The 72,089-nt window shown below is 49.4% G+C and overlaps 1 protein-coding gene across 3 annotated transcripts; it reads left to right on the forward strand.

Moving 5' to 3' along the window:
- Positions 1-8,768: 8,768 nt before the first annotated feature.
- LOC122389156 (univin-like) lies at positions 8,769-32,625 on the forward strand. Of its 3 annotated transcripts, none has more exons than XM_043380892.1 (4): positions 8,769-8,792; positions 20,064-20,326; positions 27,082-27,223; positions 30,503-32,625. In XM_043380892.1, exons 2-4 carry the CDS (start codon positions 20,093-20,095, stop codon positions 31,372-31,374), a joined length of 1,248 nt encoding a protein of 415 aa, XP_043236827.1. In that variant the 5' UTR covers positions 8,769-8,792; positions 20,064-20,092; the 3' UTR covers positions 31,375-32,625. The 3 variants fall into 3 exon arrangements, with proteins under 3 accessions (XP_043236827.1, XP_043236826.1, XP_043236828.1); XM_043380891.1 differs by having other exon boundaries at positions 8,772-8,950; positions 20,037-20,326; XM_043380893.1 differs by having other exon boundaries at positions 8,772-8,950.
- The last annotated feature ends 39,464 nt before the right edge of the window (positions 32,626-72,089 follow it).

The following is a 72,089-nucleotide window of genomic DNA, read 5'->3' on the forward strand; positions in this document are numbered from 1 at the left end:
AAACGGCTTGTCGTAGCGGGCTGAAATTTTCAATACCCTCTGGGGCAACCTTTGCGCATCTTTTGCCGAAAAAAATTGATCGGGTCATGTCAGGTCACGGAGTTATGACGTCATAAGAGGTACAGCCTCCGGCCGGATTTTCACAAACTGAGTGCCAACGCCCGAGGTTTCCTGCCGGTGGTACGGACATCGGTTGATGGATCGTGATGAAACTTCCCATGCATGTTGGGGCAAGTATTGGCTATCATATGGTATAAGAAATTTGACCGGGTCAGGTCAGGTCACGGAGCTATGACGTCACAAGAGGAACAGCGTCCGGTACTATTTTTGAAAAGCGCCTGAACCACTATTTTGCTAATTCTTGTCACCTCAATGGGAATATGCAGCAATATTAGCTTCTATAGGGAGCAAATGGACCTCCCAAATCCAAAAATACAATCAGATTTCAAAAATTTAAATTTTGATTTTTCGAATTTCTGCCGCCGACTGTGACCTTGCCGACTTCCGGCGCTCCCAACGCGCCATTTTTAGAGCTAGGGAAACGAAATACATACCAAACGATAGAGAATTGATCAAGGAACACGATAGTGAAGGTTTCAAGTCGATATCTCCCACCGTTTTGCCGCAATCGCCGCCGAAAGTTGAAAAAAGTCTATTTTTCCGAAAATTTGACCTTTGACCGGTCAAAAGTAGGTCAAATGTTGACCTAGGACCAAAAATATACCACCAATCGCGAGATCTCGTTGAGAGCAATCCGTTGGTTTTTTCCGCTAAGCTCTACGACCTTCCGTTTCGAAACGCCAGGGGGGGGTCGTAACAACCAGGGGTCGTAGCCCCTGGTCGTTCGTGTTATGAGAAATGGCCTGGTCGTGCGAGGGTTAAGAAGTGAATTGAAACTTACCTATGCAGTGAAATTTTGCACTTCTTACTGCCCTAGCAATGCAAAAAAAAAAACGTAGAAAGCAGGTTGTCTGTGCAATCGTTCAGTAATTGAGTGTGAGGCATAGAACTGTGTCTTCCTTTGACAAGACACGAAATACAAGATAGGCGTTCACTGTACACACGGCAGAATATGTCAAAGAGCTGGTCCAAGGTGAGGAACCGGTTAGATGGACTTCCACATATGGCGTTTAATATTAGAGGTGGCAAAATGTGGACCCGAGGACCCGGTCCAAAGAACCAGTCTGGACCCATATGGGTCCAGACCGGTTCCTGGAAATTTTCTGACGGGTCCAACCGGGTCCTACCATAAACTATACATCTTGCACACTACACATTATTGCAAAATATGAAGTGAATGTTTCTTTGCACACAGTAGCCCATGAGTATTCCCAGTGGGAAATAGGGTGTTTTACATGATGCAACTAATGATACCTACAAGTAGTTTGTATTAATTGACTTTTGGGGAACGGGTCCAACTGGTTCCGATTCCAACTAAGACCGGGTCCGACTGGTTCCAGAAATGTCCAACCGGGTCTGGTTCGAGTCTGGTTCCCAAAATTTTCATCTTTTGCCACCTCTATTTAATATCCACGGCAAGAAAAGTTTCGATTTAAGAGCATTTACGATTGACAAATCTTATTTTCGTGGTGGGCCAACCTGTAGAGGATAAGCTCTAAACAAGCTCCATCCGGGCGCGAAATCCGTTTTACCGGCACACGTAACGGAATTGCGCTGCTAGTTGATGAATGCAATAAAAATGCCTTCATCCGTGGTGAACTGAAGAGTCCTCTGAATAGTGTGACGCATATATGCAGTGACGGCTACTGGGTGAGAGTGTGTGCGCTGTATGTATGTACTTACAGTGTGCAGATACTGCCACTGGCCACTGGCCACTGGCCACTGGCCAGCGTCCAGGCCCGTCTGTGGGTATGCTGCACTATTCAACGATAAAGGCTTTTGAAATCATTTGAGTGCACTGACAGTCCTAAGGAATAGACAACAAAAAACTTTTGTTGTCTTTTTCGGCGATATTTTTTTCCAAATTTCAGACGGCAAAAGTGACACAAAATGCATTGAACTGCTAGGTATTAAGCGTGTTTTGTATTTGAATACTTGCCAGTTGCCAGTTATTTAGTGGTGTGAATTATGATTACTACCAGCAAACTTTATGTTGTCGTGGAAAGGCGACAAAGGCATTTCCTTTATGCGATAATGGATTCCACAAGACTCGGTCTTTTCTCGCAAATGCTGCATGACACATCCCTATGATTGGTTGCATACGATGAGTCGTCCAATGCAGATGCTTATGGCCTCTGAGTATTTATAGCTCTGGACTAAGTGGCCGAGATGGGCACGCCGGTTCCAGTGACGCCGCCCACTGGAACAACCCCGTCGTCATTCGCCGGCGACATCGTTCTACCGAAACTGTCACCAGCGTGCGCCCGGCGCCGTTCAGCAGAGTTACTGCACTGCGGCCGGAGAGCAGTTAGCGGACCGCTCTCCGAAGCGGCGATCGGACCGTATCCGTCTGCCAGTCGACATTCCGCCGAATGGGGTCTGTTTACGGGGAACGGGCCGCGAGGACAACACTAGCCTGGGCGCGTGTCACCGCGTGCCCATCGACCCGGGCCGGCCCGCCGGCGCGGCGGTGCCGAATTCCGCCGGCGGCCAGTTCCAGGAGCGCTACGGCCCGCTCCGATATCGACGGGCGCCGCGCCGGTTCTCGCAGGCCGCCCACCGCCCGGACCGTCCTCAATGGACCGACACACCCCCGGCGCCGACGCGCCCGATTGGCTGCGCCGCGTCCGGCCGGCGCGTATTGGGCAGTCATCACGTCAGAGTTGGCCCGGGCGCGGCCCCCGCACCCCTGCCCGGCCCCGCCCAAACCCGAGCCGGGCCGGAACACACCAGCGCCGGGCGTCCTGCCGACGGCCGTCCCACACTCACACAGGTATCCAGGGGCTGCCGGTCACACTCGCGTGACGAGGGCACCTCTAATCACAGGAGTGGCGGCGGTTTTCGTTGGGTGTCGTCGGTTTGTGTGCCTGTTTCCGAAAGTCGTCACAGGCTGCGTTCCCCCGAAGCAGCTGTGATTGTATGAACGGAATCAAATGAATTAATTATCAGTTTCCGGTAGAGGTCAAGCGATAATTCGGCTAAGGTTGAGCGGATTGTCGGCTTGGATCCACTCACGCATCCGGTGTATTCCCTCGCGGAAATTCGCCGTATCGAAACCGTAGGGCCTGGCGGGAAGATACATGAGTGTACCCAAGTCATAGCATACACGATAGTGGAAACGATGGGTCATTTGTATCCAGTAATAACCTCGCACCGGACGCTAGCATCGGCTCCGAGTTCCGACCGTCCGCTTACCATCCGACACAGCTCGGGCCGGCTGATAGCAGGGGCATTCCACGATAGATCGTACCACTTTTTTCCAATTTGACACCCTCATCTCTCGGAATTTGACGAGAGGTGGTCTCAGGGGTAATCAGGGGCTCTGAATCCACCTGTAACAATTTCATGCTTTTGAGATAAGTATTTTTTGAGTTATGGTGTATAATATTTTTTGGATCTTGCTTTGCAGCGCTAAGTTTGGCGGGCTGTAACTCTAAGACGGATTAATCAAATGCCAAATGTTGTATAACACTGAACTCGCAATGAAACAGAGATTAATATGTATTTTTGAAATTTCGAAAAATACGCTATTTTGGATATATGACATATCGAGTTTTCTTTCACTTGCATTTTTTGAACTTTGGGACCAAATTTTTTTGAATTTTTATTTCTTTAAAAAAATATTTGGCTCATTGTAAAGGAGTATGCAAAAATTAGGAAGGTATTCTTTCTATAAATGTATTTATTTTACGTCACGATAACGGTTTCGAATAGTGATTTCGGGAGGGGAGCTTACAAATGGCGTGGTAAAGCTGCCATGTGACATCACGGGTTACTAAAATTTCAATTGAAGTCTGAGTCATCTGAAAAAAAAGTGAAAAGAGGGCTCATCCAACCCTCTTTCCTATAAGCGCGAGGGTGAAAAAGGCTGTTTGGTTCTTCTGACATTGTTTTGGACGCCAATGACCATAGCTGTCCGAGATGAAAGTTACAAGACGCATACATGGTGTCCTCCAGAGGTCTCACAACTTGTATATCTGGGAATTTTTTTAAGGTTACATGAGGTCAGGTCGGTCACGTGACATCACTGTTATAAGTCAATGGGGAAATATAAAAACTGTTATTTTGGGGCCGAGAATGATCTAAAACTATCTCACGTACATGGTATCGTGATTTCATGCACTCCTTGCAAAGTCCAATGCTTCACTTTTGCATTGTTAACCTTGCGTGACGTCATTTATGACGTCACTAGGGTCGTACGAGTTTTTCGTCGATAACTCCCGATCAAATGGAGCTAGAGAGTCGGGAAAGCCACCAATGGACTCGGGAAGACCTTCCGAATCGAATGATATGTCATATGATACCCTTTGCCCAGCTTCATGACCTGAGGGGCTCTGACCTGACCTTGACCCGAGGTCAACTACTTAAGTTGACTTCACCCTAGCAAAAAGTATACCATTCGATGCACCTGAGCTAGGCGAACTCAATGATGCCAAAATCGCGGCTCTGCGGCCATTTTGTGCGAAGTTATTTACTAAAAACCGAACACGTAACTTCAGTCACTTGACCTGACCCCAGACGCTACCGGTTAACCTGAGACCTTAAAATCGGGTACCAATCGCTGCGACTTGTTACGGCACACACGCTCGTTTTTTCCGCGAGGCTCTAGCTCTATTAGAAGCGAAACGGCGTGCTGGGGTCGTATCAACCCCTCCGAAACCCATTTTGTTTGCGGGAAAATGAGGAACTTATAGAAAGAACACCTTTCTAATTTTTTGCATGTCGATTTGCAATGACATGAAGTTTATTTTGAAAAAATAAAAATGTGAAAAATTTTGGTCCCAAAAGTCATTAGAGGCAAATGAAAAAAGATTAAGGTTTTTGCTCAACAATGGAAATTTTTCTTTGGAATTTTTAAATTGTAATATTTATTTTGATTCATCGCAAGCTTAGTGTTGTTTACTGTTTTTTGGTTGCTTAACCCGTTCTTGAGTTATAGGCCATCAAACTCACCGTTACAAACCGAAGTTAAAAAAAATGTAATGCAATATAACTCAAAAAGTTTTGATCTGAGAAGTCTGATATTTTGCCAGGCGTCTTTGGGGCCTATGATTACCCCTAGGACCGATTTTCATTAAAATCTGAGAGATGAGGGTGACGGGCCTGGTACGATCTATCGTGGAATGCCCCAGCAGCCGGATCGCGAGCGGCCACGGCCTATACCGTGGAGTCCCACCAGCAGAATATGACTGTTACCTACCCTACCGGTGCCTGCTGCCACACCGTCCAGTCCAGTCCATGTCGACTGACGAACCAGGGAGAGAACACCCTTCGCTGTTGGCGTTGTGAGCTGTGGACTTCCTTTTGCGCGATAGCCCAGTTGTATGTATTTTCAAAAGAAAACCAAAGCTTTTCATCTCAACACTTAGGACATTTTGCATAAACGTCTAAACAAGTATTTACCGTATAGGTAGTGTATTCATAGATTGTCAATCAATGTGGTAAAGGTGAAACAATATCTGAGCTCTTAATAGCGTAACAGCACTAACAAAATCCTACCCCGAATGCCGAATATGGATATGGCTGAGCGGCCAGATCCCAAGGCCGTCAAAGGTTATAAAACCGGAATCATGGACGGGAATTAACGCTCATGATCAATGGCTTGAAGCATCGCACGAGTCCTCTAAATGCTGCTACAAGCCGAGATCATATCTTAATGAACATGAATTACCAGTAAAACTCTTAGGGAAGTACTTAATCCTTGATTGCTGACGAGATGGTGTGCTCATCGAATGATAGTGGTGATATTTGAGACATACATGCATGTCCCGGTACGATTGGGGGCTAAATCTAGACTTTTAAGGGCTATCCATAAAAATGGACTCTGTGGCCTCGTGGGACATAGAACCACCTAAAGAAGAAACTTTTCAAGAAAGGGATCGCATAAACGTTATGCTCATAGCTTGCGGGAAGTAGCATTTTGCCTACTTTAACCCTATTAGTGGCAGGCTCCTGGCTACCCCATATTAGTGGCAGGGGGGGCTGTTTACGACCCCCCCTTGATATCTCGAGATCTAACTGGCCGATTTTCAAAATTCAAACGGCATTCAATTTGGCTCAACGAGATATACATTTCTAAAAAAAAATGTCAATAGGGGGTAGAGGGGGGTAAAAACGGGCAAATTGCAGATACATTTTAGACTGTTTATCACGGCCAGGTTTCTAAACCAATCTTAACGCAACTTTTGCCGATCGATAGAGAATGAACCAGGAATTCACATGGATCCTAAAAATATGCATTTTCAAAAATCATAGGCGGATACAGATCATTGAGATTGGGGGTACACAAAAAGTATAGTAAATAAGGTTTTTGTTGGTACTGTTTCTAAAAAGGGTGGCAATGGTCTTGTTATGTTACAATTTTCTTATGAGAGAACGACTAAAATTGTATTGATCATGCATAGGCGGTGTCAGGGCACCTATGTTGGGAGGTAAAAAATAACCCCCTTTTTGGACGCCTGGATCCGCCTATTATAGCAAAAACGTGTCAAAAGAGGATGCACAATAACTTTGTATATGTTATCACATGATACCTTTCATTCACTGTTCGTAAAACTGGTGCAGCATCGTGATCTTCGCCCAAATGACTCGCTTCACGAATAGGACCCCCCAATTCCCAGCGCTCTGGAGCCGCCCCTGGTAAAGTTATGAACTTGAAATTTTCAGGGAATGTGCCCAATTTAGTTTTAGGAAAAGTCAGAAAATTTCAGCATCGTAGCTTCAGCGGTTTCGGAGATATTCCCGAAAAACCTGAGGGGTGGATAAAAACAACCCCCCCTGCCACTAATAGGGTTAAAGATTTCGGATTGGTCTGTTGGTCTGAATGTTACTGAAAGAGGAACCGAATATTTTGCGAATATTATCCAAGTTTACAACAGTGCATACCCCTAATGTTTTTCACATCAAGGAAACTAACTGTACATACAAAAATACAAAAAACTAACAGTAAAACTAACATTTAACACTGCGGCTCATTTCAAGCCTGCAGCAGTGTAGCGCCCCCTGAGCCATGAGGTAAAGGGTTGGGACGTATTGTCACGGTAATACCAACGGCTGATAATGAACCATCCGTGGAGGCTATTGAAGGCTTATCAATATCTACCTATCACGTTTATGCATTACCAACTTAAACAGCTCTTGAACGCGAACTAGTGACACGAAATAAATAAATTTGTCCTAAAGAATGAGTCTAAATACAGAAATTATTCAGAGGTAACCGAACGCTTGTGTTCCATAATTCGTTAGAAAGCTGCTTTTCTTTTGAAAGTTTCAAAAAATGTGTTTACTACATTTGTATTATGTACTACATGTATTATAGAAGTCTCGTGAATCCTGTGTATGTGTGTAATGCGTACAAATGACATACTCGTATTCATCAGAGGAGCGGAACTAGGAATAGGAATCGTTTTATATCCGGGAGCCAAGTTACAAATGTTCCGTGTACCGTACATGAGGCGCGTACCGCACATCCTTTATGGCAGGCATCATATCTCCGGAACAAATGGCGCCGGTGCAATGGTGCATTTGGCTTGAAGAGCACCAAGCGTCCAGTATTTCCTACCCAAAATTAATGACCTGCGCGGGATTGCAGCCTAACACACTTCGCTCATTTTTTCGTCCCCGCACCGCTGCCTGTGCGCGGGAATTACGTGCAATTCGAGGTGAACCTGGTACCTGGCAGTACCCAGTTCATAAGAAAGGTTTTTCCACCACCGGCCAATATTTAGGTAAGAAAAAGATTTCACATTTCCAGCAATGCAGGCGGGTGAGATCCGGTAGGTCTCGAATACAGTTAGCGGCGCTATACGCGGCTACATATGGTAGCACTCACGAACGATAAGCATTTATGATGTTAATGTTTTTGCACCAGCCTAAGACCCTATAAACGTCTCCGGACTGCCACTAATCCCCTGTGATGAGGGTGTCACTGAAGTCATCGTCAAATGCCATGCATTCGTTGCTAGGGTTCCTTCTTTTGGTGGGAGATGATGCGACCCAGTTTGAGAGTTACAAGTGCACAGCACACTTGTGGGCTTTCGAGATGGGTCTCATTTAACATGCGTTTCACAATGCACAATGGACATTATTCAGGCGTTTTCAATTTTTACTTTTAGAACAGAATCAGCTCTCTACTGCGAATATGTTCTGTTAATTAACCCTACCAGCAAATGTGCGACAACATAAACAAAGCAGTCACTTGGTCAAGATCACGAGTTGTGCAATGATGAACATCCACCGGCTTATAGATGAATGCGCGCTTGTTAAGTGTTGCAGATTTACATGCAATGCGGCTTCGTTTGGCGTGTATGTAGTTTTCAGAAAGAAACGAAATGATTTTAATGATAATGATAGTAACAATTAAATAATAATAACTACTAGTAATGTAGCTACCGTGTACCTCATTATCTTTTACGTTTGTCCTTCCTTTCCGTTTCCTTTATCGTACCCTAACCATCCCTGCCCTCCTCTTTGGTTTCGGTCTGGCTCTTTGTTTGCGCGTGGTTTGACGATTAGGTTTAGTTTCTGTGCTGACCAACAGATGTCTGTGACCTCTATGTCACGTGGTTTCTGTGCTCGGGGGCGATGGGCCGGGTCAGCACGGCGAGGGAGAGCGGTAGCAGCCAGGGGTCAGTCATTGAGCATTGAGGAGAGATGTAGCTCATGAACATTGAGTGTGCTAAGCGGGAAAGTGAACGGAGAGCGAGAGGTGGGCATGGCGAGGACGGTGTGAACGGGAGAGTGTTGGCCGTTTCTCCGGACTCAGAGTGCACTCCGAGTGCGGCTGGAGTTCCAGCATAGTTACTTACATTGTTCGAGGACGCAATTGGCGGTAAGAGTCGTGATGTTTATGCTGATTATATTTCGATTGATGCATGATGTTTGATATTCTATGATCATTAAGATGTTTTGCCGCAGATAAGTTTGAGCCAGAACGACTTGGTTTGAACGATTTGGTTAGGTACGTACATACGATTCAGGAGCGATATTTTACCGATATGTTTGTCTTCGATGCCATTGTGTTGAGCAATATGTTGTGTTCTTTGTCTTTCGCAGCAGCGGCAAATATTAGCATGCATCGGCACGTGTAGGCGCGCTTTGGCGTTGGTCAGTGTATATGTCAATATAGCCAGAGACGGAGCACGTCCTTTTTTGTGGAGCACCGGGAAGCGGCTACAATAACAACAACAACGGCAACAATAAAAATGACGCTTTTAACAATGATGAAAATAAGCACTTCTTTGAGTTTAAATTTTCGGTGGTAGATTTTGATGAAACTAAACTGCCCAACCCCAGCATGATTTCACTCTGCACACTGCCTGAGAGTGTTGGGATGAAGTGTCAGTTCCCAGAGCACGTTCGATGTAATTTCAGAATCTCCATAAAACAAAATCAAATTCGATAAGTGAACAGGTGGTCTTCTTCATGCATCAAATTCGGCTTCATGTTTCAAGTGTTATTTAATGCCGTCCCTCAGTTGTATCAGAGTGTAATATTAGAAATGGGAACAGTATTAACTTCCGTGTTTATCAAATTTTTGTGTGTTTCACGAGTGCGGCTCTTTGGATGTGGTTATATGTAATGCTTAACATGTGATAAGGCAAAAGAAGGTAAGCCGAAAATGTCAGTGGAGTGAGATAAGCAGATATAGCATGTGACAATGCCTGTCACGCTGGGAATGTGAGCTCAACAATGGCAACGAATAAAAAACATTGACCTGCCATAAGCTGATAACATTTAATTCAAAAGATACATAGACGTGAGGCTTCGCCCAAGTTTTAGTCAGTCTTCAGTCGGGTGCGATTTTTGGTGTGCCGTTTTGCGCTTTGTAACTGGGATGCATGCAAGGCGTGGGTAAAAGTTAAAATGACAGAATTTAATGTGATGACGTTAATTTAAAACAGTTGCATTTTGACAACCTGAGCAGCATCAAGCGCGGACAAGTATGTATGAGGTGTAAACGATTCATTGCCCACATGTTTCCGCTAAAAGGCTAATAATAACAAAATACGTACAACAAAATAAGAACCGATTAAATATCATAATAGCTATTGAATATGTGATTAATCAAGCAGAGTAAACGCCCTCCACTTAAAAAGAAAAAAAAAACGAATAGCAGCATTATGATTATAATTGCATAACACTATAATAATATTCTAATTGCATTCACTCCACATCCTATGCAGTGTGAATCTCAGATTGGTGGAACCAGCACGCCACTGGTACGAGTGGAATACACCGTGAGGAAGTAGGCGCACATATCTGAAAACGATAGACGGATTGTGTGTACCTAGTTATCTGCCAAGCAGCCTGTGAGTACTCTGAGCCACGCCCATTAACCCTCGCCCGCACATGGGGGGGGGGGGGTGGTTGCCACCCCCCCCAGGCAGTCTTTCTGCTCTGCACTCAACATTTTTAGAGCTAGAAGGCTGATTTTTCGTATAGCTGCTCGTCTATCCTTTCTTGATGTCCACTGAAAATTTCAAGTTTCTGTGATTTTTGGTTTCGGAGATATGACCTTGTTTTTCAGGTCATGTCATGACCCAAATGGCCAATTCTCAACATCTTGCGTTTGCCATGGGCCTTGTGAGCTTTTGACACCCTGATTTCGGCCTTTTTTGCCAGTCTTACCTCCCACCTATCATGGAACATGTTGTTCGACGATGTACAGGGGTCAAGGTCAGGGTCAAGGTCAACCTAGGTCATCTAAGATAATTGTGTTTTAGGCAAGCTGAATTTACTTTTTGTGAAGTTTTTTGACTGCATTTTTGGTAAAAGCTTCTCAGATCATGATTTCATGTGATATGGACCCAAAAACAATCGGTGCACACATCAGTATACACACAGACACACACAGACATACAAACACATATAATTGACCTTGACCTAACTTGACCTGAAATGACCTCAGCAGCAAAATTCTGGTCGGATAGTGTGACAAAGAGGTTCTAGCTGGCTTGGCACCAGAAAACAGCATCGTCATCGGTATTTGATAAGCAGCGCACTTGATATCCAACGGTGACCCAAAACAGCAACATTTTTTAGTTTGACCTGACCTGGAAGGTCAATGACTGACCTGAGAAGGTAAAACTGGGTATCATTGGATTCGTCTCTTCCCAAAGAATCTTTTTGGTCTTTACTGCTAAGCTCTATCTCCAACAGGAACGAAATGGCGCGGGGGGGGGTGGCAACCACCCCCCCCCCCCCATGTGCGTTCTAGGATGGGAAAATGGCATGTGCGGGCGAGGGTTAACCACGCTTTCTGAAACTCGAGCCATTTCCGTCAGTTCATACATACAGACTATGAGGACCGGTGGGCTGGCTGATAAGATGTGCAAAGCCGTCCGTGTTATGTCAGATGATCCCACTACCCAAGGAAAGCATGTCAAATGCAGCTGATGTTGCTAGGAGGCGACTCAGCAAGCGACGGTGACTATTCCCCCTATCCACGACTCTCCGAGTCAGTTGAAAATGTAGGTCATGTGAAGGAACTATGAGTAACTGAGATCTGCAATGGGTATGGAGCTCCTTATTAAATTGATAAATGCATGGGCACTGAAAGGTTCGTCGCGATCGTCCACCTTTTACGCGAGTTACCTATTTGCGAAAAACCTTATGGGGGTTGCATCAACTCCTCCACCCCCCCTTTGTCGGCGAGGGCTAAAATTGGGTATCATCGGCTTCCTTTCGTCACGGGCAACACGTTTTTTTCTGCGAAGCGTTAGCTCGATCAGGGGCCAAACGCGAGAGGGGGGTCGTACCAGTCCCCCCCCTTGTGCCGTCGAAGGACGCAAAATGGCCTGTGCCGGCGAGTGTTAGCCCGCGCCCTGATGGGATCTGCCGAGCAACGCGGTCTGATGGCGTGGGACCATTTTGCCCCCCCCCCCCCCCTAAGATCCCGAGAACCACGCAACATAGCGACAAACAGCAAACGGTGTTGGATAGCCCCAACGGGGAACTACCTTGTGACCCAATTTCATTGACCTCTGTCTAACCGATGACGTCACAGATCAGGTCAACTGTTGAATTTTCATCGTTTACAGGCATTTCAAGAAATGCGTTGTAAAGTCGAGTAAAATGCATGTCATTGAAAGTCATCGATGGGTAATTGTCCATAAAACACAGTTTGCTATTTAAGGTCACTGATACCAGGTCAGGTCGCAAAGGTCAGGTCACTGAGGGTCCAGACTGGTGTTTGATTCATCTGTGATTGAATCGATTGGATTGAATCAAACAAAATTTGTTGAATCAAAAAGTTTTGATTCACTGTCAGGATTGTTTGATTCACAAGCCATGATTGAATCAAACGCATTGGGAATCAGGGTTGATTGAATCAAAAAATTAATGATTCATGAACTTAAAAAAATTGAAGTGAACGAACATAGTTAAACCGCGACCTGGTGGGGGGGGGGGCTATTTTTTGCCCCCCTCCAGACTTTTCGATATATCTCCAGAACCGCTGCGCCGATCGTCACCAAACTTTCAGTACCCTCCCGGACATCACTTTTACACATGGTGACCAAAATTTTTTCCAAAGGCTATGATAGGTTGGCCGGAAATGACGTCAGAGTGACGTCATGTTCTGTCGTTTTCGACCCAAAAAAGGGTTTCGCGGGAAGAGCTGTCAGGCCTATAGCTTTGCAAATACAGAAAAATGATAAAGACATAAAAGCTGTAGAATCGACAGGGCTACAAAACTGCTATCTCGAATTTTTGAAATTTTTGGATTTTGACCCCCAAAAATCAAAAAGTAATTTTTTTGGATATAATAATCATAAAATCCAAAAAGTTTTTTGAATTTCGCAAGAACCGGAATATATGTGATAGTCCTTACCGCTTTACATCCACATACCAAATTTGAGATTAATACCTCTTTTTTGGCGAAGTTATAGCGAAAAACACTGTTCAAAATTGATGACGTCAAATTTTCAAACTCAATTTTAGCAATTCTAGACCCCGTAGCGCAAAACAAAGACCACCATTTTAGACTCCCCGTGACGAGCTGCATCGAATCATTACCCATTTTATGCAATACTATCAACTTTAAAATTTGACCTTTTTTGGCCTGACCTTGACCTGACCTTGACCTGAACTTCACCAGAAAGTGACCTAAGCCGTACCTGATAGTCTTATAACCAACACCATTGAGTTGGAAATGAAAAATTGGCCATAAAACATGCATCACACAACCTTAGTAAAGTTGGGCTCATGTGACCTGACTTGTGACCCTTGGTGACCTGACCTGTGACCTGACCTGGTATTGTCAGTGACCTCTAATAGCAATATATGTACTAGGCAACTGACGCCCTATCGCTGATTCTCGACAAAATGCGTTTTCCTCGGTGTTATAGCGCATTCCCTAGAAGACCCGTGAACGGTGAAACATTTCATCTTTGACCTGACCTGTGACGTCATCGGTGACCCCGAGGTCAATGAAATTTGGTTTCCTTCGACAAATTTGACAGGCCTTTCGAACGCCGTTTGAATTTTCTGGATCCGTCCAGTAGTTTCGGAGATACGAGGGGGGGGGGGCAAAAAAATAGCCCCCCACCCCCACCAGGTCGCGTTATAAACAGACCCCACCAGGGCGCGGGTTAATTATCAACAAATATTAACACTACTGCCATTACATGACAACAAAAGAACACAACAAATATGTACAATACTATCCCTGATATTTTGTATATTTTATTTTTTAATTGAATCAAAAAAGAATCGTTCAAAAAAAAAATTGGCTGAGTCAAACGTAAATCATTCCTTTTATTGTTTTTTGATTCTCTGAATGCGTTTCAAAAGGAATCGATTCACCAAATTTTTTGAAGGAATCAAACGGTGATTGAATCAAACAAAAATCAAATGAATCAATGATTGAATCGATCCAAAAAAAGGTGAATCAAAAACCAGTCTGTGAGGGTCAAGAGATGAAAATATCATGTGATGCATGTTTTATGATCCATTTTACATGACAAATGCGATTTTATGGGTCAGGCAGCCTTTGGGGACAGTTTACGTTATGTTCTGGTGAAGGTCAGGTCAACTTCAGGACAAATAATGTCTAATTTCAAGCTTGATATGTTTGCATAAAATGGGTATCGATTCGATGCAGTTCGTCACGGGGAGTCTAATGGTGGTCTTTGTTTTGCGCTACGTGGTCTAGAATTGCTAAAAGAATGGAGTTCAAAAACTTGACGTCATCAATTTTGAACAATTTTTTCGCTATGGCGTGGCCAAAAAAGGAGGTATCGATCTAAAATTTGGTATGTCGATAGAAGAGCGCAGGTACTATCATGTATTTATTACCTTTTTCTCGAAATTCGTTTTTTTTAAATTATTTTTGGAGGTCAAAGTCCCAAAAGTTTGAAAATCCAAGATAGCAGTTTTGTAGCGCCGTCTGTTATCTACACGACCACTCAAAGAACTTTGAAATTGCTTGTTAACTGTAGATTTTGTAAACGTTTCCAGATGTCATGTTTTTTGCTCACTTTTGCTGGAACATGATCTCAGTTTGACCTCAATAACTCCTGACCTGGGGTGACCTTTGACTTAAAATTTTGTGTAAAGGTGTCAAATTAATGTTCGGGAAGGTACTGAAAGTTTGGCGGCGCTGCGTGCCGCTGTTTTCTCGCTATTTTAGAAACACCACTGGGGGCCAAAATGCCCCCCATCAGGGCGCGGTTTAAAACTGGTATTCGGAGCACATGACGCATGTTATGTAGGTACCTTTGGGCAAAGAACACGATGGTGACATTCATTTTATCGTGTGGTGTCGAAAAAGTGCGTGCGTGTGGTGTCGAAAAAGAGCGATTTAAGAAATACGTGCATCGTGGTCGTGAACTCGTCACGAGAATGTACATACTAAGATTCAGTTCAATCTTTTGGAAAATATATAACGATAATCAAAAATCGAAGATGGTCGTTTGATTGTATTGTATTTTCAGGCTAATTGGCTTTTACGGCATGTCTCTTACGTCTGTTTCGTGATTTTATATGATTTTTTTGAAGATATGCTGTTTTGGTCGAAAACTCAGAAATAATGACGGCACTAAAACCTCGATATCTCAACTTTTTACCGCTTTTTTAAACTTCTTCATAATTAGCTTCAATAACTCCCTACAGGTACCCAAAATTTGGCGCACCTGAGGCGCGCCATTTTTAGCTATAGTGCGGCGAAAAACGTGAGGGCATTTGACGCCCCATCCCCCCCCCAACAACTTGCGGATTATCATCAATTCGAGGTTATTAGCATGTACAATACATTGAACAATAAATAAGAAGGGTAAATTTTTTAGCACTTGCTCTTTCTCAGTTGCAAACAAAAATGTCACAGCATTACGGAAAAAATGGGCGCGTGCTGGCAACATTACGTATTTCAGTTCACTACAGTTACAGAAAACGCAAAAAAATGCAAGATGAAATCTAGTTTCCAGACACCTACCAGCCTTGAGTAAAGGAGTCATCGTGAGACACCTCAGCCGAGTGATCCAAAATTACAGGTGTGGTAGACATTCCTGGCAAAACGATTTAGCTTCAGGAAATTTGCGATGCAAATCGTCCATTCAGCGGAGGATTGGCGGCCTGACCTCAGCGGGGGAGCACATGCTTGGCCAACGTCGCACCGTTACACCCGGAAAGCCGCCCGGCGCGGCCCGGCCGCCCAGTAAAACCCTCCGCAGCAAAGTTCGGGCACGAGGATATAAGACGATTTTAAGACAAATACATTGCTTTGGTGACTGCCGCGGCGGGGCCGGGTCACCGGATATACTCGTATGAATGCAGAGCAGAGCTGAGACGCTAGGTATGAAGAACGGAGCTGGGTGAGGCGAGAAGAGGCCCACCTTGGGCACTCCGTTAGACGAGCAAAATGCATATAAAAACGATTTTCCTGATCACGCTTTTTGATGCAGACTGCGGCGACCGTAGCCCGGGGCGCTGGCGACATCACAGGCGTGACCTGGCGCCCGGGCGCGGCCGCGCTGGGCCAGAGACGGCCGCCGCCGGACCGAAAGTGCGCGTGCGCGGTGCAGTAGCCAGTGACTTTTCTTTTCTCTCAGCTCATTATGCTCTAATTTAGCTATCTTTATTTCTATCGTAATTAAACGCTTAAGTTCAACAACGCTAAATGTTGCCTCCGTAGAGCCACAGAGCCAACGAGCGAGACATCGGGCCGACACTACAGCATGTGCTGATGTGTATTGGTCTATGGCGATTTGGAGAGACATAAAGACCAGCTATGACTGCTTGGAACGTAAAGATTCCTTAACCCGCGCCCGGCTGGGGGTCCTGGATTTCCACGCCCTGCTGGGGGGGGGGGGGGTGTTTGAACACCTCCCCCTTCTAACTCGGCTCCTGGGCCACGTAGCGATACGCGGAAGGCGGCGTTCGAAAGAGCGCTAAAAATAATGACGAAATCAATTCGGTCACTTTTTTGGTCAGGTCAAAGGTCAGGTCACCAGAGGTCATTGAAGGCAAAAATTTCGCCGATTTTCAGGTCGAATGTCGACAGTTTCCAAGAAGCCAACGCATAACTCGGGAACCAATAGAGCTACAGCGCCGCGGAAAAGCGCATTCGATAGCCCTATTAACGCTCTTTCTGAGTAATTCTCTCAGATTTGACCTATCGTCAACGGTTTTGCCTGCAGGGGGCAAAAACTGCCAAAATAGCCGATTTTTTTCGAAAACAGTTTTTCTGCAATAACTTTTGATCCAGGCCTTGCACGAGCTTACTTTTAATGGCATCCTGTTCCTCTCGTCAAGACGCATCGAATGAACTGTAACTTGACCTTGAAAGGTCAACTTGAAAATTTGACCTCAGGTCAAGGTCATGACCTGACCGGAAAGGGTCATGTTGCATATCAGTCGATCCGTATCGTCGAGCTGAACACATCCAAGGCGTTTTCATCGCTCTAGCATGCCTCTATCAAAAGTTATTCGCGAAAAACTGTTAGATACCATCTGTGACCTGAGATGACCTCAGGGGCATGCACAGGGGTCACAGATACAGGGGTCAGAATGGTAGGTCACAGATACCATTTTCATGTTCAGTGTGTCTTAGTTACTTGTTATTCAGTGTTTGGGAGTGTTTATAATGGCTTTCATAAAAAAGCGCCTTTCAATTTTCTCCCATTGACTCATAATGGGGAGGTCGCAAAATTGACCTGACCTTAGGTCATCGATATAAAAATTCTGAGATATAAATTTTGTACATGCTATTGCTCTTAGCAATCGCTGAAAGTTTCAAAGCGATCGGTCACTCGGTGTAGCTATGGCAGACATTGAAACTTTTTATGAGGTGAGGTCACTTCAAGTGACCTGGTGACCTGACCTTGAATGACCTCAGAACATGTGTAGAATTGATGTGTAATAAGGTATACCAAAAATGGCGGCACTCCGCGCCGCCGTTTTTGAGATATTCGCGAAAAATCACAGGGGGGGATGTTCAAACACCCTCCCCCCCAGCAGGGCGCGGGTTAACAAACCAATTAAAAACTGCTGTTTTAGATGACATTTAGGGGTTCTATAGCCTTGGACGTTTATAATTATATGTAGGTATAATGTTTCAACATGCATGCTTTCAAAAATGCGTGCATATTGCGTATGAACGTTTTCCGTTCATTCTGCTGCCGCCTGCCCAGATTTTGATGTCACGTAACAAAAGCTGATATTCAGAAGCTTATCTCGCCCACTTGATATGCTAAACGAAAGTAGGTTTATTCATGACGCTAAGCGCATTAAATTATTTTTATCCCAACTAGCTTTTGGGAAACGGTCGGTCTATCGCTGGAGTTCTCCGTTTCCCAAGGCGCAGTTGTGCTATTTCATAGAACACGAGCCAAGCTCGGCACTTTTATGACCAAGCTGCTATATGCACCGCAATACGATAATTCGAAGCCAGACACAAAAATCTGTTAAAGAGCTTGCTTATGATTATAACACCGACGTATACGCTCATCTGCTCTATTATAACTGTCATCTGTGCCACGGAACTAGATTCAGGATGGGGGTTCTCATTTTTGAAATATGATGGCCAAAAGTTACAAATCTAAATAAAAATTATATGATATGTAACTCTGATATATTTTAGACACTCTGACAATTGATTTGTGACTTTCTGACCGCGATATATAAAAAGGTCTCTGGTCTATGAGACTTTATACATATTAGCCGTTTTCACGACGGCCATCTGGTACACATTTGGCGCACATCTGGTGCAGATTAGGTGCAGATTTGGTCAAATTAGGCTCAGTGTGTCTCTTAGGTAGTAGCTATCAGCTACGGCTGCACTAATTATTCATATGCCTGCTTTGTCTAATTATCAGAGAGAATCGTCGATAAAACACTGACATAACTTCATAAAATAAAGATATTTGCTGTTAAAGAGACTAGGTGCAGATTTGGTCAAATTAGATGCACTCGCCGGATAGCCCGTCGTGAAAACGGCTATTTTGTATCAGTTACTGACGATGGCACACTGCTGTCAAAACGTCTAAAATATATCAGATTTAAATCATGATTATCATTTTTGAATTGTAGCTCTTGGATACCAGAAGATCTCACTCGAATCAATGGCCAGCCAAGTTAAATTTTAGCTCACTATCGTCCAAGCGTTTTCCGGGCAATCGCGAAAAAACCGTCAGTGGTGGCAACTGGCAACCTGCTCGGCCGGGCGGACTGGTGAAGCTCGTATAGCTACTACATGCATGATCAGTCGGACACTTTGAAATTTCAGTTGTAAAAAGTGAGCTCCAGTGTTCGATGCGTGCGTTATTTGCATGCAAAACTAGTTGGTAATAGCTCCAACTGAGTCGATGACCGGTAAAAGTTGAAAAACCTGTGCATAGCCTGTTGTTGCTGAAGGACAAGATTGACTCGTTACGAATTCACCGTACTGGTATTGCGCGCTTTGATTCCGTTCCATATGTTTTGATACGGAATCGGATCGGACGGGTGTTAAGTTATATATCATTTAATAAATGCAAATCTTCTAAAAGTCTTTAAATGGTTTACCTACTAAAAAATGCCACCAAGTGAATGAGTGCCTGGACAGAAACTCAGCATTCCATTCATGAGGAAGAGACAAGATCACTCTTTGCGTTCTGTGCGTGTGTGTGTGCATTTTTTTGCGTAGTTACGTTATGCCTGTACCTGTGCAATATTTGCAGGTAGGTACCATGCTTGAGATCACTACAAGAATGCTTGCTTAGATTGTTCAAATTGCCACGCTGATGCATTTCGTCTGGTACATACCACTTTTGTTTGTTAGGATCTGTATCTACGAAACAAGAAAGGAGGGTCGAAGAACGGGTTGGGTTGTGTTACCCTCCGCCACGGACGGCCTGGTTTCAGTAAAGCAGCTGGCATCTGAAAATGTGACATCCTTCGCCGCATCTCGGATGTTGTTCCTCCCTCTCCTCGCCTCTTATGGCCAGGGCGTTTTGTTGCACCGTGCCTGTTTTCAAAGGATGATGACTAACCCCGCCACCACCACTCAGGAGGCATATCGCCCTTCTCAGCTCTCTCTCTCTCTTTCTCTCTCTCTCTCTCTCTCTCTCTCTCTCTCTCTCTCTCTCTCTCTCTCTCTCTCTCTCTCTCTCTCTCTCTCTTTCTCTCTTTCTCTCTCTTTCTCTCTCTCTCTCTCTCTCTCTCTCTCTCTCTCTCTTTCTCTCTCTTTCTCTCTCTCTCTCTCTCTCTCTCTCTCTCTCTCTCTCTCTCTCTCTCTCTCTCTCTCTCTCTCTCTCTCTCTCTCTCTCTCTCTCTCTCTCTCTCTCTCTCGCTGAGCCCCCTGCCTCCCCGGGAGGAGCCGGCGATGACCAGCCGAGCTGCGACAGCCCAGCGAGCCCGGCCGGTCGGCTGGCCCCGCCCCCGAGCGGCCGGCGGGAATCCCTCCCCGTTGCGCCGACTCGACACCGCTCTTACTTAAGCGGCGCTGCACCTGGTGCTCGGGCCAGTTGGAGACGGGGCCGGCCGCTCAGAAGCCATGCGCAGGTCGTCGGTGACGGTCATGCGTCCGGTGCGTTCGCGGTGTGGTGCGTCGGCGGCGGCGGCCGGGCCGCTGCTGCTGCTGGTGCTGGTGGCTCGAGTCGTCAGCGCGCTGCCGGCCGACTCGAGGACGGACGCGATCGAGGCCGAGGAAGCGCTCGACGAGGTGGTGGACAGTATACGGGAGCGACTCATGCGAGAGCTGGGAATCACCAACAACAAGCCAGTGCTGGTCAGTAGCGCCGGGGAGCTCGGGAAGGCCGCAAGGGACTTGTGGGTCAAACACTCGGCCTCGCTTGTAACTATAGCAAATTCAACACAGTGACTGTGGAACAAATAATATGCCCTGCTGCATAAACTGCGTCAATTACATAAAAATCGAGAGGCATAAAAATGTACGTCTGTTTTAGAAATAGTGTTTCTCTTCTATTGTTTCTTCAACGCAAGCCTCATTACAACAGAATACCATTTAGCTACAGCTCTTGAATTAAAAACGAAAGAACTGTGATTTAATTACAAGGACAACACTGGCGCCCAGTCTGATGTCAGGACCGTTTGCGCTGTGTAGTGCGTTATCAAACATGGATTAGCTCATTGTCGCCTATTCAGTTAATCTATTTATCAAAGTCGCCGGTATAACGCCGTTGTTCGGGAAAGTGACGGCAGGTTGGCGTGGTGACACCCTGGCTAACGAACTCAAGCACGTTTCTGTGGACGATCTCGGATGCCTTACATGGTCAGCACACGTTCCAGTGCAGCACACGGGTGGTAGAACTCCTGTCATGTTAGTGGCGTGACAAGACCGGCGTGTCATTTATAAATTGAACAATACGGTAACGGGGTCATAACTGACCCACCCGGCACCATCGACAACTATGTCATGGCTGGAGTGATTTATCTGGCTCTTTCTTTATGTGCGGATAGGTCAAATGAACTTTTTTGTCCTTGGCTTTATTAAAGAATGATCTTCAAAACTTTGGATTCTGCACAATGTCCAATGCAGCTTTGAACGAAGAGGTAAAGAAAAAGGACTCTTACTCACTTCTGGGGCTCCCGATTCCCCACCTGTATAACATATGTATAAAACTGACAAGAAGTTAGTTGTAGTTTTTTGTTTTACTTTAAATATTGTTGTCTTCTTTACTCGTGCCTTTTTGGCGTTCCGTCACGTCTCGTCCAATGTCAGAGCTGGCGCGCTGTCCTGTCGGGTGCGGCGGCTCATCCTGTCATGGTCCGTCTCGTCACACTTCCCTCCGTAATGTGCCGAGACCGACGCCACAGGCCCGTCTATCAGCAACGCACATGGAGCGGAACATGGAAATTCCAGCGGTGTGCCGTCGTTTCACCGGCCCGCCGCGGCGGCGGCAGGTCTGTCCGGACCTGGGACCGAGGGACGACAGTCAGGCCACCGTCTCGAAAGTCGCGCCGTCGTGCCTCCTGACGGGCTACTTTTCTGAGTGGGAAGGTCAACTCGGAGCGTATAACTCACTTTTGGATGTGGACACAGATCTGCGGTTTTTGGACAATGGTTGGGTGTTGACGTGGGCGCAGAACTGAGAGACGCCTGAGCCTGCGACAGGTGTGAAAACGCCACCGGACTTTGGACTTTGAGCCGCGCCATCTCATTTCTTGAGAGGCTCAGAAATCTCGCGAATGGCGAGAGGGTCAGAGAGCGAAGAGGCGAGAGAGATAGAAAAAAAGAGAGGAAGAGGAGTTGCTGTGTCTTGTCAGCGGATGCCTGACTAGATTGTGCCCGCTGTTGTTTTCCCTGTCAGCTGCAGCGTCCACCTATATATCAAGCCCCTGATTGGAGCCTCAGCCCTGGTCTGGCGGTCGGTTCTCCTCATGGCATTGACGACCGAGACGGACCTGGGCTGGTTTCGGCTAACCGAGTCAGCTGATCGTCATCGGCACGCCATTGGGGCACTTGTCGCCCCGCCAGTTCAAGTGTCCCAAGGCTGCCGCGGAGGCCGCGGCCGCCGCGCGCCGTCCGCTACTCTGTGCTACCGGGCTGATAAGAGCGCCGAGCCGGTCAGTGCCAATGGCGACATATCGACACCTACACACTACTCATCGGGCACTGCGCAGGAATGTTCGGCATTCGCGGCCTCGCCCCCGGTCGACTGCGTGCCTACACGATAGCAGCAATCAGCGCTCGGGTGCGGTGATTTGTGTACACATTGTCGGCAGTGGCCGCGCGTCATCGTGTCCAGGACCAGATAGGCTGGGTAAACACCGGGCCCGTCTCATAGGCCTAACGCTGCCCGGGTGCGAAAACTGCCAACTCGTCTCGACCGCAGCTGCCGACAAGGCGTCGTTATGTCCACAAACACGGCAGCCCGAAGCGAATGTAAACGCGACACCGTGTTTGCAGAAACAATTTAACTTCGCTACTTTCGTGATGAATTCTCCTTGGGCCACTTTCTTTGCACAGGTTGAAGATATTGGCGAAGCAAGCATTGACGGAGCCATTCCCGTGCTGATGAGGGGCAGGGGTTGGCCAGCGCCGACCGGGCGCGGTAGACCGCGTCGTTTGGTCCTGCTGTGTGCAGAAAGGCTGACCGGCGCGGGCCGGGCCGTCCGACCGGCGGCTAACGTCAGCCGGACGGGGACGGGCGATCACCTCGTCCGTGAGTCCCGATCACGACAATGTTGTCACGGGTCGGTCAAATGCACGGTCGGCGTGGCGGAAATGCCGGGCGTGCCCGGGCGGCGGGCCAGCGCGGCGGTGCGGCGGCGGTGCGGGGGCGGCGGCCCCTCCGCCGTCCGTCGGCACCGGTCGGCCGGCCGACCTGTCCGTGCGTTCGACTCCGACAGGCACGCCATGTCCGAGAATAGAGCGCCACGCGACAGGTAACCGCGCGACGGCCATTTACGGAGCGTGTACGTCAATGATCACGACGCGACGTACAGCGTGAAGAACCCCTGTTGCAGTACTTCTACATGAACTTTGTGTCCCGCTGCACTGGTCGGAACTCAGTTACATCATAGTGATTCCACTGTATCTGGGAAGTACTGTATTCCATAGAAATACATTGGTATCTGGCCCGGTTGGGCCAAGCCGTGTTCTACGTGCTTTTAATTTTGACAACAATCCAACATTCTTCACGACTTTGCATTTTTAAATCTGGGCCGGCTGTCGGCTCACCGAGATTTTCTCGACATTGTGGTGATGTTAATCATGGATTCGACGACTAAAGCTACTTTTGGGATTGCTGCCGCTTCTTTCCCTTTTGACTTGGTCGAGTGGGTCATTAATACATGATGTAATACATTCACTTACAGCCTAGAAGTGATGTGCTTACCAAACGCATTTGACGTTTCTTGAAAATGAGGTGAGGAGACACCCGAGCATTCATCCTCTATGGGATTAGTTTCCCTGGCAAACAGAAGGACGAGTAAGACTAGATGGGCTCAGTTCCGTGCAGTTTCATAGCAAGCATCCGGCATCCGTCAGCGGAACGTAAAAAATGCAGCCACTCGGACACCGCACTTGCCTTTTGTGATGTCAGATCGGTCCAGGATATGCCTAATGCCGCGCTTCAGCTCATCAATACAGCAGTGATCTCATGTATAGATCACATGTCAGACATGTGTGCTGCTGTTCACGACATATAGCGTTCGTAAATGTCAAAAAGCAACAGCCTCTCCATTATAATAGCCCTCTATCATAGAATGTTTTTATCATTCACCGTAGATAGTTGTCTTCTGTTGGGATCAGTATCTTCTGTTACACATTTTGTCGGTGTTCGTGGGCACGAAACCGCGGCTGCATCATCAGCTGTTTTCCGAGAAACCCTCTATCAGAAACCGGATCCGTGCGGCCTTAAGCACAAATGAATTAGGGAGAAAACTGGTTCCGTCCTTGTATGAACCTTCATGACTTCTAAGCTGCCGTCGAACCGTTGTTCGCTGGTACACTGGAGTTTGCCGTGGAATTTCCGCGCATTTTCTGACGATCTGTCAATAACTATAGGAATGTCTGTGACACGACGGTAGCAGGATGCTGCCATCGACACCGGATCTGTAGAGCGGAGCCCGGCCGGCTCAGTTGACGGCGACATTTCCCGCGGCCGGTCGGGCCGACCGCCGTCACCGCAGACCGCTCGTGACACGGGCTACGGCCGATCAGAGCCGCCACTCGGCCGCGGCGGTACCGGCGCTCCGCCCCGCTACGGTGGCCCGCCGCCTGACTTACCGGACAGACTCGGCCCGCAGCCCGCAGGACGACACCGCCAAGTAAGACGGCCCGAGGTGTGAAATCTCCGGTCACTTTTTCCTGGTGTGACCGCGTGCAGGGCACCTGGCTGGCTCTGGGGACGGCAGCGGCCTCCGGCCTACACCGGTGGCGTGTGGACCGACCAACGGACCAGCAGCCAGCCGGATCTGGCCGCCTCGTGGCGGGCCGGCGCGCACGAGACCCGCCACGCGCCGTGACTCACGCGTGCCGCGCCACGCGCCCGCACAGCGCTGGCGTTCCCACGCAGCCGAGCCCCACCGGCCACTGTTCCAGAGGCGTCCTGGCGACCCGAGAGGGAGGGAGACGTGTCACAGGCTCCCGTGTCACACCGGACCGCAGCGTCATGCTGATATGACGTTTGACGGCGCGTGGCGGCCCCGTCCGGCCCGCGGCGCGAGCGCAGCCGTGCACTCCCAATGGGCGGAAACCCCCGCACTTGCGGACGGTGTGCGGAGCGCGCGGCTGGCGTGCCTCCGCGCGCCATAAATGCCTCGTTAGACTCAACCACCGAGGTCGCGAAAACAAACAGGCCACACCGCAGGCGTCGCCACCCGTGGGAGTGCTCTGCCGATGACGGCGCGGCGCGGCGCGGCGCCGGTGGCCGTCGCCGGGCGCGCCGCCGGATTACACGCTCCGGGTAGACTCAGCCGTCAGAGCCGACCGGCTGATCCGTCTCCAGATTTGTCATCGGCGGTGTAGCGGCGACGCGACATGGTCGCCGCGTGTCGGCGGCGGCCGCAGCCTCCCGGCCGCCTCTGATGCACCGCTCGGATCTCCGGCCGAGATTCCCAGCGAGATTAGCGGTGATCTTGGAGAACCGTGAATAGGGGGCGGCAGCCAGTGCCGCCGAGCGGGCGGGCGTGTGTCAGCGGGGGGCACGGCCAGCCTCCCGCGCCCGGCATCTCCGCGTGGCGTGACCGCAGAGCAGGAGCGTGCCGCACGCGGCCACCTCCGGCTCAAACGTGCTAACCCGCTTGGTGAGCGGCCGATCGCAGCCAATATCGGATGAGGCATCGCTGATGGGCCGAGCTATCGGCCAGGCTCGTTAACCCTCTCTGGCATGTATAACGTCATTTTCAGCTGAAGTAGGCCTAGATACAAACCTGCTGCACCTCACTGATTTCTCTCTTGTCTAGGCCTCGCCAGCATATTTCTGTTCGATGTCTTGTTACATGCTTGTCAAAGTGGTTCTTGCTGATGCGTAAAACCATACCAACATACCCCCAATCCCATTGCATCGAGTTCAAGGCCAACTTAGGCAATGATCGGCAAGAACCGTTTTTCATGGACCCTTTGAACCAACCCTATTATCTCTTTTCGATTGAGCAGTTTGCTGGGCTCGTTAGCGGCTGGCTCGTGTTGCCGACGGCGGTGCCGTCAGCGTGGCATCGGTGAGAGTGGCCCGGTCCGCTCCGAACCGCCGCCTGTCGCCGGGGGCTGCCGCCGCCGCCGCCCCGCTAACTGCCGCCCCGGGCAGGCGTTCGAGACAGCCGAGTGCCCTCGGGCCACCGGATGGCCACCGCCGGCGTCTGAAGGGCCGCTGATGGCCACCCTCGACCCGGCGGCCGGCGAGGGGCGGCGCCGCACCGCTGCCCGAGAGCCCGCTTTACGAGCGAGCCGTTTGGGGCCGGCGCCGTTTGCCGTTCGCCGGTCGGCCGGGCCGAAGCTGGGTTTCCCACCTATTACGACCGGCGGCAGCCGGGCGCGCGCACCAGCCGGATCCTGGGCCGGCGGCGCCAGCGGTGCGCGTGCGGCTGCTCCGCTCATTTCCGACACGGCGCACGCCAGGCTCGGCACTCAGCCAGACCCGTGAGAGAGAGAGAGAGAGAGAGAGAGAGAGAGAGAGAGAGAGAGAGAGAGAGAGAGAGAGAGAGAGAGAGAGAGAGAGAGAGAGAGAGGGAGAGGGAGAAGGGAGAGATAAAGTGAGACTGATGAGTGGCTACATGCGGCAGCCCAGAAATGGCAACGCTTGTTTGCTTAGTTATTCAATGTCATCTTAGGCTGATTGCGGGGCACGTCCAGTGTCATTCCGAGCGGCTCCGACGGGAGCAGAGTTGTAATGCGGCTCCTCCTCCCCAGGGCTGAGACGCCGCATTACCGGAACGGCAACCGGCCCGATCCGATATCGCGGCCGAGACGCGGATGTTTGGAAGGGGCCGGCGCCGGAACAGGTTCGCTCGCCCCCGCGCCGCTCCGCGTGGGCGGGCGCTGGGAAACCCGGCGCGAGCCGGTCGCGTGCCGCGGCTCAGCGCGCGCCGGCCGCCGCGGCTGCGGCATACGCAGGACCCGGTGCGTGTCGGCGCCCCTGACCTGCGGCCGGGTGTGACCTGCGCCGCGCCGGCCCGGCTGGGCGCCCGCCGCGGCCGGTCACCGGGCCGGTGTGTTTGGTGAGAGCACGGCGCGGGGCGCGGCCGGCCACCCAGACCGCACGGCTGAGCGCCTCCGCCGGCGCCGCCGGCCGCTCTGGGGCTTCCCAGTGGCACGGCCGGCACCGCCGTGACCTGGCACTCTGTCTCGACAGGTGGCACGCCGCATACGAAATTTATGCCAGACTTATTTCGGCCATATATAATGACTCACCATTCTTCCATCTCCCAATCTTGTAACGGTGGGTAATCCCGCTCGGCAAATGTCAACACTGTTCATGGAGCGGTGCCCAGACGGGTAATTAGCATCATGTAGCGATACCGGCTCTGGCCGCTACCAGTGATACACTGTGCTGACCGGCGCCATCTCTGCTGTTTCAGAACTCGACAGCCGAGGAGATGGAGGCTGTCATGGAGCAGTACCGGAACGCGCTGGCCGAGATGGAGCGGCAGCGCGAGCAGGACGAGTGGGAGGACGAGGACGAGGACCCGCTCGAGGCCTTCCACGACGTCGTCGACGAAGGTGAGTTAGAGCGGCGCGCTCAGAGTCGGACCGTAGCAGAGCTATCGCCCTTTGTCCCACCGTGCCGCCTGCCAATAAATACCGCGAGCCGGACACAGTTCCGCTGCAGACCTGTTCCAGCAGCCAGCGGCATCCTTGAAACGCTAACCCAGTGCCGCCCCTGGCCACAGGAAGCTATCGACAGCTGATGTGAGACGTACACACAGCGATACGGAGATACCAGTCGTCCCTCACGGACTTCCTGGTTTATTCAACACCGCTGTCACCGCGGACTCTCACAGGCGGATTCCTCTCTCGAGAACGGTTACAAATATTTTGACACGAGATTCCAATCGCTCAAGAGACCCGCGGCCGCCCCGCTCGGAACTTCTCTGGAAGTGGCGCTCCGGCGTGCCGAGCGGTTTCGGAGGAAGCACTTGGCGCTGCCCTCGAGACGGAAGCCGAGTGGTTGCGCGAGGCTGTGGCCGTGGGCGCCGGGCGCAGCGTGCCCCTCAGCTCCGCGGCCGGCCCGGCGCGCGGTGTTAGGTTCGTGGGCGGTGTGGGGGTCGCCGCAGCTTCCGCCGTTCCGGCCCAGTGCTAAGTTCAGCAGTGAGATGAAGTCTTCGGCCGGCCTCACCTGCCCAGGTGTCGCCCGCCGCGCCGCCGTCGCTCTCAGAGACCTCGACGCGGCCGGCGCTCGACGCCTGGGGGACGGCTCAGCCGGCAGAGCACGGAGCTGGGGAGAGCGGGAGGGGGACGAGGCGTGACGGGTATCGGGCAGTGGTGGAGCGGAGTCACAGGAACGCGGTCACGCGCTGGCAGAATTCCTGCAGCGTATATCGTACACCATATTAGCTCACGGATCGGAGCGCGCTACTCAACGCTTTCGAGAAGAAAGCAAAGCTGTTTGGCTCATTTCCTTATTAGCGGCTGGAACTCCGAGAGGAGCCGCACGTTCTGAGAGGGGAATACCGCCCGTGCACAGAGCACGGTGCTGCGGTTTCTCACTTAGCGCCGTTGACACGGCTGATGAAGCGGCTCTGGCTGCAAACATCACCCAGTGCGCAGCGGCGCCTCTCCAGTTATCGCCCGCACGCTATTGGAGCGAGCGACATTTCTCCACATATCACAGGAGGCAGAACGGAAATTAAGCATTTTCCTTCTTCTGGGCAGCGGCCTTTTCAGTGCAGTGCTGCCGAGGGACGCCCGCAGTTTGGCGTAATAAACATGCCGCCTGCCACCGCTCGCCCGCCCGGCGCGGCGCTGCGACGAGGCACCGGCCCGGGTCAACACGCGAGCCGCCGCCGCCGCTGCCGTCGCCGCCCCCACCGCTTCCGTGACGTCACCGACTATCGATGACCTCACCTACTCAGCTGATGGGCCGCGGGAGGGGTGACAGGGAGGGCCGCCGGTCGCCTGACACGACTCCCAAACGACTCTGACTCCGAGGCCCTCCGTGAAGTCACACTCGACTCACGTGACCGGCGGACTGGCTCATGACCACCCAGACGCGCCGGCATCCGCCAAATGCTCCGGCCGGGGGTGGGCCGGTCCTGGCAGGTCGGAGCCACCCACGGTGGCCGACGGGGACAGGGCCGGGGGGGCGGTCAGCTGACCGGGGCCGCCGACCCGGTGCTGACTCATGCTTGTCGGCGCGACGGCGGCCCCGTCGGCCGCGACGGACGGTCCTGCGCGCGGGGCGGGGCGGCAGGACCGGCGGCCCGGTTTCACCACGTGGTCGGCGTCGACAGCGGACTACCGACGGCGGCCGTCGGGGCCGACGGGACGGGCCGCCCACGCGGCCGGCCGTCGTGAATCAGTGTAGTGGACAGGCGCGGGCCGGACGGTTCGGCGAACGCCATTGATCGGGACAGGGGAGGGGCGCACGGCGCCGGACCTGACCTGGTAAACACTTCCAGCGAGGCCGGCCGGACGCGCGTCTTCCACGAACGAATTGGACAGTGCCACTGCACCGGCTCCTGTTTTTGTTTGGCCCCGTTCGGCGAAACGGGTCGTGTTGTGCGTTGGCGGCGCACGCCACGCGCTCCTGCGAACGGCCGCGGCACGCCCGCGCGCCGGAAACGCCATCGCAAGGATGAGCCTCTGCAGGTCGAGGCCGGGCTGGTCGGACAGGGCTGGGGCGGGACTGTCGATGTAGAGGGTCGGGGTGGGCCGTCAAACAGGCGTGCTTTGTGCAGTCGCCCACGGCCAACGCGGCGTCGCAGCTTTCATCAGCGCCGGCTGCAAGGTGATGGCCGGGTCACCGCGGACGCGGCACAAATTGAGTCTTGGCGGCGGCTGCAGACGAGCATCGTGTTTGACGGCCGCTGAGAATTAACGCTCTCAATCACTGCTGATGTGTTAATGGTGGCAGGCGGCACCTCCAGTGATTCACTTCCCAGTCCGCCTCCATGAAATCAATCGACGCTGATGAGACGGCAGTGGGTTAGCCCGGGAATCGCTTTTGTCTCTTCTTTTTGCTGCTCAGATTGGCTCCGGTCATGGCTCGAGAAGAACACATTTCGATTGCCACACAATGACTTGGCTTTAGCAAGTCACTATGACGTTACGCGTTGTTAGCTGTTTCGCCTTGTGTCTCTGGAGGCTGGCTGAGTTAACACCTCTCCTTCGGTCCGCTGGTGTGCTCTTTGAACCGGGATGGGCCGGGTTACATCATCAACAGTTGGCCGCGGTGATTTCCCAACGTTCCCCATCCCATCATACGCTCATAAAACGCCTCGCAGGCTCATTCACCTCGTGATTCTTCTTGTTTGACAAAATGCAACAGGAAGTCTGTCATTAGTAAATCATCACCTCTGACCCGAACGTTTAGAGCTTTGATCTAGTATTCACCACACTGCCTACTATCAGGAAATCTTAGGAACATGTTATGCATAATTATAGCAAACCGGACGTGATCTGGTGGCAATAATAAAACCAGAACGGAAGTTACTCATCACAAAAGCATTTCAAGCTGAGCTGAATCCCGGAAGTTTACAGAAACAACACTTAGTTGTTGCAAGCGTATGTTCTTAACAAATTATGATAAGTAGACTTGTGCTACATCAGTTCAATGGTAGGCTTTCAACATTGGTGACATTTTTGTGATAGGTGACGACATCTCGCTGCATACCAAGCCGACCTAACATGGCGGTACTGTAACCGATGACGTCATGTCGACGTCTCGCCAGGTCCGTGTGCCGACAGCGCGGAGGACGGCCTGGCACGGGCACGGCGCGCTCACCCGCCTCGTATGACGCTGGCCAGCCCTTTCTGACTCCGACCCTCTCTGTCCGGCAGGTTGGCTGCGCACCCGCTCCCGGCGCAGCGTCCACGTGCGAGCGCGCACACCGTCCGGCCTGACCAGCTTCTTCCCGCTGAACGAGGCCGGCCTGGGCGCGCACGAGCAGGTGCAGGACGCCAAGCTGCGGCTGTACCTGGAGCTGGTGCCAGGCGCGGCGCCGGCGGAGGTGCAGCTGTCTGTGTACCGGCTGACGGGCGGCGGCAGGGGCGGCCGGCGGCCGCGGCGCGTCCACCAGACCGGCCGCCGGCTGCGGGTCGCCGCCAGCGGCTGGTATGAGCTGAATGTCACCAGCGCCGCCCAGCAGTGGCAGGCGCGGCCCGAGCGCAACCACGGCCTGCAGGTCGAGTGCCGCCGCTGCGCCGACACCGTGCGCATCGTCGGCGGCGACGGGCCGCGTCAGCAGGCGCCGCGACTCGCCATCCGCACGCGCACCGTGGGCCGCAGCAAGCGCGACAGCAACGGCTTCCTGCCGCGCGGATCGCGAGGAAAGCCGCACGGCTGCCGGGGCGGCGCACGCTCCAAATGCTGCCGGCAAGAAATGTTTGTCGACTTTGACGAGCTGGGCGGCTTTGATTTCATCATCAACCCACGCAACTTTTCGGCGTACTACTGCCGCGGCCGCTGTCCGCCGTCGTACAACACGGCCACGGACCACGCACTACTGCAGGGCTGGATCTACCGGAAATGGAAGAGGGAGCAGCGCGAACTGCCGCACGGAGCGGCGGGCAGCAAGACGCCACCCGTCAGCCGCACCTGCTGCGTGCCGAGCAAGTTAACCGCGCTGCCCATCGCCTACAAGGGCGAGGACGGCAAGCCGCACTTCAGCTACTGGGAGGACGTGGTAGCACTGGAGTGCAAGTGCTCCTAGGCGCCGCGGCTGCGCGTCGCACTCGCCGCATCGGCGCCAATCACGCACACAGAACCGCCGACCTGGGCCTCCTAGTCGACCGCTCATACGGGGACCTTGACTATTTATTTCACACACACACAGTCATTTTCATCGCCCTCAGTCGCTTCTGAGTGGACTCATCGATGTGGTCGTTAGTTGTATACGTGGATGTATTACGCCGCCCGTGACGATGGGCATCGCCAGCCAAGTCTTGCTCCATCGACGAATCTCTGTGCGATGCTCTGATTACTATGTGCGACTTGTTTGCGCTCTGGACACTCTTTGGCTGGGTACCTGTACTCTGGAGTTGTGTAGAGTTGGCGCTCGGCTCCTATTGGACCGTCGGGAGCACGGACTCGTTTGTGCACGGACCCGTTGGGCCGGCTGGCCATCTAGTGAGGCTCCGTTTGCAGGTCGGTAGTTGTGTAATGTTCTCTTTGATCTTGGCCATGTGCTGCCATTTATTCCGGTCCCGCTTTCCGGCGGCGTGTCGCCTGCGCTGTCCTCTCCCCTCTCGTGTTCTCTCCATACCGTGGCCCCGCGCCGCTGCACCAAAGATCGCCGCGCCGACCGGCGACCCCGCCCTCTCCAACCTGGCGCTGTGTCCAGGCGCGTCATTTTGCGCGTGTTTTTGAGGACGAGCTTCCGAGGGCTGAGCGCTGGTCGCCGCCCGAAGCTCTGCAGGTGCGCTGCCGGGCGTGGCTGGTCCAGCTCCGGCAGCAGCTTTAGCCCTGGTGTCTGATCTCTGAGCTGGCCGGTCGCACTCGGCGTCCGGCCCGCTCCCCGTCTGTGATATATTTTTGTAAATTTGTCGTGCATCAATCGACGTTGTGAGCTTATTGTTTACTGAATGGATTGTATTTTTCTAGATAAGCATCTTCGTTTTGGTGGATCCGTCGATGTTGGTCGTGCGTTTTGGTGTTGATCGTGGTGGACCCGAGGCGGCGCCGGCGGCGCGAGCGACCCGCTGCCGGCGCCGGGCGGCCGTTTTGGGTGGGGCGGCGGCGGTGGGCGCTCGCAGTGCCACTGTCGGGCCAGGTCCCGCTCACTGAGGAGCCAGTCGCGCCGGCCGACTCGTCACAAACTCGGGGCTGCTGTCCAGCGTGACGAAAACAGCGGCCGTTACATACCTTGATACGATTCATGTTGTGAGATTTTTCAGCCGGCTGTTTTCAAATGCATTGTAATTTATGGACATTATGGAGGAAATACACTAGACGACCGTGCTTATTTTTCTTCTGTTGTAGTTTTAAAAGGAAGCTTTCTAAAAAGTCGCTTTTTCACTCCACGAGTGCATGGTACAACTGGGCAAAGCACGCGTGTCTATGAGACACACTTTGTGGGCAAACGAATGACAAACCAATTAGGTAGGCATTATTCTATACACTGTGTGGATGACAGCGATTGATTGCTCGAAGTTATACGAATTAGCACTAAACTGAACAATGTTGCCTGCCATGAGCGGCGCGACCGCATTATTGGCAACTCTGGGCTCACTATCGACATCAACAGCGCAAAACTACACATGCCTTCGTGCATGCCAAGGAACTGGTGTGTCACTTGTGGAACGTCAGGCTTTACCGCAATGTTTGCAGTTCAAGTACATGCCTGCGGCCCGCTACAGCACCTAATAAAGGATAGTCGCCGTTCACCCATGTCCACACGAGAGGTCACCGTCATTTAGGAAAGACAAATCAAATGACAAATACATTGTTGATAAGAAGAGGGAAATTTGAGGAAATCGGCCTTGTGGAGGTCACAGAAAATCACAAAAATAGGTACTCGTATGTACATTGAAGTGACCAATAACCATCAATAAGTATGTATGTATATCGTAATTACGGTGTTTTCTTTTCATATTCTGCTCCCCACGGTATTCCTGATTGTTGAAACCGAAAATCATACCCCTGATCAAGGGCATCTATATGTAGAAGGTACAGTCACTCCCCGCCGACCAATCAGAGACAGATCCTGAGTGACGTCACCCCTGATGATCGCAAGTGGTGCCTACTCCATTCCTTTACAATGTTAAAGTGACTTGCTTCATTTGAAGATTGTTGATAGCACTCTACACATACCGCTCAACCATTGATGTCAATGGAAAACCCAACTCATCTTCGCAACAAAAAAGAGGAGCAATATGCTAAGAAATGGCCGGTTTTGAAGATAAATACTATTTAAAAACTGTCTGCGGTAGCAGGAAAATAACCTAAAAAGCGCATCGAACTTATATTTCTCTATGAATAAATCATTTTTCAGTACCTAAGTGTTTAGATAAGGTTTCGATTTAATTCACAACTTTATTACAATATTCTTATTATTTGTAGCTTTATTTCAAAATGATATTTTTTAACCCGCGCGGGGCTGGGGTCTCCAGCCGAACGCGCGGGGCTGGGGGTGAGTAAATTTTACCTCCTTGCTATCTCCCGAACTAATGGTCCGATTTGGAAAATTCAAACGCCAATCGAAAGATCTCATCACAAACAACTAAAAGCATGTACTTAATTTAAAGTTTGAGCCTTGAGGTCAAGGTCAAGGACGGTCAGGTCAAGGGTACAAACTGCAAGTTTCTACAGTATCGGCCTTGCACCGTAGTTGCCGAAGAATGGACTGAGACTGATTGCCCGAAACGTGTTCTTAGGCTACCAAGACAATATTCGCAGCATAAAATATCATTCAGAGGTCAAGGTCAATTTCAGGTCAGGTCAGGTCAGGTCACCAAAAACAAAATATAGAAAAGGGCATGTGCGACCAGGGGCGGATCCAGGAAAACTCCAAGGGGAGGGTCATGAATCGAAGTGGTGCCCCTACCTATACCCAAAATTAAAAACTCAACGGATTTCGTCCACTTCATTTTGGTGGTGCCCCCATTTTCAGTTTTTTTTTCTTTTTATTTTTTATTTTTAGTCAGTATCTTAACTCTTAGCCACAACCACATTTACCAATTGTAAGCAAGTATATATGAATGTGCTATGTGCATAGATGCTATGTGTATATATGTTGTGGACGCTGAGTAGTGAGTACTTACCAGGAACGTTATCAGGTAATCAAATCGCTGTCAGTCCGACGAACTTGACCCCGGCGTCTAAAGGGTCTGTCCTTGACACTTCAGGCTTGTCAGGGGCACCAAAGTCCTTTAAGGGACACCACAAACCTTTCAGGGGCACCTACGGCCTTGTAGGGGCGCCACAGGCCCGCCAGGGGCACCACAGGCCTGCCAGGAAGTAGGGGCACGACAGGTCTAGCAAGTATACACGACAGGCCTGTCAGGGGCACAACGGACCTATTGGGCCCATGAGCACCCCTAGGGGCAGGGGCACCACAGTCCTTCCAGGGGCACCGCAGGCCTGTGAGGGGCACCAGCGGCCTAGCAGGGGCACCAGTCAACACAGGTCTGCCAGGGGCGCCACAGACCTGCCAGGGGCACCACAGACCTGCCAGGGGCACCAGAGGTCTGCCAGGGGCACCACCGGCCTCGCAGGGGCACCTTGGGTCTGTCAGGGGCACCACGGGCCTGCCGAGGGGCACTTCAGACTTTTCAGGGGCACCAGTCCTCTCCGGGCGCAGGGGTACCAGCGGCCTAGCAAGGGCACCAGAGGCCTGCCAGGGGCACCAGCGGCCTAGCAAGGGCACCAGAGGCCTGCCAGGGGCACCACAGGCCTAACAAGGGCATCACGGGCCTGTCAGGGACACCTCAGGCTTGTCAGGGCCCAGGGACACCACAGTCCTTCCAAGGGCACCGCAAGCCTGTCAGGGGCACCAGAGGCCTGCCAGGGGCACCACAGGCCTAGCAAGGGCACCACTGGCCTGTCAGGGGCACCTCAGGCTTGTCAGGGCCCAGGGGCACCACAGTCCTTCCAGGGGCATTACAAGCCTGTCAGGGGCACCAGAGGCCTAGCAAGGGCACCACAGGCCTGCCATGGACACCACAGGCCTGCCAGGGGCACCACCGCCCTTGCAGGGGCGCCTCAGGCCTGTCAGGGGCACCACGTGCCTACCGGGGACACTTCAGGCTTGTCAGGGGCGTCACAGTCCTGTCAGGGCCCAGGGGCACCAGGCCCGTGGTGTCCCTGCTAGGCCTGTGGTGCCCCTGGCGGTCCTGTGGTGCCCCTGTCAGGACTGTGATACCCCTGATAGGCCGGTGGTGCCCCTGGTAGGTCTTTGGGCCCCCGGGCCTCAAGGGGGGGGGCCATGACCCATGTGACCCCCCCCTTGGATCCGCCCCTGTGTGCGACACATGTTTTATGGGTCATTTTATTCATAGAATTCAATAGGCACACTCAATAGGTGATATGGACCACATCTGGATGAATTTCAGGTCGAGGTCAGATCAAGGTCAGGTCAAAGTGAGGTCAAATTTCGAAGTTGGTTGTTAAGGCCTAAAAAGGTGTCTGTCTGATGCAGTTTCTCACGGCCAATCGAATGGTGCTATTTTTGTTTCCGTACGAGGTCTAGAACTTCCAAAATAACCGTTTTTCAAAAAATTTGTGTGTCGTGACGTCATGAAATTTTTAATAACTCCCACATTTTTGAACCGATTCTTCTAAAAATTGGTATTTAGGTGCACATAGACCACATCTCTGACATATATTCCGATTTTTTCGATACACTCAAAATTTTAGATTTTTTAGTTATTTTCCCGTAAAAGTCAGTTTTTTTAGAAAAAAAAAATTGGACCAAAATCCAAAATTTTCAAAAAACGAGATAGCCATTTGATAGACAAGGTAGAATTACGTATAACCTTTTTTGTTACGTCTTGATTCCTTTAAAAATGAAGATGTTAGCGGCGTTTGAAATTTTGCCGTTTTTGAGGCGAAAATGGCGAACATGACGTCACTAAAACGTCAATTTCTCAAATATTTTCCGACGGATTTTGCTCAAATTTTCCGGAAACGTGTCAAATTGATGTAAAAAAGGTACTGAAAGTTTGGCGGCGCTGCGCGCCGCCGTTTTTGAGTTATTGCAGAAATTCGCGAGGGTGGGTAAAATTTACCCCCCCCAGCCCCGCGCGGGTGGCAGCTGTTGGCAATTAGCTTGGAAGCCATTGTGGCGCACCCTGAGCCATTGTTGTCTTTAGGCCCACTTAGGATGTCATCAAAAACGGAGTGACATGGGCCTGCCCCTGATGGTCATCAATGCTCTTGTAGCAAGGGAATGAAGGAAAAAAAGAAGAAAATAAAGAAAATTACTCCATCTGGCGGTTCATCAAACTGCGATCCATTGTTGTTCGGCTGGTTGTAGCAGAAAAGAGAGCAAATTGCTGCTGGGAGATCCTCGATAGTAAAGCTGGTAGAACAGGGGAGCTTGAGAGTCTTGGAAAAGATCCCGAGAGAGATCTAGAGATCCTGAGATGGAGATTAGATCCTGAGATTGAGATTTAGATCCTCCTGAAGGAGATGTAGATATCCAGCTGAGGAAGATGTAAGTCTAGATCCACCTGAGAGAGAGGTAGGTATCTATCCTCCTTGCATACAAATACATCTGATGGAAGATGCTTTTTAATTTAGAGGCTTGATGATTCTGTTCATTGTATAGACCATGATGTACGAGATGCTTCTTCACTGCTCGGATTTGGGATAGAGGGATCCGATCAGCTGGGTTTGCGGCACAGTTGGGCAGGTGAAGGACAGGGCATTCGAAGTCCCGATGACCACTGCCAAACAATGGGTGGTAATTACAGTGATAAATTGAATGTGATCATTCGTCCAGTCACCATTCCTATACTGGCCTCCCCATTAAGAAAATTGCCCACTTAATTCGTATTAGCGTTGCTAGTTTCCAGTTGCCCTCGAGAATCATTTGTTCGACTGCCGTAACCGAATTCTACCATGTTCCTATCGGCCTTACTCTAAGATTCATGCGTCATCATTCTCACATCCTTTCTCGCAATACGTTCACATTTCATGTGTTCACCCAAATTTAATTGGTAGCCCCCGAAATTCCCTCCGATAGTGTTAGGCGTCTTACAAACCACGGTCTCCCCGGCGAGATAAATGTCTCTTTCCGAAATCCATATGCATGCTCCGCTAACCGGCGACAAAGATACTTATCGCAGGGCCGTCCAGAATAATTATACACAAATATCCACCCTACTAATTTATGGGATTCACTACACGTCCGATAGACTTATGGTACACACATACACGATTTATATCCGACTTATCTCTCTACCGGGAGAGATTACCTATGCCCTCTTCCGGTCCGCGTGTAACATTCCCGTTCACGACCCAGGGACCACCGTTCGTATCCTGGAACTCTCCTCAGGAACTCTCCTTAAACCATGGGATTTACTCTTCAAGGCCTTACGTGTCCTGGAGTACATTCTTCCCTCCCCTGAGGCTGTCCAGTACCGATTAGAGTACCTTTACGAAATAAGTATGAGGACTTATCCGGGACACTACGGCTCGCCTTATCCGCCCTTTGGGTGACTCACCCCTGACCCTCGGCTTCTTGCCTTTGGCATAACTTACTCTCCACTGCACTGTGCCAATCTTCCCCCTTCCCCCTGCCGTAGAAACCTCTCACTGCCTTCTCACCCAGTGTTACCTAAGCGGGAAAATTAACAGTGGCCGGTACCACTGGCGGAAAACATGCATATGCCCTGCGTACGTGACGGTGTGTCCCTCTTATTATTCCGGTCTGGACGTGGGTTTAGAGAAGTGCATCTGTGTCTCATACGGTCGTGCTGGTAAACGCTACGCCATAGGAGACGGGCAAACAAGCCGTCTGTGCCTCACAGTGCCCTGTGCCAATATTGTTGGAGTAATTATTGGCGCTAACTCGCAAGAACGCGAATAACAGAAACGCATAATTTATCCGAACCTAATCGTAATCTCAAGTCCTAATTGCTGCTGCACGCGTGAACCTTATCATCAGTTCTCGTATACAATCCTAGCAGACCTTGAACCGCTCTTGATTTAATCAGACATATGATCTAGAACCAATTAACACGCATCGATCTGCCGTCTGGTTGTGATCCACCGTATCATAGTGAATTACTGAATGCTCAAACGGAAATGCCTCCTTGAAACTCGTTCGATAGCTTCTGATGGGCTACTAGTTACCTAAACAAATTATCTTTATAGAGTGCCAGAATATTGTCATAGGGTCCCTAGCCTTTCATAGGGAATCTAATTTAAATCATCCTATTAGCAGTAAACAATGCGCATCAAACGAAGTGCAGTCCTAGATATCATATAGCATGTCATATTTAGCTGTCTACGTTCTTATCCCGTTGCAACTTTCCACAACTAACCAGGCTCCTATACGTGACCTTCACCTACCGCCCGCGCCCCAATTACGGCTAACCCACTGCCCTGTTGTGGCTGCTTCTCGCGCCCTCTGGCGGCTCAACGCCCGCGTCGGGAACGACGATTATCACGGCCGCCGGCCGGCGCAGCGTCGACACCGTCAGTCAGTCACGCCGCTATGGGCGCGCCAACACTCGCGGTACAGTGCTCGTGTGTGTTGTCCCTTCTGGCCGGGTAGATTCACCGGATGTGTCAGTGAGTGTGAATCTGGTAAAATATCGCTGCAATATCGCCCTGTTCGACATCTCATCAGCTCCATTCCACATAAGTTTTTTTTTAAATTAAATTCCTGTCCCATTTAATCGTTCCCCAACAAAGATGGTCTTTTCTAGTATTTATTCTACAAAAGCACTACGATCGGTACCTATATCAGTCGCATATTAGTTCTAACCACAAACAATTCTACATCTACCTGTTACTCGACATTTCGCAATTTCAATGACGCAAAGTGACCATCTAAAGTCGCAAAGTGTCAAACCGTCAACCTCAAACCACTGCTCACAACTCTGCACCTAAGTAACGGAAGAAATTCCGCCGTAAGCTCAAGCATTCGTATCTGTCGAAAATCATAACTCATAGCCATATTCATAGATCGATCGCATGAATCAGTCGCCACCTTAAAACATTACATTTCTTTTCATCCGTATTTACCTGTTCTATAATTGATTTCGACTTCGCAATTAATTCCTACAGCAATATTACCAATGATTTCGCAATGCAAATTTTAGTGAGTACAGCACGAATCTAAACCCTTAATTTCACAAACTTCCCAACCTCAAATCTCAATCGCACCTGGCTACCGCCGATAATAAATCGAACGAACCACCTTGGCCAACCACAAAGACATATTCATTATTCAATGCTGACACGAATCCTGTCATCAATTGCAACGTTCGTGACAACTGAACTGCTTAGTCAAATTTTAGCATCTCGCTCTCGGTCTAATCGCGAAACATACCGGCTCCAACTGGCAATAACGTAATTGCTGGCGACTCTGACATGACTTCGAAATTCAGATCCTAATATGCTACTAGGGTGTCTGGACCAATAAGTTCAAAGTAATTTAAGTTTTCCAATTCCAATTGAGAGTGCATTTTATGGCAACCGAAAATGTTTGGCAGTCGTCACGGCGCGGCAGGCTGGGCAGAAGGGGGGGGGGGTCAAGGATTGGGATTGAGCAGACTCTTCAACAACACTCACATTCTGGAGTTTCTCTGCGCTTCCGCTTCTCAGTGTAGTCACAAGCGTCGGCTGCTGTCCTCGGTTCTGATCACTCGAACTGAAGAGGCTTCTCGCGGGTGACCCGGACTGACGGCGGCTCCCAGATGGCGTCTCCGGCTCCAGCTGTGGACTGTGACTCTCGGCTGCTCGACTGTGATTCTCCCTCTGGTTGGGTGGCGCACCCTTTTATAGTTGGGGGGAGGGGTGACTGCCACGCCCTTGCGACGTCATCTTCCTCTGCCTTCTTCTGGTGGGTGGGGCCGTAAGATGGCGCCCTCTGTCCTGTTTAGTCACCTTGCTCCTCTGTGCCTGCAATTTTTGGCCGTCGAATCGTCTTCGTGTTGAGTGCTTTATCATTTTAATAATCGCTGGCATAAAACAATCCCCGAAAGGTTTGTGATTTTCGAGTTTTAATTTTAATTCTTCAATTTCATTTTATTCAAACTTTTGTTTCCTTCCGTTTCGTCTGCCGGCAACGCCCCTTGTGACGTCACTCTTGCTCCGCCCACCGTCTCGGGCGTGCCGTAAGTCAGCGCCTTCTTCCTCTGCGGAGATCTCTGGAACTACCTCATGAGGCCATTGTGAGGTCGGTCACCCGGTTGTTTTGCCAGGTTCACTCACCCTGGGTTGCTGTGCCCGACAAAGGAGGCTGTGTGCTCCAGCCGGCATCCATCCTTGACACTGCTCCATGATCTGTTGACATCTTTTGCTGATGCAGCGTTATTTGAGGAGGTTCGAATCGCTCATCCTGCGGTAGCTGTCTCCATAGGCGGGCGTCGTAATGAGAGTTTAACGGTTGCCCATTGCGAAGACCTCTGGAACTACTGCGTTTTTGCTTGCCATAGGATCTTCCTGGTTGTGCCATTCCCACCATGTGACTCAGCGCGGTGCAGCTGTTGTGGTACCTGACAGAGTACGTGACAAGTGACAGAGTACCTTAACGTGCTCGCTCGCCGCCGCCGCCGGCCGCGGTCCTGACGTAGCTTGTTGACTCAGCTGTGCCTCGACGGTTCGTACTGATGTAGGCGGCATCGTCTTCTCGCAGATGTGTCTACTGCGGCTATTCCCACGGACAGTGCTCGTTGCGGGAGATGGAGAAAAGTGATGTGTGGGGGATGGTGGGCCTGGTGACTGGGGGGGGGTGAATAATGAGAGGGGAGGGGAGCGCAGCAGCAGCGCTCCGCTCAGCTGTGCGTCACCCGGTAGCAGCGATGGGTGAGTGAATGGAGGGCTAGGCCTGTGACCGGACTGCGAGGGGGGGGGGGGGGGAGACTGCCGGACCAAGCCGTGCCGAAAAGATTCTACGTTAAATGTTAAAGATGTAGCGTGCTACATCTTCAGTCCAAACAACCCTAGTTGCGTCCTCGCAACTCATACAAAAAAGTCACACCCCTTACTCATTTAAATCTACACAATCATGTTAAGTTCCGCAACGCCTACAAAATGACATCGTATACCTAGTACAGTACACACACGCACCTGTTGTTCCTCGTCCCCACCTCAGTTTGTCGTTCACCAGATCCGGGTCACGGGCACCAACCACTTTGGTTAGTCCGATGTCGTTGGCCGTCCCGTAAGTGGCTTCTCAGGAGGGTGAAGACCTCTATAGCAGCCCAGGTGGGCGGCCTCCACAGCAGTTCGGGTGGCAGCCTTCACGGCAGCCCGGGTGGGCAGCCTTCACGGCAGCCTGGTTGGCAGCCTGCCATGGCAGCCTGGGTGGGGCGGCCTCCCCGGCAGCCAGGGTGGGGAGCTTCCACAGCAGTTCGGGTGGCAGCCTCCATGGCAGCCCGGGTGGGCAGCCTTCACGGCAGCCCGGGTGGCAGCCTGCCATGGCAGCCCAGGTGGGGCGGCCTCCACAGCAGTTCGGGTGGCAGCCTTCATGGCAGCCCGGGTGGGCAGCCTTCACGGCAGCCCGGGTGGCAGCCTGCCATGGCAGCCCAGGTGGGGCGGCCTCCACAGCAGCCAGGGTGGGGAGCTTCCACAGCAGCCCGGGTGGCGGGCTCCCTGGCAGCCCGGGTGGGCAGCTCGCACGGCGGCCCGTGTGGGCAGCCTACGTGGCAGCCCAGGTAAATGACCTCCGTGGCAGCTCAGGTAGCGACCTTTCGGCGGACCAGGTGACAGCCGTCGCAGCAGCCCAGGTGGGTGATCTCTGCAGCAGCCCATCTGAATGGATCTTTTGACAGTTGGTCTTGCAGCATCCTGGCACCCTCTCCTCGTTCACCAACATGATAATCGCCTTGGCTGTGTTGTGAAGACGACCGTGTTTGATTTTGATTCAGTACAACACGAGCATTCCGCCTGTTCTTCTTCCTCTTCTGCTTTTGATATTGCTGTCCTTTTATCCTCAATACTCTAGAAAGTTCGAGCTCTCCTTTGCAATACAGCAGCTGACCGTGACTTGGACTTGTTGTACAGCAGAACGTAGAAGAATTGATATGCTGATGCAACCAATTGTCAGGTTGCATTTTCGGCCTGTCTTCTGTATTAGTCTGATCCTTTGTTCATGAAACAGCTTCATTTCCTTATCTTATCTTCAACAACTTCTTCTATGTCCTTTTCAGTATTCGTAAGACCGCTTCCTCTCATCAGTTCCTTCACGTTGACCCCTGCAGCACGTTCATTTCCACTGCTGTCAGTATTTCGAACACCTGTTCAATTCTTCAACTTTCCTGTCATCAGCCACCATCATAAGCTTCATCATCTTCACACGGCTTTCTTTAGCTCATCCTCTTTCTTCATATCGACCCCTGCAGCACGCTCATTTCCACTGCTGCCAGTATTTCGAACACCTGCTCTATTCTTCAACTTCTTCCTCTTCTCCATACGGTTGACTTTCAATTCATCAACTTCGGGTTCGGCGGCTTGTGCCAGTCTACCAGCTTCGCAATTTGAGAATTATCAAAGCCCCACGTTGGGCGCCATTTGTAGCAAGGGAATGAAGGAAAAAAAGAAGAAAATAAAGAAAATTACTCCATCTGGCGGTTCATCAAACTGCGATCCATTGTTGTTCGGCTGGTTGTAGCAGAAAAGAGAGCAAATTGCTGCTGGGAGATCCTCGATAGTAAAGCTGGTAGAACAGGGGAGCTTGAGAGTCTTGGAAAAGATCCCGAGAGAGATCTAGAGATCCTGAGATGGAGATTAGATCCTGAGATTGAGATTTAGATCCTCCTGAAGGAGATGTAGATATCCAGCTGAGGAAGATGTAAGTCTAGATCCACCTGAGAGAGAGGTAGGTATCTATCCTCCTTGCATACAAATACATCTGATGGAAGATGCTTTTTAATTTAGAGGCTTGATGATTCTGTTCATTGTATAGACCATGATGTACGAGATGCTTCTTCACTGCTCGGATTTGGGATAGAGGGATCCGATCAGCTGGGTTTGCGGCACAGTTGGGCAGGTGAAGGACAGGGCATTCGAAGTCCCGATGACCACTGCCAAACAATGGGTGGTAATTACAGTGATAAATTGAATGTGATCATTCGTCCAGTCACCATTCCTATACTGGCCTCCCCATTAAGAAAATTGCCCACTTAATTCGTATTAGCGTTGCTAGTTTCCAGTTGCCCTCGAGAATCATTTGTTCGACTGCCGTAACCGAATTCTACCATGTTCCTATCGGCCTTACTCTAAGATTCATGCGTCATCATTCTCACATCCTTTCTCGCAATACGTTCACATTTCATGTGTTCACCCAAATTTAATTGGTAGCCCCCGAAATTCCCTCCGATAGTGTTAGGCGTCTTACAAACCACGGTCTCCCCGGCGAGATAAATGTCTCTTTCCGAAATCCATATGCATGCTCCGCTAACCGGCGACAAAGATACTTATCGCAGGGCCGTCCAGAATAATTATACACAAATATCCACCCTACTAATTTATGGGATTCACTACACGTCCGATAGACTTATGGTACACACATACACGATTTATATCCGACTTATCTCTCTACCGGGAGAGATTACCTATGCCCTCTTCCGGTCCGCGTGTAACATTCCCGTTCACGACCCAGGGACCACCGTTCGTATCCTGGAACTCTCCTCAGGAACTCTCCTTAAACCATGGGATTTACTCTTCAAGGCCTTACGTGTCCTGGAGTACATTCTTCCCTCCCCTGAGGCTGTCCAGTACCGATTAGAGTACCTTTACGAAATAAGTATGAGGACTTATCCGGGACACTACGGCTCGCCTTATCCGCCCTTTGGGTGACTCACCCCTGACCCTCGGCTTCTTGCCTTTGGCATAACTTACTCTCCACTGCACTGTGCCAATCTTCCCCCTTCCCCCTGCCGTAGAAACCTCTCACTGCCTTCTCACCCAGTGTTACCTAAGCGGGAAAATTAACAGTGGCCGGTACCACTGGCGGAAAACATGCATATGCCCTGCGTACGTGACGGTGTGTCCCTCTTATTATTCCGGTCTGGACGTGGGTTTAGAGAAGTGCATCTGTGTCTCATACGGTCGTGCTGGTAAACGCTACGCCATAGGAGACGGGCAAACAAGCCGTCTGTGCCTCACAGTGCCCTGTGCCAATATTGTTGGAGTAATTATTGGCGCTAACTCGCAAGAACGCGAATAACAGAAACGCATAATTTATCCGAACCTAATCGTAATCTCAAGTCCTAATTGCTGCTGCACGCGTGAACCTTATCATCAGTTCTCGTATACAATCCTAGCAGACCTTGAACCGCTCTTGATTTAATCAGACATATGATCTAGAACCAATTAACACGCATCGATCTGCCGTCTGGTTGTGATCCACCGTATCATAGTGAATTACTGAATGCTCAAACGGAAATGCCTCCTTGAAACTCGTTCGATAGCTTCTGATGGGCTACTAGTTACCTAAACAAATTATCTTTATAGAGTGCCAGAATATTGTCATAGGGTCCCTAGCCTTTCATAGGGAATCTAATTTAAATCATCCTATTAGCAGTAAACAATGCGCATCAAACGAAGTGCAGTCCTAGATATCATATAGCATGTCATATTTAGCTGTCTACGTTCTTATCCCGTTGCAACTTTCCACAACTAACCAGGCTCCTATACGTGACCTTCACCTACCGCCCGCGCCCCAATTACGGCTAACCCACTGCCCTGTTGTGGCTGCTTCTCGCGCCCTCTGGCGGCTCAACGCCCGCGTCGGGAACGACGATTATCACGGCCGCCGGCCGGCGCAGCGTCGACACCGTCAGTCAGTCACGCCGCTATGGGCGCGCCAACACTCGCGGTACAGTGCTCGTGTGTGTTGTCCCTTCTGGCCGGGTAGATTCACCGGATGTGTCAGTGAGTGTGAATCTGGTAAAATATCGCTGCAATATCGCCCTGTTCGACATCTCATCAGCTCCATTCCACATAAGTTTTTTTTTAAATTAAATTCCTGTCCCATTTAATCGTTCCCCAACAAAGATGGTCTTTTCTAGTATTTATTCTACAAAAGCACTACGATCGGTACCTATATCAGTCGCATATTAGTTCTAACCACAAACAATTCTACATCTACCTGTTACTCGACATTTCGCAATTTCAATGACGCAAAGTGACCATCTAAAGTCGCAAAGTGTCAAACCGTCAACCTCAAACCACTGCTCACAACTCTGCACCTAAGTAACGGAAGAAATTCCGCCGTAAGCTCAAGCATTCGTATCTGTCGAAAATCATAACTCATAGCCATATTCATAGATCGATCGCATGAATCAGTCGCCACCTTAAAACATTACATTTCTTTTCATCCGTATTTACCTGTTCTATAATTGATTTCGACTTCGCAATTAATTCCTACAGCAATATTACCAATGATTTCGCAATGCAAATTTTAGTGAGTACAGCACGAATCTAAACCCTTAATTTCACAAACTTCCCAACATCAAATCTCAATCGCACCTGGCTACCGCCGATAATAAATCGAACGAACCACCTTGGCCAACCACAAAGACATATTCATTATTCAATGCTGACACGAATCCTGTCATCAATTGCAACGTTCGTGACAACTGAACTGCTTAGTCAAATTTTAGCATCTCGCTCTCGGTCTAATCGCGAAACATACCGGCTCCAACTGGCAATAACGTAATTGCTGGCGACTCTGACATGACTTCGAAATTCAGATCCTAATATGCTACTAGGGTGTCTGGACCAATAAGTTCAAAGTAATTTAAGTTTTCCAATTCCAATTGAGAGTGCATTTTATGGCAACCGAAAATGTTTGGCAGTCGTCACGGCGCGGCAGGCTGGGCAGAAGGGGGGGGGGTCAAGGATTGGGATTGAGCAGACTCTTCAACAACACTCACATTCTGGAGTTTCTCTGCACTTCCGCTTCTCAGTGTAGTCACAAGCGTCGGCTGCTGTCCTCGGTTCTGATCACTCGAACTGAAGAGGCTTCTCGCGGGTGACCCGGACTGACGGCGGCTCCCAGATGGCGTCTCCGGCTCCAGCTGTGGACTGTGACTCTCGGCTGCTCGACTGTGATTCTCCCTCTGGTTGGGTGGCGCACCCTTTTATAGTTGGGGGGAGGGGTGACTGCCACGCCCTTGCGACGTCATCTTCCTCTGCCTTCTTCTGGTGGGTGGGGCCGTAAGATGGCGCCCTCTGTCCTGTTTAGTCACCTTGCTCCTCTGTGCCTGCAATTTTTGGCCGTCGAATCGTCTTCGTGTTGAGTGCTTTATCATTTTAATAATCGCTGGCATAAAACAATCCCCGAAAGGTTTGTGATTTTCGAGTTTTAATTTTAATTCTTCAATTTCATTTTATTCAAACTTTTGTTTCCTTCCGTTTCGTCTGCCGGCAACGCCCCTTGTGACGTCACTCTTGCTCCGCCCACCGTCTCGGGCGTGCCGTAAGTCAGCGCCTTCTTCCTCTGCGGAGATCTCTGGAACTACCTCATGAGGCCATTGTGAGGTCGGTCACCCGGTTGTTTTGCCAGGTTCACTCACCCTGGGTTGCTGTGCCCGACAAAGGAGGCTGTGTGCTCCAGCCGGCATCCATCCTTGACACTGCTCCATGATCTGTTGACATCTTTTGCTGATGCAGCGTTATTTGAGGAGGTTCGAATCGCTCATCCTGCGGTAGCTGTCTCCATAGGCGGGCGTCGTAATGAGAGTTTAACGGTTGCCCATTGCGAAGACCTCTGGAACTACTGCGTTTTTGCTTGCCATAGGATCTTCCTGGTTGTGCCATTCCCACCATGTGACTCAGCGCGGTGCAGCTGTTGTGGTACCTGACAGAGTACGTGACAAGTGACAGAGTACCTTAACGTGCTCGCTCGCCGCCGCCGCCGGCCGCGGTCCTGACGTAGCTTGTTGACTCAGCTGTGCCTCGACGGTTCGTACTGATGTAGGCGGCATCGTCTTCTCGCAGATGTGTCTACTGCGGCTATTCCCACGGACAGTGCTCGTTGCGGGAGATGGAGAAAAGTGATGTGTGGGGGATGGTGGGCCTGGTGACTGGGGGGGGGGTGAATAATGAGAGGGGAGGGGAGCGCAGCAGCAGCGCTCCGCTCAGCTGTGCGTCACCCGGTAGCAGCGATGGGTGAGTGAATGGAGGGCTAGGCCTGTGACCGGACTGCGAGGGGGGGGAGACTGCCGGACCAAGCCGTGCCGAAAAGATTCTACGTTAAATGTTAAAGATGTAGCGTGCTACACTCTAACGAAAAAAGTCAATGCTCGAGTCAATGATTACGGAGCGAGCGAAGCGAGCGTAGTCTTTCCTTAGATTAACGGAAATTTCTGAGTATGAGCGGCCGGCCGGCCGGCCGGCCGGCCGGCCGTGGTCACGCTTTTGCGAGGCTTATATCTCAGCAACCACTTGACCGATTTACACGCGGTGAATTTTTGTAGGGTAGCTTCATTCCTTCTACCAAGTATTGGACTATTCCCGATGCATGTGGGTGACCCCTTATGCACGTGCCACGTGCAAAACGAAGAGGTGTCAGTTTTGTAATTGTTGCAATATCTCGGTAACTACTTGGCCGATTGCGCTGAAAGTTGGCATGTAGGTAGGCACCCACTAGGCACTGCATATACATGTGCCAGAGTTGGGGTGCTGCTGCACGTGCGCACGTGCAGGGGTCGCTTCCAGATCTCGGGAACGGCTGGACCGATTGCGCTCAAATTTGGTACACGGTTGGGGACCGGTTAGTAGGGTGCCGTGCACAAGTCAGTTGGGACCCATTTTGCACGTGCGCACGTGCAGGGTGCCGCTTCCAGATCTCGAGAACGGCTGGGCCGATTGTGCCCAAATTTGGCACATCGCTAGAGACCAGTTAGTAGGGTGCCGTGCACAAGTCAGCTGGAGGTACCCCCTCGCAATTTCGCACGTGCAAGGCCCACCCTCTCGCTCGCTCCGTTAGTCGCCCCAAAAGGCGTTATACTGGTCTAGTTCGAGGCAATGCTCTAACGACAGTTTTACAAACATTTGTTTTATGATGGTTGACCAACGCCCGTTGATATTCAACTGGTAATATTACTGACGGAGGTAGATTTGGAGCTAAACATTCGAACAAATAGAAAACGGTTAATTGGTTATCTCACCGCTTTTGGCATAGCCGGTAGCCATCACATCCACGTCGTGGTTGCATTCGAGTCAGATCGTGGATCGATATTATAGTGGTGTAGTTTAATGGATGTGACATGGCCTCTTTCTCATGAAGTGTCTGCCTCATTCCGCGAGGCAAAACAATGTCATCGGAATTTGAATAAACCGAAAGACCCGGTGGTGAATATCGCCTGACTGCTCATTCCAGCGATGGACGAATGGCTCCTGAGCTGTGCTGTCCCATGACACAGTCTTATGAGTAATACCGTTCCACAGTGCTGCCGGGCGCCCGGCTGGGATGATGCTATAAATCGGCATCAGCAAATGGAATTCACTGAAGGACGAAATGGAATTTCAATGATCGGTATAAAAAAGCGGAATGAATATTATACCCCACAGCCCAACATAATGCAATGCGTTCAAGTATCTTGATCGTAAAGAATGAGTCGCCTATAGGCGACTCATTAACGATTTACATAACCATTCGAAGTCATCTAGAGCAAAAAGAAAAACACAAAGTGATTTGCATAATTGTCACTGCTCACAATGGCAGCCAAATTAAGGCCAACCTGTTGAGTTGACTGTAATCATTCGTCTCCCAGTTTTAATCCTTCATCTCCCTGTCTTTCCTCTATCTCCCCTCTTTCCCGTTCTTTCAAAACAATATCAAAACGAAAAAGTTTGTATGTAACATGACATTTCTGTTGGTGTAAAATTTGCTTATTGGTAGCTTGATAAGAAATGATAGTTTGGGGGCAAATCGATGAAATCAATGAGAAGTCCTTTCATTATAACAAAAAAGTGCAAGCGTCATCAATAAAAGCGAAGCCAAATGAATTGATATCCGTTTTTAAGGAATAGCCACATGAGTCTTGAACGGCCTTTCATCATTTCCATGAGTCCCTTTTTCCATCATTTCCCTTCATGAGCCCTACAGCGTCCCTCACTGCGCTCGAGCCGCTTAGCATCAAGTCAGGTTTCAGATAATGGTGCTGGGCCGGTTTCAAATTCATATCGCACTTCAACGTCATATTATTGCACTGTAAATGAATATCATCGTTATGGCTGTTCACTTATTTGATTTGTTAGGTATTTGGTACTTATTTGGTAACTTTGTTTTCATTTTTCACTCCAGGCAGCTTCTGCGCACTAAATTTTCACGTGGCGCGATTTAATCAACTATTGGAGCTTTTTTTAGCCTGTTTGAAGCATTCGAGCACCATATTCGACAGTTTCAGCAAAGATAGTATAAGAATAAACATGATTTCTATTAACCCGCGCCCCAGTGGCGGTCTCAGCCAACTTCGCCCTAGTGGGAGGGGGGGGGGGGGGTATATGTTACCACCCACCTCTAACTCAAAAACTAAGAGGGCTAGAAAGACGCGGTAAAAATCAGTCGATAGCTCTCGATGCGTACGTTTGAAAGTATCTCGGTCATGTTTCATCTTAGAGCAATATTGGGGTCACCAGAGGTCATCAAATGTCAAAATTAGCGATTTGTCATATTTTTTAGAAACCATGCCATTAGGTATCTCAAGAACTATGATAGCTAGAAAAACGCTGAGAAAAGCAATCGATAGCTTTTGAACTCTTCTTTTGATAAGGTCATAATCAAAAATGACCTCAGGTCAACGGTGTAGCCTCCAGAGGGCAAAAACTCCAAAAATATCTGTTTTTACGAAAAGTGTTTTTCAACAATAACTTTTTACTTTAAAAAAGCTAGGACATTTCTATTGTCAGAATCGTGTTCCTCTCGCCGAGACGCGTCGAATGAACTATAATTTGACCTTGAAAGGTCAACTTGAAAATCTGACCTCAGGTCAAGGTCATGACCTGACCGAAAAAGGTCATATTGCATATTAGTCGATGCGTCTCGGCAAGACAAACACAATGAGGCCAACCCCAGCTCTCTATCTCTTTCCAATCGAGAGTTATTGGCAAAAAGCTGTTTGCAGCCTCAAATGACCTCGGATGACCTTTCTAGAGGCTATCAACAAAAAAGACACCTTGGTCGTCACGGGTGGTCCAAATAATTGTGATTCTGAAATATCTGGACTGTTCCTATGCGTACACACGGATCTAGAGGCATTTTTGTTTTTCCATTGACCCATAATGGAAAGGTCACGCCACTGACCTGACCTTAGGTCACGCATATAAAAAATCCGAGATAAAAAAGATTGTAGGCACCCATAACATCATGCAATCCACCAAGTTTAAAACCTCTCTGACAAACACTGCAGAATGGACATGATTGCAAACTTGTTTAGGCTTGGTCAGTTAACTTGACCTGGTGACCTGACCTGACATGACCTGGGGTCAAAAATTTCACACATTGTCCAAATTTGATGTGCAAAAAGCTATCCCAAGCGACGCGGCGCTACGCGACGCGGTTTTTTATTCACACGCAAAAAACGCGACAGGGTGGTAACATATGCCCCCCCACTGGGGCGAAGGTTAAATAAAGTATTTTATTCAAATTTTATCTCCCAGACGCATTACGTTTATCACACATCAATTATTTAGTATTGTGTGTGTGTTTTTTTTTTTAAGAAAGTAGAAAGCTCATATTTCTCTTTAAGCCTCCTTGTAGAGGACCCAGATGGACCTCTCCACTTTCGTAAATAACTAGTATAAAAGTGCCGATCGGGACAAATAATGCGCTTTTGCAGCGCTGTAGCTCTATTGGTTCCCGAATTATGTGTTGGCTTCTTGGGAATTTTGGACATTCGACCTAAAAGTCGGCGAAATTTTGTCTTCAAAGACCTCTGGTGACCTGACCTTTGAACTGACCAAAAAAGTGACCAAGTAATTTCGTCTTTATTTTTGGCGCTCTTTCGAACGCCGCCTTCTGCGTATCGCTACGTGACCCAGGAGCCGAGTTAGATGGCCCCCCCCCCCCCCCAGCAGGGCGTGGAAATCCAGGACCCCCAGTGGGACGCGGGTTAACCAGCAATATGCTACCCTGATCTGGGGTATCATCGGCTTTCTCTTGTCACGGTCACCAAGCTCGTTTTTTTCTGCGAAGCTCCAGCTCGATCTGGGGCCGAGCGGCTGGTAGGAGTTCGATCGACCCCTACCCTCTCATAATTAGCGGCTGTGAAAACGACAATACGGGCGAGGGTGAAAATGTACTGCAAATGTTTTTTTTTTAGTTCGCATTTATTGCCTTTAGCGTTGAATGAGCAAAGACGATCATTGTAAGCCTTGTCCAATGACCTAAATTGTCATTAGCCGTTTCCACTACGGACTACTTGGTAAATGTGCCTAATTCTCACCAAGTCTGCACCTAATCTCTTTGATAGCAAGTATCTTCATATTAGCCGTTTTCACGACGGCCATCTAGTACACATTTGGTGCACATCTGGTACAGATTAAGTGCAGATTTGGTCAAATCAGGTTCAGTGTGTCTCTTAGCAGCTATCAGCTAGGGTTGCACTAATTGCTTATATGCCTGCTTTGTCATATTATCAGAGAGCATCATCGATTAAAACACTGAAATAAATTCATAAAATGAAGATATTTGCTGTAAAAGAAATTAGGTGCAGATTTGGTCAAATCAGGTGCATTCGCCGGATAGACCGTCGTGAAAACGGCAATAATGAATTTATTTCACGGTTTTAATCGATGACAATGTCTAATGATATGACAAGGCAAGTATATAAGCAATTAGTGCAACCCTAGCTGAAAGCTACTAAGGAATACATTGAGCCTGATTTGAGCCAAATCCTCACCAAATGTGCATCTAACTATGTAATCTTCACCAAATGTGTACCAGATGGCCGTCGTGAAAACGGTTATTGCCTCTGTTTCGCGTTTCCAAACTAGCTCACAATCAGCTTGCACAATACTCATATACAATAAGCTTTGCATGTCTTGCATCCTAAAAGGTCATTTTCCGAAAAATATAAAGTGGCATTCGCAGCGTGCCAAGACGCATTCGTGTATTGAGGCACATCCAAGCCCCTAGACGGTTAGGCTGTACCGCAACGCTTCAATGCGTCACTGACGTTTGAGCGCTCTATGGCGACAGTAAGTACGCTCTGTGCATCTTGTCGATCCTTCCACGTCGATGCATTCGCAGATTATTTCGCTCCGAGTACCCCGTGACTGCATGCCTATATTGAAGGGGACTAGCCCGCTGCCCGAGGCCGGGACTTCCTGAAACGAGATGACACGACCTGCGCCGCCTCTCAGATCTGACTAATGTGCGTCCATCATTAGCCTGTCAAACGCGTTCATTTGTTTTGAGTGACAGCCAGAGGCTGGCTGGCCACAATCGGTGGCAGCCGGGCGCCGTGCAGACTGCCTGCAGCCGCACGGTCGCCATGACAACCGAGCTTCTGCGGAAGAGCGACCGCCGCGCTGCCAGCCCGGAGCCTGGGCTCCCGGGCCGCCGCGCCAGCCGGCTCGGGCCGCTACCTTCTGCAGAGAAAATTGGCCCAGTCATGGCTTCTTCACTTGATTGTGACGCGGCGGCGGCGGGGTGATAGATTGGCGCAGCGGCCGGCGACTCCAGCGGCCGGCCCGGCCGCCCTGCAGCTGCGCTTCGACCCGCGGCGACCGGCACCGCCACGGCTTCGGCTGACCACTGATGTTTCTGTGATGATGACTGAGCTATTACATAGAAGCTAATCGAGAGCAAGCAGTTTGTCCTGACTGCAAGGCAGTCGGTTCCACAATCTGGTAAATTACTTCGATCATCCAGTCCAGTGCTGCCTATGCCTAAGAAGCTTCATTTGTACTTAGCTTTTTGTATGTTCATATGACGTGTACCGTTGTGGTCTGCTGTTTGTGTCTAATGGTTGGCAGATGTTGATCTAGAGGTCTGGTGGTCAGAAGTATTGGGTTTGTTCAGCGCGGCAGCTACTGCTGTCCACGACCCAGGTGCTAACCGGCGCCCCGGGTGAGCGTCGCGAGCCGCACCTGCCGACCAGCGCCGGCCCATCCGCGGCGCTCGTTTGCTCTGGCGGCGCGATGACACCGCGGGCGGCCGAATCAGGGACGGCGGTAAATATTGGCTGGCCGGCGGCAGTTTCGGACACACGGAAGGCGGCGGCGTGTGCTCGACAGCGCGCAGCCAACTTTTGCAATCTGCGTCTGTCGGCGGGCTGGAGGGGAGCGGAGGGAGGGAGGGGCCGCCGCGCTGACACGGCGCCCGCTTATTACCGGCGGGATGACACGGTGACACGGGGCCGGCGGCGTGTGTGCGGCCTGGACAGCGCCGCGGAGAGCTGCCACGCCCGGACAGCGGCACCGGCAGAAACCGGACACGGTCCGCTCATTGGCGTCCGGCGAGAATTTACACCGCGCGGCCTCCAGTAGTCGCGCTGTAATAACGGCCGCGGCCTGAAGCACGAACCTCTTAGTGAGCGCTGGAGTACGCTCCGGTCAAGAGGTGACATGTGAGGTTAAGGGAAGCACAAGCGAAATTAAACGGACTAGGGGCGAAGCCACAGGGCACACTATTGAGGTCATAAAGTAAGGTCAGAGGAGACACCGCGAGGTCACAGACAGCACTAGCGAGGTCACAGATAGTTCTAGCGAGGTCACAGACAGCACCAGTGAGGTTACAGACAGCATCAGTGAGGACACAATACTATTGAGTTGTGGAACATCTAAGGATAAGGCCAGCGGCCCACCGGTACCACAAAAAAGGCTACAATAAGATCTCGAGAGATCAAAAGAGGATCAAGTCACAATCACTTTAACCCTCGCCGGACCTATTGGTTTTCTACATACGCGCCGGCCGAAGGGGGGGGGGGGGGGCGGGTACGACCCCCCTCGCCGTTTCGCCCCTGGTGGAGCTAGCGCGTCGCGGAAAAAACGAGCGTGTGCGCCGTTACGAGACGCAGAGATCGGTACCCGATTTTAAGGTCCTAGGTCAACCGGTGACCTCTGAGGTCAGGTCAAGTGCCCCAAGGTAAGGTTCAGTTTTTGGTGAATAACTTCGCAAAAAACGGCCGCAGAGCGCCGATTTTGGCAGCATCGTGTTCGTCTCGCTCAGGCGCGTCGAATGATATACTTTTTGTCCGGGTCAGGTCAACTTGGGGTGTTGACCTCAGGTCAAGGTCAGGTCAGCACCCCCAGCTCACGAAGTTGGTCGAAAGAGGTCATGTCGCATATCATTCGATTCGGCAGGTCTTCCTGAGTCCACTGGTGGCTTTTCCGACTCGCTAGCTCAATTTGATCAAGAGTTATTGACGAAAAACTAATATGACCTTGATGATGTCATAAATGACGTCACACAAGGTCAACATTGCAAAAGTGACGCATCTAACCTTGCAAGGAGTGCATTAAATCACGATTCTGTGTGCTTGAGATAGTTGGAGATCGTTCCCGGCGCCAGAATAGCAGTTTTCACTTTTCCCCATTGACTTATAATGGTGAGGTCACGAAAATGACCTGACCTCATATGACCTTTAGGAAAAATCCGAGATATACAAGTTGTGGGACTCATAATGGATACTAGATCCTGCAAGTTTCATTTCCCTGTGACATCTCCTCTGGCAGTGAGGGCGTTGCGAAGTTGCGACATCTGAAGACCGTGCAGAGGTTCACTTATGACGTCATAGGTCAGTGACCTGACCTGACCTAAAAATGCGGTTGATGTCAAAAGATCCGGCTTGGATCAAAGGTCAGGTATGCCAAGTTTCAGCTCTCTATCGCCAGCGTGTTCGGAGCTATCGCGAAAAAAAACCTATGGGGGGCGGCACCCGCCCCCCCCCCCTCGGCCGGCGAGGGTTAACCCTCGCACGAGGTCAAGGAAATTTGTCACATTGATCTCGAGATCTCACAAAGTGATTGTTGATGGTCTTCTAGTCAGAACTTCATGTAACATATCGCAAAAAATGACAGAGCCTTTAAAAATGATTTGTTTCTTGGCAGAGTTCTATGTGCTAGCATGCCATCCGAATGTTCTCATTCGAATATTGCTGCTGAGAGTGCAACGCTGTTTCCAGTAAGTGAACTGCGAGTAACTGTGAATTGTGAACATAACAAAGAGCTGCAGGGCCTTGTGGAGTTACCTTTGATGTCATATTATGTTTACGCCTCTCTGAAAGCTCCAAAAGAAGGCTCCAGCTCCTGCTTTGGCAAACGCATCAACAAGTGGACTTGATATCCTCTGCGTAGCATGCCTTGTAATCTAATACGAGCTCAGTGACAGGTAAAGGCTGCGCTTTCGCATGCATCCGTATTGTATGTATGTCTGTGTGCATCTGCCAATGGCCAGCGGATTGCCAGTGCAGCGATGTTGTACAGGGCGCGGCAGAAGGCTTCCGGGAGTGGCACCGGACCACCGCCTGAGACGCCGAGGTGACGGGCTGTTATTTATCATGTTTGCTCGGCTGGCGGATGATCACATACTTCTTGCATCACGGAGCATCATGGAATACCATTTTTAATCAATCACAAAGCTCAGTGAAGCGGCGTTGGTTGCACACCGACCTGTTGGCCGCGCGGTGGGCCGAGCCCAACCCACCGCGCGGCGGCGAGGCGCGGCCAGCAGGCGTTACTTCACCGCGCCATCAAGGCTCCGCCGCTGAGACACGAGGAGTGGCGCCGTTCAGCCCACGCGACATGTTCATGGTTGTCGACTGGTGGGTCAAACTAATAGTTGCCGACGATAGGTGCTACATGACGTCAATCAGTCGAAAAGAAACTCTAGAAAACCGTGGTAGCCACACACTAAACACTGGTAAAAGGTCTGAGGTCGCTATCCACAACCATTTTCCGGAAAAGGTGGGTTGTTTATAGTGAGGGAATAACATATTACTGTATGTGAGAGGCCATCTCAGGTCATAAGTAACCACCTTGCGTAGCGCATGTCATATGTGAGCCGTAACCTTCGAAAGACCACACTGAATGTCCTAACATCATGTGAATAGGTGAGGAATGAAATGGACTACATCAGATCATTCGGACACGCCACAGGCTCATTATGTCCGTCCACTGTCCAGTATTATAGTTTGAAACGCATCAAGGCTCGTCATTGATCTAGGAAGTATTATCAAATGTAATATTATACGATAACCTTGGAAACAAGCGTGGTCCATGGGTACATGCTAATTTTGCTAAGAAGAGCGACTAGTTTGCATTTCAGAAACAAAACTAATGACATGCCTCATTCCAAGTTCCTGCATTATATAATGACTCCGTAAAGGTTCTTCGTTATATAATGGCCGCGGTTTAGAACTAGCTGAGGGGGCAGGGTGTGATCAGTTTGAGAGGGAGCCAGCGATGAGTACATATCCTCGAGAAAGAGATAGAGAGATAAAGGGAGAGGGAGAGAGAGGGCGAGAGTTATAAAGGGAGGGAGAAGGAGGGAGGGAGGGAGAGCTAGAGAGCTAGAGAGCTAGAGAGCTAGAGAGAGAGAGAGAGAGAGAGAGAGAGAGAGAGAGAGAGAGAGAGAGAGAGAGAGAGAGAGAGAGAGAGAGAGAGAGAGAGAGAGAGAGAGAGAGAGAGAGAGAGAGAGAGAGAGAGAGAGAGAGAGAGAGAGAGAGAGACAGAGAGAGACAGAGAGAGAGCGAGAGAGAGAGAGAGAGAGAGAGAGAGAGAGAGAGAGAGAGAGAGAGAGAGAGAGAGAGAGGGAGAGAGGTTCCGCCTGTCCTATGTTTTCCAACCGAGATCAAGTGGGCGCATTAGCGTCCCCTGGTTGATCTGAGTTATCAACAGGTTGATCTGAGTTATCATTCCCATCAAGTAGGTACTACGGACGAAAACGTATGCCTAGGCTGACTTGGACAGTCAGTAGTGCAGTTTTGCGCAGCGCTGGCCTCTGGGAGCCGGTGGCGCCGCTGCGGAGTTTCACATTGGCGCTGGCCGTCTCAGTGGGGTCGCTGGCTGACGGATCGGCAATGGCCGGGACGCGCACCACTTGGTCCGCGCGCGCCGCGCAGCTGCACCGCCGTCGGAACACGGAAGGCATTACGCGCGCCACGCCGCCCCGTTAATTAAACACATCTCTCAGATATGTAGCGCCGTAGCTGTTACTAGCATGGTGGTGCTCGAATGGATCGTCGTACTTTTTCGCTTTTTGCTCACCCGTCCCTTATTATCTGTGTTTTAGTTTCATCGTTTTTATAGCGACCCTGGTATAACGACCTGGCAAAGTTCGGGTGCAAGATGACCCAGGTTCGATACCCGGTGTCGCCCGTCCGTTGACTTTCGTCCTCAGCTGCGCCATCAGTGGTGGGATTACCTCTCCTATATCGGTCCACTAAGGAAAAAAAATGCATAGAACCATTTATTATCAGCAGCACCACTTATACACACGTGAACATGTGTTTACGATTGCTATTAAGCCTATGAGCGTAAGAGTGTCCTGACAATCGCTCTTCCATGCCCCCAGTTTGATTGAGACACCGCGGACGGAGGGGTCAGACGAGAGCTGAGTTGACGAAGGGAATCTCAGTCGGCCTCCCGAGCAGACACACCGCGACAGACACGTGTCGCCGGTCGGTGTAGACGGTAACGGGACGCTTAGAGGCAATGTTTCTGCACCGTCGCTCCGGAACCCGCCGAGCAGGGTCACATGAACTCTGCCGGATTCCAGCACTTCATCCCAAAAGATATTGTTGTCAGCTCATTTAATGCAAAAATATGTTGGTATGACACTTGAGATTGTTAAATATTGAGATATTTTCTTTGGGAAACAGAACTGGAAGTCCATTTTATGTACGCAAGAAAGGCGCATCTTATAGCGTTAAAATGCTTCTCATGAAGAAAGTGTCTGTGGGTCCGCTACCATCCTCCGGGGGGTTTACACTAAATGAAAGAGTAAACATTACCATGTGACGAAGGTTAAGCCAGAAGGATATACTCTATGTAAGAGGGTAAATCACAGAGAAGATGGCATGCTACTATTTGAGGAGGGTCGCGTTAAAGAGTTACCCTTCCACAGAGTGTAACTTCGAAAATGTTTCCCTCTAGACGAGAGTAAATCAAAAGAGTTTACCATACAGAAGATGGTAAAAAACGTCTGTGTGTCACGTTACCCCTCCCTGACGAGTTTACTCTCCATTAAGAGTAAAATTTACCATCTGGAAAGTGGTAAAAAACGTCTGTGTGTCAAGCTACCATGCTATGGCGGGTTTACCCTCCAGGGAATGGTAAAAAAGTTGTCAGTGTGTCTTGTCATATTCATTTCAACAACATCAAGTAGGTATCTGTATTGTATTCGAAAGTGATGAAACTATTGCTCCCTATTTATCATAACATGTCTTCAACAGAACCGAATTCATCTGAAATATCAGTTTGTCTGAAATATGAGTGTCGGTGTGTCCAATCGGCATCACCACGACAGAGCTTTTTGAAGCTGAAAAGTTGCTCCCCTTCGAAAGCGCTCGTTTTCCGATGCCGCTGGTGGACTTCAGGGTGCAGGACGGCTATGACCCTTGCTTGGTTAAAAGCCTGCAAATTAAGACTGAGTATCTTCTAACTCCGATCATCTCAAAACCTAATGCACCTTTAGGGTGTAATTCTGTGACAATACAAGTCTTGAGGCAGCCGCAGTAACAACTGTGAACTGAGAGTGACAGTAAGGTGTTCCTTTACTCAGTGTTCACCAAAAACATGGGGCCCAGAGGTAGCTGGATTGCGGTATGTACAAGTTCCTGATTTATTTTCATTCCTTATTTTGTTTACAAATAGGATATGGGAGCCGACGTTTTATTACGCCACGTATCGCCCGTTCAAAAATGCGCTTAGACATGGAACGCAGTTTGTCCTCTTGTAGCCATGAACTGTTTAAAACCATCACGTGAGCATTATGATCAAACAAGTATGATAACACCTAAACAGAGTAGCTGGACCATTACAGGAAGAACGTTTAGCAGCTTCAGTTCACTCTGCAAGTACTTACCTCCAGCGGGGCGAACATTTTTTCATGTTTATCTTTACATCCTTTCAGACATCGCGACACAAAGCCGGTTATCTGTCCTTTTTGCTCTTTGAGGGCACGAAGCCGGCCTTGACTGTAAAAAAAAAAAACAAACAAACACCTGGCATTCTGAGGCTGCTACAAGTCTAGTAGTTACCTATATATACGAGTATATTGTTTCAATGAATGCCGTCGGTTTCGAGAGAGAAAAATGAGCTCATATTCATTCGAATTAGTGTGATATTACCACAAAGTTTGAGAAGTTCAAGTAGGTGATTGTATAACATTTTCACTGTGGGTCATTATATGAGCGGATGTACACCAGGGGTGTTTTTCTTAGAGGCCGACCTGTACAGTGGCCGCAAAAAAAAAATCTTGACAAAGGTTAAATGTATATAATGCAAACGCAATGAGCGAGCCGCTCTTATATCTCTTGTACTGGGGGTACTGGCGACTTCTTTTGACATGGACATAATACACATGGTCTCAACTTGCGAAATAAACAGCAAGACTGTGGTCAGGGATCATTATCAGGAAAGATACATCCTGAATTGGAGTGTCTTTGACTTGTTTCATCTTATTCCCATAGGGATAAACAAGCACCACCTCAAAGGCACTCCAACTGTATCTTCCCTGACAATGATCGCTGACCACAGTCTTGTTGTTTATTTCGCAAGATGAGGCCATGCGTATTACATATACCTATCCAAGTCAAAAGAATTCGCCAGTACCTCTGGTACGAGAGATATATACGAGCAGGTTCGCTAATTGCGTTTGCATTGTATTTGACCTTTGTCAATATTTCTTTTGCGGCCACTGTATACCTACATACATGCACGTGAGTCAGCATGAAGCCCACAAGAACAAGATAAATCAACATGCTGTTTGGGGCGTGATCAGTCCAGCCATCTGGTTGATTTTTTGCACTTTCCGAGATACCTATAGTAAAACTACCTGGTTAAAATCTAGTGTTTCACTTTTTTAGCGATGCGCCCAAAACATTTGATATAAATGCGGATAAAATTATAAAAGATTATCAAGAGATACTACTTATTAAGAAATTGTCTTCTTTCATATGTTTTAATAAGCGCGTGAGGCTTATGCAGCAGAGTTAACCCACGGGCCACGAGCCGCTGGGGGGGGGGGGGGGGGGGCACAAAGTTGCCCCCCTTTACATTTTGTAGAATATCTCTGAAACCTGATGAGCTACGAACGTGAAACTTCACATAACTTTATATGAATACCTAGGCAAAGTTTGAGGAAAGCTTGGTGGTTGTAGCACTTAAGATGACGTCACAGTGACGTCATAAAGTTTTCTCGTTTTCCGATATGGACCGTTTCTGATGTCGCTGAGCATAAAACTCAACTGTAAATGAACTAGACATCCTAAAACATCTAAGTACATTTCTAACTAGTTCCTGACCAATAATCGGTCCTTTATATTCGGTCCTATATGTCTGATGTATTGTTAGAAAACTGAGAGTCGCAAATCTATGATTTGACTTGTGACGTCACTGTGACGTCATTTCAAATGGGATCGACACCAAATTTTGACACTACCTCGGCTAGGTATTCACTTTCAGAAAGATGTGTGCAAAATTTCGCTTTTCTATCTCTTTGTGTTGCAGCGATATCGTCGCAGAAGTAAATGGAGGCAACTATATGCCCCCCCCCCCCCCCAGCGGCCGGCGGGTGGCGCCGGCGCGGAGGCCCAGCGGCCGCCGGGCATTTCTTATATAAAATTAATATTTTCACTCGTGTAAGCTCGCCGTCACATTTGTTCTCATCTGTCGCGCTGGAGCCGATTACCAATAATGAATCAGTTAAGTACAAAACTTAATACAGATAACAGCTTCCCGGTTTAAGTGAATGCCGAACGGGGACCGACGACACTGCACTGGGCCGTTGTTCAGCCTTGAACACAATAGGTCATAATTGAAGAAATAATTAGCTAAGTCAGACAGGCAAACATCCACCGCTGCTGCTGCAGCTGTTCAATAGGCCTAAAGGAAACATAACATATAGTAAACGCTTCATTGATAGAACTGGAATATTGGCGTCAATTCTCAATTGCGTGCACGAAATCAGCACAGCCGAAGGCAGAAACACCCACGCCTAATCCAGGATCAGACATCCGAAGCTGCGCACTGTCGGGGTATCGGTGCTCTATAGCCCCGCATCTTTACAATGCACACGGAAAGCATGCATGCCAACCACATCCTTCTGTGATATAACCCAGCTGCATCTGACCGTGACCGAGTCAGCTGCGGACTACTGCTGCACTTGTACTGAACTACCTAGTTAACCCTCGCATGTGTAGGGGGTCGGATGGGATTCCATGACAAAATATCGAAACGCAAAATATCGAATCGCAAAATATCGAACGCAAATTATCGAAAGCAAAATATCGAAGTCGCAAAATATCGAAACCGCAAAATATCGAAATCGCAAAATATCGAGTCGCATAATATCGAAATCGCAAAATATCGAAATAGCAAAATATGGAATAGCAAAATATCGAAATAGCAAAATATCGACTCGCATATTATCGAAGTTGCAAAATATCGAAATGGCAAAATATCGAAAGCAGAATATCGAAAAAGCAAAATATCGAATGCATAATATCGAAAAGACAAAACATCGACAGCAGAATATCGAAAAGATAAAATATCGAAAGCCTTTTATCGAAAGGACAAAGTATCGAACGCCAAATATCGAAAGACAAAATATCGAAAGCATAATATGGAAAGGACAAAGTATCGAATGCAGAATAACGAACAGACAAAATATCGATAAAGCGAAATATAAAAAGACGAAAGCATTGGCGGCACCAGGGTGGGATAATTGACGAGGCACTAAAACTTGATTCCATGACAACTGAACCAGTGACAACTGAGCCAGTGACAACTGAACCAGTGACAACTAAACCAGTCACAGCTGAACCAATGACAATTTAACCAGTGAACAGCTGAACCAGTAGACAGCTGAACCAGTGGACAGTTGAACCAGTGGACAACTGAACTATTAGTTGATTCAAAGCTTCCCCTTATTGGCGTTTCAATAGAAGGAAACAGTTACATTTGATCTAAAATAATAATCAAACCTAATTGAACCTAACTCAACCTAGCCTAACCTATCCCAACCACACCAAACCTAACCTAGCCCAACCTAACCCAACCCAACATAACCTAATCTAACCTAACCCAGCCCAACCCAACCCAGTCCAACACAGCCTGTGATGTTTTTGCATTTCAAAGCAAGAAGTGTCGGAAATTTCAATGCATTAGCGATTCTTTTCAATATTCTGCTTTCGATATTTTTGTCTTTTCGATATTCTCCTAACCGATACTTTGTCTTTTCGATATTCTGCAGTCGATATTTTGTCTTTTCGATATTCTGCTTTCAATAATTTGTCTTTTCGATATTCTGCTTTCGGTATTTGATCTTTTCGATATTCTGCATTCGATATTTTGTCTTTTTGATATTTTGTCTTTCGATATTTTGCCTTTTCGATATCTTGTCCTTCGATATTTTGTCTTTCGATATCCTGTCTTTTCGATATTTTGTCTTTCGATATTTTATCTTTCGATATTTTGCAGCTTCGATATTATGCTATTCGATATTTTGCAATTTCGATATTTTTCGATTCGATATTTTGTCATTTCGATATTCTGCTTTTCGATATTTCGCAACTTCGATATTTTTCCGTTTCAAAATTTTTCTTTCGATATTTTGTCACTTCGATATTTTACCTTCGATATTTTGCGATTCGATATTTTGCATTTCGATATTTTGTCCGGAACCCATCGGATGGACCCCCCATAGTTTTTCGCGAATAACTCGCGTAAAAAGTGGCCGATTGCGACGAAACTTTCAGTACCCTCGAGTTGATCAATTTTACACCTACTCTAAAAAATTTCATGACCCTGACCCGAGTGACCTTTGACCTGTAACCTATTTCTCGAACCCATGTTTGGCCGGAATCGCGTATGTCGGCTCACATTAGCCGCGCGTTTGCAATCTCCTCGTGGCTTCAAACGTTCAAACATGTGATTTGATGTTGTTCCCATGCATTTGGGTGGATGTCAAGGTCACCTGAAGGTCAGGTCAGGTCATTGACCTTTGGTGACCTCGGTTCACTTTTTCGAGCTTTACATGTTTCTAGGCTAGCTTTTGGAGCTGAATTCGAATTTAGAAACTATTTGAACATTTACGAAGTAGTTTTGGTGCCTTCGTAACATGTTACGAAGCTGCCAGAGGCGGTTGACACGTACTACGAATACCCATCACGGCCCCTACTGGTTGACCTGACCTGACCTGACCCGACCTGGTCTAAATGCTTAAAGACATCATCTATGATCAAAACTTACACGATATTCGTGATCAGCACCCCGAAGAACCCCTTAGCAGCCATACTTTACGCCTTTCTAACAGGTCCCGATTTTCCCGACTTTTGGGTCATTGACCTGACCTGGAAGGTCAACCAATGACCTAGGACCTTAAAATTGGGTATCATCGGCTTCCTCTCGTCACGGGCAGCACGCTCGTTTTTTTCCGCGAAGCTCTAGCTCAATCAGGGGCCAAACGGCAAGGGGGGGGGGTCCTACCAACAGGATGAGCCAAAACGGTATAACTGCTATTGCTTTGTTTGCTTGTTAATTTATCCGTACTTAACAAACTGATATTTTCACCAAATTGCTGCGAATCATCGACTACTAAACTGGAGTTGCGCTATCGCTGGCTAGTGGTTTGCTTATCTTTCATCTCTGCACCGCTGAATGCACTTAACCCTGTTAGTGAGAGGGGCAGATTATGCCCCCTGATGTTTGTGTGAATGCCGCAAAAAACGTTGTGCTAGGCGAATGAAATTTGGGGATTTATTCTGCAACTCAATTTCGCATATGCTTTGAGAAAATATTATGTGGGCTGTATCTTGAGCAGCGGCGTCCCCAGGCTCCACTTTGTAGGGCACTTTCCTCTGATATCTCATGGTAATGCGAATGTACAGATTGAGTGACACTTGGTCTTTTCCTCTCACTGGGAGCTAGGTTCTCAGCGACCTGTTTATATGGCCAGACAACGTACTAATAATATAGTCATGCAAAACAAAGTAGGTAAGTAAAAATGTTTGTTGGTGTTAATTAGGAGTCACATTCTTAGAAAAGGTACCTCTAATGAGCTATCGAGTTCGCTTTTTGGTGACGATGTGCTCTTTTAGTTCACGGGTTGCGAACAAATTTGTCATAACATGTCCAAAGCGGGAAAAATTGACCTAAGCGACCCTTGTGACCTCAGAAGTCAGTATTTACCAAAGTAAATAGTAAATTATGAATATCTGCATATGACGTTCCATATAGCTTGAGTTATTTCGCTGTGAAATTGGAGCCCAATATAGCAAGTCTTGGACCAAAGCGTCCAATCACTCCAACCCAAACGATTTAATCAGATTCCGTAGTCTCAACAGAATGACGTCATTTGACTCGGCCAGCCACACAGGACCACGACAAAAAAAAAAAACGGTGCGCACAAAGCCGCAAAGTCTGTCTCTCCGGCACTTCCAACCCTTCATCTTATTAGGTCGTTCAATAAGTAACGAACAATCGGTCATAACTTCTTTATTTCTTTATTTAACACTTTCAAACTTTCACAGATTATAGATCAGACACTTCTGAATGCAGCCTATGCCTCAAACCAGCCGCCGCCCGCCTGCACACACTTCTCCCAGCGTTCCGGCCAACGCCGGAATTCCGCCCGGAAAAACGCGTGTCTTTTTCACCCAGTTCATGACAGCGCACATGACTTCAGCGTCGGTCTCGAAGTGTTCACCATGGAGGCCATCCTTTAGAGGACCAAAGAGGTGAAAATCTGAAGGAGCCAGGTCCGGACTGTAGGGTGGCTGTGGCATGATATTCAGCCCTGTCACGCGATCTCCTCGCGCGTGGCGTGAGACAAGTGCGGTCGGGCGTTGTCATGGTGTATGGTGATGTTGTTGACATCCGAGCCGCGCCTCTTCTTCAGGATTGCTTTTCTTAGTCTCCTGCAGGACTGTGATGTAGCGGCCCGCTGTCCATAGTCCGCCCAGGTTCAAGAAAGCCCACCAGGATGACACCATGACAACGCTCGTCCGCACATGTCTCACGCCACACGCGAGGAGATCGCGAGACAGGGCTGAATATCATGCCCCAGCCGCCCTACAGTCCGAACCTGGCTCCTTCAGATTTTCACCTCTGGTCCCCTGAAGGATGGCCTCCGTGGTGAACACTTCGAGACCGACGCTGGTTGCTGAAGTCAGGTGCGCTGTCAAGAACTGGGTGAAAAAGACGGAAAACGCGTTTTTCCGGGCGGAATTCCGGCGTTGGCCGGAACGCTGGGAGAAGTGTGTGCAGGCGGGCGGCGACTGGTTTGAGGCAAAGGCTACATGACATTTGATCTATAATCTGTGAAAGTTTGAAAGTGTTAAATAAAGAAATAAAGAAGTTATGACCGATTGTTCGTTACTTATTGAACGACCTAATACTATTATTACTTGTTTTCTTCTTACCTAAATTCTGCCTCGCACATGTCTAATGGAGTTATGCTCTACAAAATCTAATATATTAATTAATTTCGAGAAAATTTCATGTTCTTTTGCATGCGCGTCCAATAAATAAGCGAGACCAGAGAAAGAGTTACCGGTCCCTTCGTTGGCTGAGTGACAGCGGAAAGCTCGCTCCGCGGTGCAGTGTTGGTTGTATGTGCCACGCCTGAAGTCGCTGTTCGGCCCTAAAGTCGCCGCCGCAGTCTCCGCCGAGCGTGTCAGAGACTCACCTTCCTGCTGAGCGGGCTGTCCTGTACAGGGCACAAGGTAGGCTACACAGAGCTGTCCTATATCCGCAGTTCACGCAGCTGTCATGCGGGTCATTTAGCCGTCTTTGCAGATAATGAAACTGTACCCTTCTCAGGCCATCTAGCTGTCATGCATACCTAGTTAGATCACACATATCGTTTCCGCATGTTATTCGGGCTCGGCAGTCATGCGTGTCATGTAGCTATTCTTTCCAGAGCTCAGAAACTTATCATTATATATTATATACCTATCATACATTACCGCGGACAGTGACACTTCTGAGTTGTGTTTGTTTCGACAAAATGTCAGTGAAATTGTCCGTGCCCGATCACGTCAATAAACTAACTGCCCGACTGCCTCAAGAGAAAATCAGAGCAGAAATCGCCGCAGCTATGTCAACTGAACAGTTGCTTTTGAATTTCAGCGACTGATAAGGGTTATTGTATGTGTAAACCATATGTCTCGGATTTTCTATCAGTCACCTGACGTCAGGTCAATTTTGCAATCTATGCATATAAAAGGCAAGTAATGAAAAATAACTGAACTGCTCATTTTTAAACGAAATTCCTCTTAACCATCATGTAATAGTTAAATACAAAAGATAAACATACAACATGATGTTAAATACAACATCATGTAGAATGTAGATAAACAGTTACCTAAATAATTGTAATAGTTGAATTTTGACCATAAGTTTATTAGTTTTTACGGAGCGAGCGAAGCGAGCGTAGTCTTTCCTTAGATTAACGGAAATTTCTGAGTATGAGCGGCCGGCCGGCCGACCGGCCGGCCGGCCGGCCGTGCGGACGCTTTTGCGAGGCTCATATCTCATCAACCACTTGACCGATTTACATGCGGTAATTTTTGTAGGGTAGCTTCATTCCTTCTACCAAGTATTGGACTATTCCCGATGCATGTGGGTGACCCCTTATGCACGTGCCACGTGCAAAACGAAGAGGTGTCAGTTTTGTAATTGTTGCAATATCTCGGTAACTACTGGGCCGATTGCGCTCAAAGTTGGCATGTAGGTAGGCACCCACTAGGCAATGCATATCCATGTGCTAAAGCTGGGGTGCTGCTGCACGTGCGCACGTGCAGGGGTCGTTTCCAGATCTCGAGAACGGCTCGACCGATTGCGCTCAAATTTGGTACACAGCTAGGGACCGGTTAGTAGGGTGCCGTGTAAAAGTCAGTCGGGACCCATTTTGCACGTGCGCACGTGCAGGGTGTCGCTTCCAGATCTCGAGAACGGCTGGGCCGATTGCGCTCAAATTTGGCACATCGCTAGAGACCGGTTAGTAGGGTGCCGTGCACAAGTCAGTTCGAGGTACCCCCTCGCAATTTCGCACGTGCAAGGCCCACCCTCTCGCTCGCTCCGTTAGTCGCCCCAAAAGGCGTTATACTGGTGAATATAAGAGGGGGCTCTGTAGTTAGAACCCCCCCCCCCCCTCAGTCACCTGCGTTATGGAAAATAGCTCATAGTCATGTGCTGGTGAAACAAGCCTTTATCAAACGGTATTGTAGAAAAACATGTTTTACAAAATAATTTATGTTGAAGCCTGCCGGTTTTGCCCTCTGAAAGCTTAATTACCAGGGATACGGAGCCGTGAAAATTTCAGACGGCTCCGGCTCCGGCTCCGGCTCCGGCTCCGGAGAAAAAAAATCGGCTCCGGCTCCGGCTCCGGGTGAAATGTCATGGCGGCTCCGGCTCCAGCTCCGGCTACGAGTAAAATGATCCGGCTCCGGCGGCTCCGGCTCCGCGACTCCGGCTCCTACTCAGTAGTCAGTACATATCCTATGCGATTAATTAAATACGGGTGGAAGAAAAAAGGCGATTCGATTGGTGCACGTTGCTTCTGTATGTGCAAAACAGGGCGATTTTGAATACCATATGTTTTACTGTCTTGTACCGTCAAACCGAACTAGGTCAATAATTGTTTTCCTCTTCAAACAGGAGCCGGAGTCGCCCCCTTTTTTGACGGCTCCGGCTCCGGCTCCGGCTCCGGGCAAAATATGCTGGCTCCGGCGGCTCCGGCTCCGCACCCCTGTTAATTGCAAATCAATGATGAATCAGAGGGCAATTGAGTTAAAGAACATCAAAAGGCTATCAACTGCTTTTTCGTGATGCTCTTGCTCTGTACGCTCAAGAGCTATGAGCCACTTTGTCCAGAAATGACAGCACCAGGAAAGTTCGACTTTTGAAGACCACTGATGATCCTTTTACCTGAGCTAAACAATAACAGGGGCTTTTTCGTCATGATTTTTTGTGCACTTTTCTGGTGTTACTTACTGCGTGTCGTTACGTGGCTGAGGTACTTATGCCGAGAGCCGAGTGAGGAGGGCCGTGAAAATGCCCCCCCCCCCCCCCGTCTCGATGTGTTACGAATGGACCCATAGCGCAGATTAATTTTAAAATATGCACCTAACGGATCTTACAAAATGAAGTTTATCTTACGGTTATCAGAATCAGTCTTCACTATTATAATTCAGTGTCTCACGTTTCTGGAGAACGAATATTAGGCATGACGGTATAAGATTGTACAGTCATAATCTTGCGCATGACTTGAACTTATTTTCTGTGCATTAATTACCTTATATAGTTATTTGTCAGCGCACTTTAACCTACATCATTATTTGTGTCTACATATACGTAATTATCTACGACACAATCCTATCCAGTGCCTACTCAAAAGATGCGATGGACTGTCAAGATAGGCAGGTAGTCATATGTTGACAAAGCTGAAAGATCTGTCTCTGATATTACTAAATCAGCATGAAACCACCGGTTGTGCACGGGGTACCAAGAAACAAACTGGTTTTGAAGATTTCTAAGGAAGCAAAAGTGACGTCATTGACCTTGACCTCCCTCATTGCGGCAGTTCTGACTGAAGTGTCCACCCGCAGCACCTCCCGGAGCGACTGCGCGCCTTTCACAGCAGCACAGCACGACGTGCGGGCGCGCGCCGCGGCCCCTGGGCCGGCCGGCCGGCCAGCGGCGCCAGTGACCCGGCTGACCGGAGGCTGACCCGGCCAATCGATGCTGCCGTTGGGTCGCCGGTCTTCGTCGCCTTCGACGAAGCGGCGGCGGCGGCGGCGCGGCGCGGAGCAGCAGACTGCGCGGCGCCCTGCATCGATTCCCCCGGGAGTCGGCCGGGGCGGCCGGCGGCGCGCACGTGGCCCTGTCCCCCCCCCCCCCAGCAGCCAGCCCCCCCTCTCGCCGAGCCATGCCGGCTGATCGGACCATTAGAGCCAGTGCAGCGCCGAGCCTCGCCACCGACATCGGCGGCTGCTGCTGCACAGACTGCGGACACCGACCGATGGACACAGACTGCGGACACCGACCGATGGACACAGACTGTGGACACCGACTGACGTCCAGAGACTGTGGACACCGACCGACTGACGCCCCACCGAGTAGGTACAGTCTGAGGGTGCAGACCAATGTCGTAACATAGAACAGACTGCAGACACACCGGCCGTTGCCCCACCGAATGCAAACTGCGGACACCAACATACTCGGATTCCTTTTAGGCTGCAAGAACCGATAGATGCAACACAGCCTGCACAGACTGAAGACATCGTCAGCTTTGCTACAATTCGCGGACGCTGGCAACCCTGCATGCTAAGTTGGCAATGCTCAAAGCCTCTTTTGCGGACTGCAATAGACCGGAGGCCGCCCCCAGCACACTGAGGATACTGTCAACTGTGCATGTCGAGAGCCGTTTCGATATCATTGACCTGAAGTCACACACCTCGCAATTGAAGTAAATCTAGAGCTTAGAATGTAGCTCAGGTCGGAGCAGTACGGACAGTACATATGAAAATGGAGTCACCTTTTTTATCGGCTGGCGTCTCTTTCAGCCTCTGTGTGCTAGGCTGAAGGACCTGACTCTGGACCACCACGATCGGTTACGGTGTGCGCGATATTGCGCCGCAATGGATCAGGAGTATCAAAGTGTAACGCCATGAGAAAGCCGTCCCCTGCCACCGCCTTCCATCTGTGAAGCTTCCTCCCTCAGAGAAAACTCATATTGACCCTTTTGCGCATGGGTCTCCTCAGCCGAACACTGAGCGACGAGGGCCAATGTCTCCACGTTTACCCTGAACCAACCGTGGTAAGGGCCAGCGCAAGGCGGCGATCAAAAGTTCGCAGCAAGCATATGTAGCTTAATTATCTGACTTTTTTACTAATAAAGCTTGTTAAAAATGATTTAAAGTGACCATCCCGCTTTAACAATTGTTTTGAGTTGAAATACCAATTTTTCTTAGTATTCATTTTGGTATTTTTGGTGTGAAAGTTTTCGAATTCTAACTCATTTGAATGCCGACTTAGACTCTATTACGTCAGCACAGATCAAGCGATTTTTAAAGCTAATACTAAAACCATGGATGAGATAATAATTATCTCAATAATATTTATCTCATCCATGCTAAAGCCTTGATGAATGACAATTGTTGCTGTGTTGGTAAGTACATAGTGCTTTGCGCGCAGCATCTGTCGCTTTTTAAAGATACCAAATTATTGTTTTCAGATGACGTTGGAACAGCGGATGCCCCCAAAAAAATCAACAAAAATAAACGTATTAACCCGCGCCCTGCTGGGGGGGGGGGGGGGGGTTGAACACCCCCTTGTGGTTTTTCGCGAATATCGCGCCGCCGTTTCTGGTACACCTTATCATACATCAATTCTACACATGTTGTGAAAATTTCAGACCAAGGTCGTTCAAGGTCAGGTCACCAGGTCACTTGAAGTGACCTCACCTCATAAAAAGTTTCAATGTCTGTCATAGCTACACCGAGTGACCGATCGCTTTGAAACTTTCAGCGATTGCTAAGAGCAAGAGCATGTACAAAATGTATATCTCAGAATTTTGATATCGATGACCTAAGGTCAGGTCAATTTTGCGACCTCCCCATTATAAGTCAATGGGAGAAAATTGAAATGCGTCTCTTTTGGACGAAAGACATTATAAACACTCCCAAACACCGAATTACAAGTGGTTTAGACATACTGAACATGAAAATAGTGTCCGTGACCCTTGTTTGTGCCCTGAGGTCATCTTAGGTCACGAATGGTATCTAACAGTTTTTCGCAAATAACTTTTGATAGAGGCATGCTAGAGCGATGAAAACACCTTATTTGTATTCAGCTCAACGATACGGATCGACTGATATGCAACATGACCCTTTCCGGTCAGGTCATGACCTTGACCTGAGGTCAAATTTTCAAGTTGACCTTTCAAGGTCAAGTTATATTTCATTCGAAGCGTCTTGACGAGAGGAACACGATGCTGGTGAAAGTAAGCTCGTACAAGGCTTGGGTCAAAAGTTATCGCAGAAAAACTGTTTCCAAAAAATCGGCTATTTTTGCAGTTTTTGCCCCCTGCAGGCAAAACCGTTGAAGTTAGGTCAAATCTGAGAGAAATATTCAGAAAGGGCGTTAATAGGGCTATCGAATGCACTTTTCCGCGGCGCTGTAGCTCTATTGGTTCCCGAGTTATGCGTTGGCTTCTTGGAAATTTTCGACATTCGACCTGGAAATCGGCGAAATTTTGCCTTGTATTTGTATTTGTATTTGTATTTACATTTAAGAGCGATCCACATACAAAGTGCGTGGCGATTACTGCTCAGAATCCGTATCCGCGGTTGCTAATCTAATCATTCAAAACAGTTGCACATTCACTCACGTCAAAACAAGGACAAAACACTCTCAGGGCAGCCTCATCGCTTTTACCCACCCCTATCCTATTGGTCAGCGACGATGTGCTGATTCATCGTCCACGATTGCGGCTTTAACAGCGCGGGCGAAGCGGGCGGGAGGCAGCTGCGACAGGTGAGGTGGCAGGCTGTTCAGCAGAGCTGCAGCTCGATAGCCAAACCGCCGCTTGCCCGTTTCCAGCCGTGGACGGGGAAGATGGAAGAAGTG

The sequence above is a fragment of the Amphibalanus amphitrite genome, unplaced genomic scaffold (assembly GCF_019059575.1).
Source record: "Amphibalanus amphitrite isolate SeventyFive unplaced genomic scaffold, NRLGWU_Aamphi_draft 000345F_arrow, whole genome shotgun sequence".
NCBI lineage: Eukaryota > Metazoa > Arthropoda > Thecostraca > Balanomorpha > Balanidae > Amphibalanus > Amphibalanus amphitrite.

Excerpts from the sequence above, each read along its gene's own strand:
- LOC122389156 (XM_043380892.1), top strand. The coding sequence starts at position 20,093 with ATGCGCAGGTCGTCGGTGACGGTCATGCGTCCGGTGCGTTCGCGGTGT. Across the intron at positions 20,327-27,081 it reads CCAACAACAAGCCAGTGCTG|AACTCGACAGCCGAGGAGAT; the intron begins GTCAGTAGCGCC and ends CTGCTGTTTCAG. Across the intron at positions 27,224-30,502 it reads CCACGACGTCGTCGACGAAG|GTTGGCTGCGCACCCGCTCC; the intron begins GTGAGTTAGAGC and ends TCTGTCCGGCAG.